This window comes from Triticum urartu, chromosome 2A (genome assembly GCF_056163025.1).
Source record: "Triticum urartu cultivar PI428250 chromosome 2A, HENAU_Tu73, whole genome shotgun sequence".
Taxonomy (NCBI): Eukaryota; Viridiplantae; Streptophyta; class Magnoliopsida; order Poales; family Poaceae; genus Triticum; species Triticum urartu.
In genome coordinates, this window is record NC_141874.1 from 528,195,014 (window position 1) to 528,267,102 (window position 72,089).

At 43.3% G+C, this 72,089-nt stretch overlaps 2 protein-coding genes across 16 annotated transcripts; both read left to right on the forward strand.

Annotated features, from left to right (window-relative positions):
• The first annotated feature begins 3,393 nt into the window (after positions 1-3,393).
• On the forward strand, positions 3,394-5,956 carry LOC125538453 (uncharacterized). The gene is made up of 6 exons (XM_087544251.1): positions 3,394-3,747; positions 3,923-4,021; positions 4,111-4,152; positions 4,295-4,424; positions 5,036-5,140; positions 5,518-5,956. The coding sequence occupies exons 1-6, from the start codon at positions 3,517-3,519 to the stop codon at positions 5,649-5,651; spliced, it is 741 nt and encodes a 246-aa protein (XP_087400377.1). The 5' UTR covers positions 3,394-3,516; the 3' UTR covers positions 5,652-5,956.
• Positions 5,957-6,100: 144 nt separating this feature from the next.
• LOC125538447 (uncharacterized) lies at positions 6,101-9,208 on the forward strand. 15 transcript variants are annotated; one of them, XM_087544245.1, is made up of 9 exons: positions 6,101-6,689; positions 6,934-7,402; positions 7,477-7,617; positions 7,707-7,748; positions 7,876-8,005; positions 8,103-8,204; positions 8,350-8,475; positions 8,632-8,710; positions 8,804-9,208. In XM_087544245.1, exons 1-7 carry the CDS (start codon positions 6,643-6,645, stop codon positions 8,415-8,417), a joined length of 999 nt encoding a protein of 332 aa, XP_087400371.1. In that variant the 5' UTR covers positions 6,101-6,642; the 3' UTR covers positions 8,418-8,475; positions 8,632-8,710; positions 8,804-9,208. The 15 variants fall into 15 exon arrangements, with proteins under 15 accessions (XP_087400371.1, XP_087400375.1, XP_087400376.1 ...); XM_087544249.1 differs by having other exon boundaries at positions 8,083-8,204; positions 8,350-8,710; XM_087544250.1 differs by having other exon boundaries at positions 8,089-8,204; positions 8,350-8,710.
• Positions 9,209-72,089: the final 62,881 nt, after the last annotated feature.

A 72,089-nucleotide genomic window follows, 5' to 3' on the forward strand; every position in this document is an offset into this window, starting at 1 on the left:
AGCCGCCGGGGAGGCGTGTGTACGCGGGGCGGGGAGTGAGGCGGCGCCGCGCCGCCCGTGAAGAGCCGCCCCGTGAGGAATCAATGGAAGGCTAACCGGCGGCAGCCTTGGCATTGATTCCCCGCAGGAAACCGAGGCGTTCGCGGAACGACGAGGCGAGTGTCGCTGACTCAGCGGGCCCGCGGCTTTTTCGCGTCAAAAACCGCGCCCCCAGTGCGCCGGGTTCGGCCTGGATCCGCCGGCGCCAATTTCAGCCCGAGCCGGCGAAAATTGGGCTTCTGGGGACGCGACTGGGCCAATTTTTATGCGCCGGCGCAAAAAAATCGTTTGAAGAAAGCGTCTTGGGGGCTCGACTGAAGATGCTCTGAGGATCATTTTTGGAGGGTTGGCAGCATTGAAGCGCACGAGGGATGGATTTACCTGCAGCTACAGATGGTTAGATGGGTGATGCGAGTCAACCTGTGATTGAGTTGGTTAGGTGGATAGTGGTATCCCAATCCATTAGGGTTCAAATCCTGGTGCTCGCATTATTTCTGCATTTATTTCAGGATTTTCGGCGATGCGTTTTCAGTGGGAGTAGACGTTCCCGTCGACGACGAGGCGCCTACGGTGACTTCGTAAATCTCAAGATGATATGCCGGCTCAGTCTCTCGGAGGTGCTCATAGGGGTAGGGTGTGCGTGTGCGTGTGTGCGTTCATAGGGGTGAGTGTATGCGCGTGTATATGAGCGCTTGTGTCTGTACTGATGCTAAAAAAAGATGGTTAGATGGATGATGGTCACTGCTGTCAAAAAAAAAAGATGGGTGATGGTCGCGTACACATCAGTACAGGCAGGGAGTAAATTATGTAGGTGTCAGAGACAAACATCACATTCCAACCGGCAACGGCCATCCACCAAATTAACCAAACACAACTACACTGAAGCGCAGGCAGGGAGGGCCACATAACGAGTCGAGCAATTCAAGCTAACTTACCTGCGCGACGTCGACTTGCATTAACAAAACTATAGGAAAACAAATACCACGCCTGCTCTGAATTACAAGATGTTTTGGATACTTCAGTATGGGCTATATAAAAACTAAAATGAGTAAACAAACACATTAAAATAAAGAAAGTTTTCTTTATTCATTGCTTTGATTCATCCTTGTTATTTCTGTTTCAATGGAATTTTTGTTTATATGTTTCCCCCTGTGCAGATGGGTTTTACAATATACTCCCTTTGTCCGGAATTACTTGTCACAAAAATGGTTAGAAATGAATGTATCTAGAACTAAATTATGTCTAGATACATTCATTTATTCGACAAATATTTCCGAACGGAGGGAGGGAGTAACTCTAAATCATATTAGAGCACCTACCTAGGATAACTCAATGAATTACAATCACGCTGAAGAGTATCAGCAGGAAAAGGAGAAACGTATCCTTGGCGCAGTGTCCCGTCGGTGGAGGTGCCTGTCTTGCTGAGGACATCGCGGCCAACACCGAGGATCATATGGTGTTTTAGTCCTGCGAATTTATGTCTTCTAATCCAGCGGATTGTCGTCCGGTACAATGAAGAAGCGTCGGTACAGCATCTTGGTTGTGTGACCTCACCACAATGCATCAAACGATGTAACATTCTTCTATACTGAGATGGGAGGTTCATGGAGTGCCAAGTAATGGTGCCCTTTAGTTTGAAAAATGTAAAAAACATATTTATAAGTTAAAAAAATGGAGATAAATTCTGTGAAGACTTGTATCTGTTCACTACGGATCCAAGATTTTTTTTAGAAAAAATGTATTTTTTAAGCTGTACAAAAAAACAAATTCCAGCCCAAAAACAGAAAAGGGGTCAATTTGAAATTACACATTTGTCTTTTCTTTGTATGCCACATGTGAAAGTAAAATTTATTAAATTTGGCACATACATAATATACGTGTGTGTGTTTACAAAAAAAATATCATTTTTTGGCGTTGTAGAAAATGTTTTTTTAAACGGGCACCATGGTGCCCGTGCACAACTAGCAATTTTCACAGGTTCGTGTGGCTATTTTCAAAACGTTAAGTATGGTCCACATTGTGTTAGTTTTTTGGCCACAAGTATGGAGAAAAATTGATATGCAACACAAAATGTTAAGCTATTATGTTGTTCTAAAGTGAGCGATGACGATTTCGGACTAACTAGATGTAACCTTTTGTTTTATGTGAAATATTCTGTTTTTGGTTAGGCCAATATACTGAATTTGATGTACTTCATATGAGTAGTCAATCAAACTAGACACTTGAAAGAGAAAAAAGGATCACGTGGGTGATTGAGAGAATATTGTTTCTCCACCGCATTGTAGGATTACATCATGACCTACCATTCCATGTATTGTTTTGAATTTCATGAAGAAAGAACGAAGCAACTTCTAAATAGAAAGCACAAGATATGTTCTTGTTTTTCTAGTGGACATGATACGTTTTGTTGCCAATCTTCTACACAAATACACCGATGAACATGGGTTCATACACACCCTAATGAATTGTTAAATCTATAAAAAAAATGTATGCAATTTTTGTTTTAACATACATAGTCCTAGAGGCTTACTCACGCTTGGTCATGTCGTCCTTCAACTTTAGAATTAATTCTATTTTCTTTTCAAGGGTTATTATAGCAATTCACATTCCGTGCATAGCGTGGAGGCTATGGAGCAAACTCGAATCTTAGCGGGCACTATTAGGCCAGCTTCGGGTTTTTCTTCTCTTTTATCTCTACCTTTTTTCATGTTTTATTTTCCTTATTGCTTTTATATTTGTGTCCTTTAAAAAATATTCACCAATATTTTTCTAAATGGGGAATATATTTCAATTCTTGCACATTTTTTCAAAATCATAAATATTTCATCAAAATTGTGAATATTTTCAAGTTACAAACATTTTAAACATTTGATTTAAAAAACCACAAACATTTTAAAAATTATGATCAATTATAAAACGGTGAGTATTTTTTGGAATTCATGAATTTTTTTATTTTTGTGTTTTTTTAAATTTAAGAACATTTTTAAAATTCACAAATAATTTTAAAATTCACAAATAATTCCGTTTCAAGCTTTTTTAATTCTCGAGGTTAAGTTTCTGGAATCACGCGGAATCCATGGGTTTCTCTTGCCCTCCTGTCCACGTGCGGCACAAACCACTCGCCGGCCCGTGGGCCCCGCACGCCCAGAGACGTCAGCGTCGACGTACCCACGCAGACACTCGCCTCACGGCTCACGGCTCACCCGCGTCGTGCAGACGTGCGGCGCGCGAGCGCCACTCGCTCCGCCAACCACACCCCACGACACCGCAAAGCGCAGCGGGCTCCACCCCCCTCCAGGCTCCAGCGTCCACGCGGTCCACGCTCCCACCCAACAGAATAAAAACCGTCGGGCACGCGACGGACGGCCACCAGCGCCCCTTCCCCGAGCGCCGGCCTCCAACAAAAAAAAAACACACCAGCCGACGCGTGCACGCAGACGGTCCAGACGCCAGACGCCAGGCTCCAGGCAGACGCGGATGGGCAGCCTCGCCGGCGGGGTCGGGGCCAGGCGGCCGCGGTTCCTGTGCCTGCACGGCTTCCGGACCAGCGGCGAGATCATGCGGAAGCAGGTGGTGGGGAAGTGGCCCGCCGAGGTCACGGCGCGCCTCGACCTCGTCTTCGCCGACGCGCCCTTCCCGGCCGAGGGCAAGTCCGACGTCCACGGCATCTTCGAGCCGCCCTACTACGAGTGGTTCCAGTTCGACAAGGTCCGCCCGCCTCCCTCCACCTTCCCTTCCTCCCATGTCCCCATTGCCTCATCGATCTGTTCTTCCCAATCTCTCTCGTGCGTCCAAGTTCGGCCCCAGAATGTCGGCCCTGCGGATCTGAGTTTATTTTTTACCCCCGTTATATTCATGGAGCTTTTTTGCGCTTTGAAAACAGGGATTCACGGAGTACAGGAATTTCGACAAATGCCTGGCTTACATCGAGGAGCTCATGATCAAAGAAGGGCCCTTTGATGGACTAATGGGTTTCTCCCAGGTAACAAGACTGGGATCACCTCTTCCCTAAACATATTTGTTGTCACTAAATTGTCAATTAACGAGTGCAAATTGTCATGGTAATACCAGGGCTCGATTCTATCTGGCGCACTTCCGGGGCTCCAAGAACAAGTAAGCTGATGGATTATGATAGCCTTACCACATCAACTCCAGTTCGACTGTTCCACTAGTAGTTCTTCCTAAGATAGAGTATGCTGAATTGCTGCTGGAGCTGCAACTTTATTTAGCTCACCGTTCTGTGTTTTGGTGGCAGGGATTGGCCTTGACTAGAGTTCCTAAGATCAAGTACCTCATAATCATAGGCGGCGCCAAGTTCCGCTCACCCGCAATAGCCGATAAGGCCTACGCCAACATGATCAAAATCCCCTCGCTTCACTTCCTCGGTAGTACTTCCATATGTTCTTCACAGACCTGTTCTTTACAGTTGCCATGCTGGTTGGTTGTTGGCTAGCGTATCTTCCCAGCTGCTTCCTTGGCGGTGTGTGCGGATGGCTGTCTCCTTATCATATTTATTTTCCAGCCGGCATGTATACCTCATGTGCAGTTATGTTCCAGTGTTTATTATGTGATTAGGATATGTACTTAAAGTACTCACACCAACTGTGTGATTCTTTTGTATCATGCTTACAATTTTTTTTCCAAAGGCTTTATGCATCCTAACGACAGTACTCATGAAAAAACCTCCAAGAGCTCGATATATTCTAATGATGGTGCACAGCATATTTTTAGGGGATAATTTACAGAGGAAGGATATACCATAGGATCATCCATGACATAGTTTACACTCTGAACAATCTATATTGTGTGTGTGTGAGATCAAGCTTTAACATATTATCTGATGACACCATTTTTGGGGGTATTTTAGTCGATAGTCAAATTCTCATGTCATTCCATGTTGAGTGTTTATTTTGTAAGATTTTAAGCCTTCTTAGGTCAACTGAGTAGCGAGCAAGTAACACGGGACCATTAACACACCGGTTTATTTCATGTGCAGGCGACAATGACTTCCTTAAACCCCATGGTGAACAGCTCATAGAGTCATTTGTGGATCCATTCATTATACGTCACCCAAAGGGCCACACGGTCCCAAGGCTCGTTGGTAAGCTCTCATATTTCCATTTGCCAAAGCTCCTCTGAACGGCGTAAATTTAGGCAGTGAATATCGATCCAGTTGTAGTGCTAGTTTTGATATTAAAAGAGTTCAGAAGAGATCAGTAGGTAAACTGTGAACATCAGATATTTGTGATTGGAGGCCACGGGATCACAAACTATAGCTGGAAAATAAACTGCAGTATTGCTCTTTCCATCTAACTCAGAGTTTGATATGTGAACCTGCTGAACATATTTCTGGATGGAAGAAATTTAAATAGCTCGTAGGGTTTAAGCGACCTGTCAGTTTCTTGGTTCACCGTTCTGCATCGATATGAACGCCCTATAAACTTTCTGATGTAAAATCACGCTTGTTGTTTTATGCAGATGAGACGAGTTTGGAAGTCATGTCCCGTTTCCTTGACAAGATGGAAAAGGAGATATCTGAACTTCCATCCGTCAAGGCTGAGGCCGAGGCTGAAGCAGCCGCTGATGTTGACGAAAAAGAAGTGTGCATCTGATACCACCTCAAGGATTAGTGCCTGAATACACATCAAATCCGTATATAGGCAAATCACACGGCTGTGACCTCCTTAGTTTTGTGTTGTTGCAAGTGTGATTATTTATTACTCCCTCCGTTCCTAAATATTTGTTTTTCTGGAGATTTCAACAAGTGACTACATACGGAGCAAAATGAGTGAATCTACACTCTAAAATATGTTTATATACATCCGTATGTGATAGCCATTTAAAATATCTAGAAAGACAAATATTTAAAAACGGAGGGAGTACTCAATAATGATAGCTATCGTCTAGCTTTTTGCCACTACTCTTTCACGTCCTATGGACCTAGTATATTTTCTCGTGTTGATACTGTATCTCTACAGTACTCTATTAACAAATAGGGCACTGCTACGCTGATATTTACATATTATCCGCCGCCCCGATGATCGTTGGATGGCCGAGCTGATAGCTGTCTGATGTAGTGTCCGCGCCCTGCATGTCCACTCGTTACTTCCCGCAACTAACACTCTGTTACAGAAACAAGACTACATGTCCATTCATTACTTTCTGCAACGAACGCTCTATTACAGAAACAAGACCATATGCCCACTCGTTACTCCCCGCAACAAATGCTCTGTTGCAGAAATAAGAGAAATAGCAGGGAGCACCACCATCGCCACATCGGCCAGAAAATGGGAGAAGGGACCTCTGAACCATACCTGCTTGAGTCGTCGCCAGCCACCGTCGATCCCGAGCCAGTCGTCGACGCCACCGTGTTGGATAAGCCCCGGTCGCCCAACGCCTTGCGCCGCCGTGTCTGCCGCCCTCCCAAATCTAGCCGCTCACACTCCCAGCCACGCGAGCCCACACTTCTATGGGATGAAACCCTCCTTCTGTTATCCAGTTGCAGGAAGGGTTGTCCTGAAACAAGAGGTGAGTTGCAGGAAACGAACACGCCTCGAGCAAGACGCGGGAGTGCTCTCGACCGTCTGATAAAGCATAGATCGGATGGCCACGGAGACGGCGGACGGGTGCGCGCAATCAGCCGGTAGAAGGTAAGTTTTTCCCTAACAAATAACATGAGGAGAGAAAAAAATAGAAGTACATGATCCGTGTAAATACATGTCGAATAAGCTAAGCTAAGGAAGAAAGAACACTCTGTACAATTTACAAAAACTGTACAGAAATAAAGAACAGACGGCCCCGGCCAACACTCACCAAAGCCATCTCATCTTATGTGCTTTCCAAGCCAATCAAAAAAATTGAAGCATGCAATCACCCGATTGGCAAACCATACAGAAGCAATAGCGCGGCGCAAGCTACACCATATACGTACAAACCAGAGGAGCGCAGCAGCGATCCAAACTCGGGAGAGATGGCCGCGGCAGCTCACCTCCGTGGTCACATCGTCTTCAATTCGGCGAGCAACGCCCGGCGTCACACGCAGGCCCCCGCCCCGTCGCTCTCGCGCGGTCGCCTCCCAACGGCTCGAAAGCCGCCCGTGGCTCGCTGCCAGCGCCACGGCGTAGGGGCCTTGGAACTAGACGACGGAGCGGCGAGGCGGCCGGCGCCGCGGTTCCTGTGCCTGCACGGGTTCCGCACCAGCGGGGAGATCATGCGGAGGCAGGTGGCGGACAGGTGGCCCGCCGGCGTCACGTCCCGCCTGGACCTCGCCTTTCCCGACGCGCCCTTCCCCGCCGAGGGCGACTCCCCGGTGCGCGGCGTCTTCGACCCGCCCTACTACGAGTGGTGCCGCTTCGCCGGCGAGGTCAGTCCGGCGGGCCTCCGTCAGAGTCAGACTAGGTAGCGCGTGGTTGACTTTTCAGCTAGACTGACAGACAGGATCACTTCACACCCGGGATCGATCGATCGATCTCGGGACAGGATTTTTTGAAGTACAAGAACTTCGGCGAGTGCTTGGCCGGCATCGAGGAGCTGATGGTGAGACAAGGGCCGTTCGACGGACTGTTCGGCTTCTCTCAGGTGGTAAACTACTTCAAATCATCAATCATCATATTCATACTACACCGATGAACTGATGAGTAATACTGTGATGTGATCATCATATTCAGGGCGCCCTCCTGTCGGCCGCGCTTGTTGGGCTCCAGCAACAAGTGAGTTGTTAATTGTCCTCCTCGTCTCCTGCAGTTCATGCTACTTGCTGGATCCACTGCTATCTGTCAATGCGTAGTTGCGGCTTAATCGACCTGAACATTCTGTTCTTGTGTTCTTCTATGGCAGGGGCTGGCCTTGAACAGGGTTCCTAGGGTGAAGTACGTTATGATCATATCCGGTGCGAAGATCCAGTCCCCGGCATTGGCCGCCAAGGCGTACGCCAACAAGATCAACTGCGCTTCGCTTCATTTCATTGGTAACTGCCATGTTATTATCATCTTAGCAATTGTCAGCAGAAGTGAACAACTGCAAATCTGCAATATATGGCTGAAGTTGCAGTTATTTGCGGGCAGGCGACGGTGACTTCGTGAAAGCCCACGGCGAGGAGCTGGCGGACTCGTTCGTGGATCCGCTTGTCATACGCCACCCGGCCGGGCACACGGTCCCCAGACTCGGTAAGCGCGCCTGGCCCGTAGATTTGGAAGAGAGCATTTGGGTTCATGGCCGAACGGGACCGGAACGTTCAGAAAGAGCAAGGGAAGGTTATTGACTGAGTTTTGCTGGTTTACATTTTGTTTTCTGTGTGCTCGACATTTGCAGACGAGAAGGGCCTCCAGGCGATGCTCAGCTACCTTGACAAGATCGAAAGGGATCTGGCGAGAGATTAATCAATTGTGCTGACCGCCACTCTGTTTCATGAGTTTATGGCATAGCAGACTAGTAGTAGTAACATCTACTCCCTCTGTTTCTAAATATTACTAATCCTTTAGAGATTTTTATATGAACTACATATGGATGTATATAGAGGTATTTTAGATGTAAATTCATCCATTTCGCTCCAATGTAGTTCATATTAGAATCGCTAATAAGACCTATATTTAGGAGCGGAGGAAGTAACATGGATGACTGACATTTGAAGACCACGATAACCGTTTAACACAAGGCTGCAGAAATGTATTAGGTTGTTACCATTTCCATTCCTATGAATAAGAAGCGGTCGCATTTTGAGATTTAACTAAATAGTGGAGATCGTGAAAGCCATTTCATTTGGCAGGGGACAGTTCTGAAGATCAAGAAGGTGTTGGGATAGGCGTATGCAAGGGGGCTAGGAGGATCTGCTTGAGCTCTATTCTTTTGCGTGCTCTGGGTGTGTGAGCTCAAATATGAACTTCCGGTTTTTGCTTAGGCCTAGCAGAGCTGTGTTTCAAGCTTCCTGCGTGTAGTTGTTGTCTGTCTGCCTCATATGTTCCCAGGCTTTCTTTTTCTTTTTGCCATTTCCACTCTTTAGTTTCATGTAATAGATGAAAATCGATGAGGAGGCTCATTGTTTCAAAAGAAATTTGGCGCAAGACAATGTTCTTATCTATAATTGTGTAACTCAAAACGTCGATATTTGTTTAACTCAAAACGTCGATATTTGTTTAACTCAAAACCGGATAATACAATGCTCTAGTCTTGAGATGTGCGTGTGTATAGTGGCGTGCATGTGTGCGTGTGCTTGGTGATTCTAAAAAGTTATGAACAATATGAATTACCTCCTTAGATTGAATCACTATTCAAACAATCAAGCAGTTTTTTTAATTTTATAACATTTTCTTGAGCATTCTTTTGGGGCATTAAATCAATCCCCGCCGCCATTGACTACCCAATTTTGACCGTCCATCACCGTCGGCATCGAGCTTCATCGTGCATTGCCTTCAATTGTCTGTCGTCTGCAGTTGGCCGTCGCCAACGGTCGTCACTTGCCACCGCCCACCATTGTTCATTTTGTTTTTTAATGTAAAAAGGGAAGAGACAGAGAGGATTTGGGAGCTACGGTTGGAATGCCATGTGAAAATGAGGGCCTCAAAATAGACAATAAGAACCCCAAATGGTGTTCAGTGAAGAATATGAGGTTATGTTCTTTTAGACAATTTTTCTTGTTTTTCTTTTTTGAACTGGGGTTATGGTTGAAGTTGCTCTAAAACGCACGTTGTCTGGGCCGGCTGGCAGCAGATTGCAGAAAGGGCACGTTTCCGGCCCAACAATAGCGGCGACTGTGCAACCAAAGCTCAGCACTTGTAACTGTACACACCTCTCTCTCAACGCCTTTTCCCTCTAGTTAGGGTTTCGCCTCCTCTCGCCGCCTCTAGCGACGTTGAGACTTTTACCTCCCTTCTCTCCGGCAGAGGCGGGATCTGATCTCGGGTCACCATGGGGGTAGCTCTGTCCGCCTCCCAGGCCTGGATCGATCTTCTACCTCGGGAGGGTTAGGGTTTTACTCCGTGGAAGATCGGTTTTTCGCGATGGCAACCCATGGAAGTACTTCAGCATTTGATCGTAAAGGAAAAGGTAACCTGGAGGAGATGATGCAGGAATTGGCCCTCAAAGAAGACTGATGTCTACTACACAACCTTCTTCTTGTAGACGTTGTTGGGCGTCCAAGTGCAGAGGTTTGTAGGATAGTAGCAAATTTCCCTCAAGTGGATGACCTAAAGTTTATCAATCCGTGGGAGGCGTAGGATGAAGATGGTCTCTCTCAAACAACCCTGCAACCAAATAATAAAGAGTCTCTTGTGTCCCCAACACACCCAATACAATGATAAATTATATAGATGCACTAGTTCGGCGAAGAGATGGTGATGCAAGTGCAATATGGATGGTAGATATGGGTATTTGTAATCTGAAAATATAAAAACAGCAAGGTAGTAAGCGATAAAAGTGAGCGTAAACTATTGCAATGCGTTGAAATAAGGCCTAGGGTTCATACTTTCACTAGTGCAAGTTCTCTCAACAATAATAACATAATTGGATCATATAACTATCCCTCAACATGCAACAAAGAGTCACTCCAAAGTCACTAATAGCGGAGAACAAACGAAGAGATTATTGTAGGGTACGAAACCACCTCAAAGTTATCCTTTCTGATCGATCTATTCAAGAGTCCGTAATAAAATAACACGAAGCTATTCTTTCCGTTCAATCTATCATAGAGTTCGTACTAGAATAACACCTTAAGACACAAATCAACCAAAACCCTAATGTCACCTAGATACTCCAATGTCACCTCAAGTATCAGTGGGTATGATTATACGATATGCATCACACAATCTCAGATTCATCTATTCAACCAACACAAAGAACTTCAAAAAGTGTCCCAAAGTTTCTACCGGAGAGTCAAGACGAAAACGTGTGCCAACCCCTATGCATAAGTTCACGAGGTCACGGAACTCGCAAGTTGATCACCAAAACATACATCAAGTGGATCACGTGATATCCCATTGTCACCACAGATAAGCACATGCAAGACACACATCAAGTGTTCTCAAATCCTTAAAGACTCAATCCGATAAGATAACTTCAAATGGAAAACTCAATTCATCACAAGATAGTAGAGGGGGAGAAACATCATAAGATCCAAATATAATAGCAAAGCTCGCGATACATCAAGATCATGCCGACTCAAGAACACGAGAGAGAGAGAGAGATCAAACACATAGCTACTGGTACATACCCTCAGGCCCGAGGGTGGACTACTCCCTCCTCGTCATGGAAAGCGCCGGGATGATGAAGATGGCCACCGGAGAGGGACCCCCCCTCCGGCAGGGTGCCGGAACAGGTCTAGATTGGTTTTCGGTGGCTACGGAGGCTTCTGGCGGCGGAACTTCCGATCTAGGTTTCTTTCTGGAAGTTTCTGTATATATAAGAGGTTTTGGCGTCGAGAACAAGTCAGGGGGGTCTCCGGGCTGTCCACGAGGCAGGGAGGTGCGCCCAGGGGGTGGGCGCGCCCCCACCCTCGTGGGCAGCCCGAGACTCCTCGGGCCCAACTCTTTTACTCCATGGCCTTCTTCTGGTCCAAAAATAAGCTCCATCAAGTTTCAGGTCAATTGGACTCCGTTTGGTTTTCCTTTTCTATGATACTCAAATACAAGGAAAAACAGAAACTCGCACTGGGCTCTAGGTTAATAGGTTAGTCCCAAAAATCATATAAAATGGCATATAAATGCATATAAAACATCCTAGATGGATAATATAATAGCATGGAACAATAAAAAAATTATAGATATGTTGGAGACGTATCAAGCATCCCCAAGCTTAATTCATACTCGTCCTCGAGTAGGTAAATGATAAAACAGAATTTTTGATGTGGGATGCTACCTAACATAATTATCAGTGTAATTTTCTTTATTGTGGCAAGAATATTCAGATCCATAAGATTTAAGACAAAAGTTTAATATTGACATAAAAATAATAATACTTCAAGCATACTAACCAAGCAATTATGTCTTATCAAAATAGCATAGCCAAAGAAAGCTTATCCCTACAAAATCATATAGTTTGGTCATGCTTCATTTTCGTCACACAAAATACTCCCATCATGCACAACCCCGATGACAAGCCGAGCAATTGGTTCATACTTTTTAACGCGCTTCAGCCTTTTCAACCCTTACGCAATACATGAGTGCAAGCCATGGACATAGCACTATGGGTGGAATAGAGTATGATGATAGGGGTTATGTGAGAAGACAAAAAAGAAGAAAGTCTCACATTGATGTGGCTAATCAACGGGCTATGGAGATGCCCATCAATTGATGTCAATGCGAGGAGTAGGGATTGCCATGCAACGGATGCACTAGAGCTATAAATATATGAAAGCTTATCAAAAGAAACTAAGTGGGTGTGCATCCAACTTGCTTGCTCACGAAGACCTTGGGCATTTTGAGGAAGCCCATCACTGGAATATACAAGCCAAGTTCTATAATGAAAAATTCCCACTAGTATATGAAAGTGACAACATAAGAGACTCTCTATCATGAAGATCATGGTGCTACTTTGAAGCACAAATGTGGAAAAGGATAGTAACATTGTCTATTCTCTCTTTTTCTCTCATTTTTTATTTAGGCCTTCTCTCTTTTTTCTTTTTTTCTTTCGGCCTCTTTTTCTTTTTTTTTCGTTCGGAGTCTCATCCCGACTTGTGGGGGAATCATAGTCTCCATCATCCTTTCCTCACATGGGACAATGCTCTAATAATGATGATCATCACACTTTTATTTACTTACAACTCGATACTTAGAACAAAATATGACCCTATGTGAATGCCTCCGGCGGTGTACCAGGATATGCAATGAATCAAGAGTGACATGTATGACAAATTAGCATGGTGGCTTTGCCACAAATACGATGTCAACTACATGACCATGCAAGGCAATATGACAATGATGATGCGTGTCATAATAAACGGAACGGTGGAAAGTTGCATGGCAATATATCTCGGAATGGCTATGGAAATGCCATAATAGGTAGGTATGGTGGCTGTTTTGAGGAAGATATAAGGAGGTTTATGTGTGATAGAGTGTATCGTATCACGGGGTTTGGATGCATCGGTGAAGTTTGCACCAACTCTCAAGGCGAGAGAGGGCAATGCACGGTACAGAAGAGGGTAGCAATGATGGAAGGGTGAGAGTGCGCAATATCCATGGACTCACATTAGTCATAAAGAACTCATATACTTATTGCAAAAGTTTATTAACCCTCGAAGCAAAATACTACTACGCATGCCCCTAGGGGGATAGATTGGTAGGAAAAGACCATCGCTCGTCCCCGACCTCCACTCATAAGGAAATCATTCGAAGAACACCCCATGCTTCAAATTTGTCACACAACGTTTACCATACGTGCATGCTACGGGACTTGCCAACCTCAACATACGTATTTCTCAATTTCACAATTACTCAACTAGCACAACTCTAATATTACCACCTTTATATCTCAAAAAATTATCAAGTATGCAACTTTTCATAGTATTCAATTCACTTTATATGAAAGTTTTTATTATATCCCTCTTGGATGCCCACCATATCAGGACTAAATTCATAACCAAAGAAAATTACCATGTTGTTTAGGACTCTCAAAATGATATAAGTGAAGCATGAGAGTTCATCTATTTCTTCAAAATAAAACTACCATCGTTCTCTAAAAAGATATAAGTGAAGCACTAGAGCAAATGACAAACTACTCGAAAAGATATAAGTGAAGATCAATGAGTAGTCGAATAATTATGCAACTATGTGAAGACTCTCTAACATTTAATAATTTCAGATCTTGGTATTTTATTCAAACAGCAAGCAAAACAAAAGAAAATAAAATGACGCTCCAAGCAAAACACATATCATGTGGTGAATAAAAATATAGCTCCAAGTAAAGTTACCGATGAACGAAGACGAAAGAGGGGATGCTTTCTAGGGCATCCCCAAGCTTAGTGAAAGGATCGATATGGTTGACTAGAGGGGGGGGTGAATAGGCAACTAACAATTTTTAGCTTTTCTTTAGCAATTTAAACTTTGCATCAAAGTAGGTTGTCTAGATATGCAACTAGATGAGCAACCTATATGATGCAACACGAGTAGGAACACAAGCAAGCAAGATATATGAAACAAATAAGCTACACAAGTAAAGGCACGAGATAACCAAGAGTGGAGACGGTGGAGACGAGGATGTGTTGCCGAAGTTCCTTCCTTTTGAGAGGAAGTACGTCTCCGTTGGAGCGGTGTGGAGGCACAATGCTCCCCAAGAAGCCACTAGGGCCACCGTAATCTCCTCACGCCCTCACACAATGCGAGATGCCGTGATTCCACTATTGGTGCCCTTGGAGGCGGCGACCGAACCTTTACAAACGAGGTTGGGGCAATCTCCACAACTCAATTGGAGGCTCCCAACGACACCACGAAGCTTCACCGCAATGGACTATGGCTTCGCGGTGACCTCAACCGTCTAGGATGCTCAAACACCCAAGAGTAACAAGATCCGCAAGGGATTAGTAGGGGGGAATCAAATATCTTTTGGTGGAAGTGTAGATCGGGGCCTTCTCAACCACTCCCGAGCAAATCAACAAGTTTGGTTGGCTAGGGAGTGAGATCGGGCGAAAATGGAGCTTGGAGCAATAATGGAGCTTTAATGGTGGAAGAGGTGAGTCAACGGGGAAGAAGGAGACCCTTTATATAGTGTGTGGAAAAGATCCAACCGTTACCCACCAACCAGCCCGCGGCCAGCGGAACTACCGCGCCTGGCCAGCGGTACTACCGCAAGGCCGCGCGGTACTACTGCTTGCAACCAAGCGGTACTACTGCACGGCAGTGCGGTACAACCGTACCGTCCCACGGTACTGCCGCGACCCCAGCACAGAAACAGACGCAAGCTGGGGGCGGTACTTCCGCACGCGCGGTACTACCGCGCCCCCCATGCGGTACTACCGCAAGGCAAAAGTCCCAGCCAGGGGGAAGGGGAACTTCCGTGCCTACTTCCGCAAATAAACGGAAGTAGCAAAAACCCGACACAGTAGTACTGCCGAGGGGCGGTACTACAACCTGACCGCATAGCGCGGTACTACCGCACGGCGAAAGCGGTACTACCGCGGCAGGTGCGGATGTAAAAAATTACATCCGCTCCTACTACCGCAAGGGGGCGGCACTAGCCTGGTGGGCAGCGGTAGTGCGGCTCCTGGGGAGCGGTACTACCGCGAGCACCAGCGGTACTACCGCGCCACCGCGCGGTACTACCGTGGATGCCTACGGTACTACCTTAGCGCCGCGACCGGGTGTAGGAGCGGTAGTACGACCTTAGCGCCGCGGCCGGCGCGGTAGTACCGCGTCTGCGGAGCGGTAGTACCACACGGTACGGTAGTACCGCACCTGACGGGCGGTAGTATCGCAAGAACGGTAGTACCGCGCATCGGGCACGGTAGTACCGCACCGCGTCAGATCTGAACTGGTTCAAATTTGAGAAAGCCCGCGAAACCACGGCGGTACTACGGTTGGACAAAGCTACCACAAGACAGCATATCAAGTATGTTTCCTACACATCACGACTCTCCTACATCCTACTCTTGCATAGATTTGGCCTAAAATCTCAAGAACGACAAGTTTCTCCCCAAAATCCTAGAAGCAAGAGAACAACCAAGAAAAAGAGGGATTTGGGGAAAAACCTTGGTCCATGGTAAGAGGAAGTGGTGGGGAACGATCCCGCGGTCGGAATCCGAGGAGAGTGGCCGGAGACGGAGATCCGGCGAGGGCCTCCGGCGCCGTTCTTGAGAGGGAGAGACGTGGAGAGAAAGACAATGAATGGGTATGGGGAGTTGGAACTCCCCTGCCCGAGACATAACCCCCACGCGCCCTTGACGGCGCGGTAGTACCGTGCCCAGACACGGTAGTACCGCACGGTGCGGTACTTCCGAAGTACCGCACCAGAGCGGTAGTACCGTGCTATGGCGCGGTAGTACCGTGCCTCCCAAAGCGGTAGTACCGCACCCAGACGCGGTAGTACCATGGGCTCAAGAAGATGCACGTTTCGAGCGTGAAAAACTAGATCTTTGCACAAACCACTCCGAGCCAAGATGACACCACAAGACCACGCAACACACAAAACCAGAAAGGCACACGACAAACGAACCAACCACGAGACACCACCTCTCCAAAAGACAGGGCGGTGGCCGTAGCCACCTATGTTTGAGTCAATTGGTATGGCACCGCGAAGAATTATCCTTGGGTCCATGACCAAAACTCGTCTTTGAAGCACAAGTACCATCAAACATGGATAATGTGAAAGACTTGATTGATTTATGCATAATGGGGGGAGGGAGAGTTCATTGAGAGAACATCACTCCCCCTATGTCCATGCCTACATCTAAATAGGACAACACGTTGAGTATGGTGGGGTGTGCAAGGGTTCAAGCAACATTGCTCGAATCGATGATATTTAGCTCATGCCTTAACTCACGAAATCTTGCTTCATCCAAGGGCTTCGTGAAGATATCTGCAAGGTTATCATGAGTGTTGACGTAGTTGAGCTCGATCTCTCCTCGCCTAATGTGATCCCGGATGAAGTGATACCGGATCTCAATATGCTTCGTCTTGAAGTGTTGCACCGGGTTGAGAGAGATCTTGATGGCACTTTCATTGTCACACCAAAGAGGCACTTTGTCACAAGTGACACCATAATCCTTTAAAGTTTGCCTCATCCATAAGAGTTGTGCACAACAACTACCGGCCGCCACATACTCCGCTTCGGTGGACGAGAGAGACACACAACTTTGCTTTTTGGAAGACCAACTTACCAAAGAGCAACCAAGGAATTGGCACCCTCCGGAAGTGGACTTCCTATCCACTTTGTCTCCCGCCCAATCAGAATCCGAGTACCCTACAAGCTTGAAGTTTGATCCTCTTGGGTACCATAAGCCAAAGTTTGGGGTATGAGCCAAATATCGAAAGATTCGTTTGACCGCCACATAGTGACTTTCCTTAGGTGCGGCTTGAAACCGTGCACAAATTCCCACACTCAACATGATGTCCGGTCTAGATGCACAAAGGTAAAGCAAGGATCCAATCATGGAACGATATACCTTTTGATCCACCACTTTACCATTGGGATCTAAGTCAAGTTGGCACTTGGTGGGCATTGGAGTGGAAACCGGCTTGACGTCACTTAGCTTGAATCTCTTGAGCATGTCTTGAGTGTATTTGGATTGATTGATGAAGATTCCTTCTCTTCTTTGCTTCACTTCGAACCCTAGAAAGAACTTCAACTCTCCCATGGAGGACATCTCGAACTTTGAGGTCATGAGAGCGGCAAATTCCTCATTGAAAGCTTTGTTAGGAGAACCAAAGATAATATCATCAACATATAATTGGCACACAAAAAACTCCCCTTTGACCTTCTTAGTAAAAAGAATGGGGTCGATTAGCCCAACTTCAAAACCACGATCTTGTAACAACTCGGTAAGGTGGTCATACCACGCACGTGGGGCTTGTTTAAGGCCATAGAGTGCCTTATCGAGTTGATACACATGATCGGGAAAGTAGGGATCCTCGAACCCGGGGGGTTGCTTGACGTAAACCAATTCATTAATGGGACCATTAAGAAAAGCACTCTTCACATCCATTTGTTGTAACTTAAAGTTATGATGAGAAGCATATGCAATCAACATGCGAATGGATTCAAGACGAGCAACGGGAGCAAAGGTTTCACCGTAGTCGATACCCTCGACTTGGGAGTAGCCTTGTGCTACCAAACGAGCCTTGTTGCGAATGATAATCCCATGGGCATCTTGCTTGTTCTTGAATATCCACTTGGTTCCAATGACATTGTGGTTCCCCATTGGCCTTGGCACCAATCTCCACACTTTGTTGCACTCGAAGTTGTTGAGTTCTTCGTGCATGGCATTGAGCCAATCCGGATCTTCTAGCGCCTCATAGACCTTGTGGGGTTCCACACAAGAGACAAACGTGTGATGCTCACAATAATTTGCTAATTATCTACGAGTGCTTACCCTCTTTCTTAAGCTTCCAAGCACATTCATCATGAGATGATCCTTGGTGGAGAGCTTGGAAGCAACCTTGGCGGCACGACGCTCTAATTCCTCCTCGGTGGTGAGTTGAGGAGCGGTTACTTGATCATCTTGAGCGCCGCCATGAACTTTTTCTTGATCTTGAACTCGCTCGGGGGAGAGAACTTGACCTTGGGCATCACTTGGTGTGTCAACACCGTCTTGAGTATGATCTTGCCCTTGGTCTTGTTCATGAGGTTGAGGGCCTTCACTTTGTTCTTCGGAAGTGTGTGGGCCTTGGGTTGGTGATGGCTCCACTTGAGTGGAGCACTGTCCTTCTCCTTCGGCCACAAGAGGTTCCTCAATGGGTAGGATAAAACCAACACCCATTCTTCTTATGGCTTGAGGAGGAATTTCATCACCTACATCACAAGTGCCACTTTGCTCCACTTGGGAGCCGTTATTCTCATCAAACTCCACGTTACACGTCTCCTCAATAAGTCCCGTGGATTTATTGAGGACATGGTAAGCATGAGAGTTTGTAGCATAACCAACAAATATGCTCTCATAAGCTCTAGCCTCAAATTTAGACAACCGAACACCTTTCTTGAGAATGAAATACTTACACCCGAATACCCGGAAGTACTTGAGGTTGGGCTTGTTACCGATGAGTATCTCATATGGAGTCTTGTTCAAGCCCTTGTGGAGGTAGAGCCGATTTGATGCATGACACGCGGTGTTGATGGCTTCGGCCCAAAAGTTGTACGGAGACTTGAACTCCGCCATCATGGTCCTTGCCGCATCCATCAACGTCCGGTTCTTCCTCTCCGCAACACCGTTTTGTTGAGGGGTGTAGGGTGCGGAATATTGATGCTTGATTCCCTCGTCACTAAGAAACTCATCCAAGGTGTAGTTCTTGAACTCGGTGCCGTTGTCACTTCTTATTGTCAAGATCTTTGCATTGTGTTGACGTTGTGCTTCATTTGCAAAGTCAATGACGGTTTGTTGGGTCTCGCTCTTCCTCTTGAAGAAATACACCCACGTGTACCTTGAGTAGTCATCCACAATCACCAAGCAATACTTCCTACCTCCAATACTATCGAAGGATGGAGGCCCAAAGAGATCCATGTGAAGGAGCTCCAAAGGCCTCTTTGAATAAATGATAGTCGTGGGAGGGTGAGCCTTCTCATGTAGCTTTCCTTCGATATAGGCACTGCAAGCACGATCTTTAGCAAAACTAACATTCATTAGTCCACGGACATGGTCCCCCTTGAGGAGACTTTGCAAAGGTCTCATATTGACATGGGCTAAACGGCGATGCCAAAGCCATCCCACATCAACTTTAGCCATTAGGCATGTCGCGGTTTTAGTGGGTCGCTCCAAAAAGTTAATCACATATAGACCGTTCTCGACATGCCCAACAAAGGCTACTTTAAGAGTCTTGCTCCACAAGAGGGCCACGGTATCGATATCAAAGAAAGTGGCAAAGCCCATGATAGCAAGTTGACGAACGGAAAGTAAATTGTATGCAAGGGACTCAACAAGCATGACCTTCTCGATCATGAGATCATGAGGGATGACCACCTTGCCAAGTCCCAATACCTTAGAAGATGAGGCGTCACCCCACTCGACATTGGTGGGCATAGATGGAACCTTGTGCACGTCCACCACCAAGTCCTTGCTTCCGGTCATATGATTTGTAGCTCCGCTATCGAGCAACCATGATCCCCCACCGGAAGCAAACACCTACAAGAGATCAATGCTTGGTTTTAGGTACCCATTTTGTAATGGGTCCTTTGATGTTAGTAACAAGGGTTTTTGGAACCCAAATAGACCATTCAATATATTCATGAAGAGAACCAACAAATTTGGCATAAACATGCCCATCACTAGCACGGCATAACACATAAGAAGGGTTAAAATCGCCGGCTTTGTTGAGAGGGATGGCATTGCCCTTCTTGACATTGTTCTTCTTCTTCTTCTCCTCAGGGGCACTCTCTCCCTCCCTCACAAAGGTTTGCATGAGGGGAGGAGGTCGTTTGGTCTTGTCATTCTTCTTCTTGTTCTTGGAGTCGGGCACGTACCCAACCCCTTCCTTGGCCACACCTCCCTTTTGGTTGATCAAGAGATCGTTGAGGTTCTTCTTGCCTTGTATGCAAGTCGCAAGACCTCTCTCAAGTTGCTCCTTCAACTTCGCATTTTCCTCAACAAGATGTATATGCTCACAACACAGGTTAGTAGCATTTGCATTATCAATTAAAACCATATGAGGAAAAGTTGCTTTCTCCTTAGTTAGCTTCACTTGGAGTTGATCATGAGACTCCTTGAGACTAGCGTGAATACCCTTCAAGGCCTTGTGGGCCTTGTCAAGTATATCAAACTCCTCTTTGAGTCTAGCAAGATCAACCCCGAGTTTGGCCTTCTCGGAATTTAGCACATGAGAAACAATGATGGCATGATCATAATCTTTCTTTAACTTAGCATGATCAACGTTGTGTGACTCCTCAAGAGCCAAACGAAGACCACGCTCTTCCTCAAGAGCATTGGAAAGATCCGAAATCTCATCGGCATAGTCACGACTATGCCCTTCCATCTTAGAGATGGTGTCTTCGTGAGCCTCGATCATGTCATTGGCCTCACCCAGTTGTTCCAAGAGAGCAACAAAGTGCTTCTTGGATTTTCCCTTGAGTTTGCCCATAAAGGCCTCAAACTCGTTAGCCTCCACATTAGCTCCCTCAAGTTCATTAATGCTATCCGTTGGGGAAGGATGATTAATGATGGTAGTTTTGATGTTGGAGGTTACCTTGTTGGTGGCTTTATCCATGAGGCACTTGGCGGTGATGCTCTCGTTGGGTGAGTCGAAGAGAGACACCCGTGACGTTGTTGCAATGGCAACGGAGGCCATGGCAACCGACTCATCATCTTCATCATCATCATCATCCTCATTGTACTCTTCTTGCACAACCAAAGCCTTGGGAGGAGTCTTCTTGGTGAAGTTGTTCTTGTTGGGGAACAACTTGGCCTTGTCCTTTCGGATGAGTTTGCCACCATTGTCTTCCCTCTTCTCATATGGGCATTCTGCAACGAAATGACTCATGTTGCCGCAATTGTAGCAAGTCCTTACATGTTGCTTGCCCCTTGTGCCACTCGAGTTGTTTTTGCTAAAATTGGGCCTCGAGTTTTTCTTGCTCCAAAATTGCCTTGAAGCAAGTGCCATGTGTTCATGATATGCATACTTTGTTCTTCGGGGTTGCTCTCCTCTTCTTCCTCTTCTTCTTCTTCCACGGTGAGCTTGGCCTTCAATGCAAGGTTAGGCTTCTTTGCCCGTTGAGAACGGAGCACCGCATTGTCAGCGGTCTTGTCCAAAATGTTCATGGCCACAAACTCATCCAACACTTCGCTTGAGGTCAAAGTGTGGAAGTCCGGTATTTGACGAATGACGGAAGACATGGCCTTGTGGTAGGGCATCATTGCCTTGAGGAATTTGTGCTTGATCCAATTGTCATCCGTGTCCTTGCTCCCGTGATCTCGTAGTGAGACCGCGAGTTTGGTTACTCTCCGATAAAGCTCACGAGGTTCTTCATCTTCCTTCATTGCAAACTCATCGACCTCATCTTGTACCACTTCATAGTTGGAGCGTTGAATGCTTGCGCTTCCCCGGTAGAGAGACACGACACAATGCCATGCATCTTTGGCCAAGGCGAAGGGACGAAGATGAGGTAGGTCTTCGGGTGGAATTGCATCTTGAATGATGAAGAGAGCATTCTCATTGAATTGATTGTCCGCGGCTTCTCGAGGAGTGAAGTTGCTTGGATCATGTGGATAGAAACCTTCTTCAATGATCTCCAAAGGTTAGTGTTCACATGATTTAAATGACGTTTAAAGCGGTAAACCCAAGAATCAAAATCCTCATTTTTCACAATCTTAGGGGGAGGACCAGCATGATTCAAATGAGTGGAAGGAACCGGTCCACCATAAACAAGTGGTGGTTCCACATGGGCAAAGATGCCGGTGCCATTCTTGCCACTAGAAGAAGGAGCCTTTTCACTACTAGCTCCCCCCTTATCGGGGATAGCATCCGACACCTTGATGGCGGGATCACCCACTTTCAACGGTGCGGTGGATAGTTTAAGCCCCTCAAGAAATTTAGTAAACATGCTTTCAACTTCGGTCGTCATGGAGGTTTTCAATGTCTCCAAGGCCACATTGAACTCCTCACGAGAGACCGAAGTTCCCCCATCGCCCGTAGACGAGATAGGATTCACACCGGAGTGTTCCTCCGCACCGTCTATGGTATCAACCATACTCTTTGGACGGTAAAGTTCTTAAAAAAGAGACGAGGATCTGATACCAATTGAAAGGATTGATATGGTTGACTAGAGGGGGGTGAATAGGCAACTAACAATTTTTAGCTTTTCTTTAGCAATTTAAACTTTGCATCAAAGTAGGTTGTCTAGATATGCAACTAGATGAGCAACCTATATGATGCAACACGAGTAGGAACACAAGCAAGCAAGATATATGAAACAAATTAGCTACACAAGTAAAGGCACGAGATAACCAAGAGTGGAGACGGTGGAGACGAGGATGTGTTGCCGAAGTTCCTTCCCTTTGAGAGGAAGTACGTCTCCGTTGGAGCGGTGTGGAGGCACAATGCTCCCCAAGAAGCCACTAGGGCCACCGTAATCTCCTCACGCCCTCATACAATGCGAGATGCCGTGATTCCACTATTGGTTCCCTTGGAGGCGGCGACCGAACCTTTACAAACGAGGTTGGGGCAATCTCCACAACTCAATTGGAGGCTCCCAACGACACCACGAAGCTTCACCACAATGGACTATGGCTTCGCGGTGACCTCAACCGTCTAGGATGCTCAAACACCCAAGAGTAACAAGATCCACAAGGGATTAGTAGGGGGGAATCAAATATCTCTTGGTGGAAGTGTAGATCGGGGCCTTCTCAACCACTCCCGAGCAAATCAACAAGTTTGGTTGGCTAGGGAGTGAGATCGGGCGAAAATGGAGCTTGGAGCAATAATGGAGCTTTAATGGTGGAAGAGGTGAGTCAACGGGGAAGAAGGAGACCCTTTATATAGTGTGTGGAAAAGATCCAACCGTTACCCACCAACCAGCCCGCGGCCAGCGGAACTACCGCGCCTGGCCAGCGGTACTACCGCAAGGCCGCGCGGTACTACTGCTTGCAACCAAGCGGTACTACCGCACGGCAGTGCGGTACAACCGTACCGTCCCACGGTACTGCCGCGACCCCAACACAGAAACAGACGCAAGCTGGGGGCGGTACTTCCGCATGCGCGGTACTACCGCGCCCCCCATGCGGTACTACCGCAAGGCAAAAGTCCCAGCCAGGGGGAAGGGGAACTTCCGTGCCTACTTCCGCAAATAAACGGAAGTAGCAAAAACCCGACACAGTAGTACTGCCGAGAGCGGTACTACTGCCTGACCGCATAGCGCGGTACTACCGCACGACGAAAGCGGTACTACCGCGGCAGGTGCGGATGTAAAAAATTACATCTGCTCCTACTACCGCAAGGGGGCGGCACTAGCCTGGTGGGCAGCGGTAGTGCGGCTCCAGGGGAGCGGTACTACCGTGAGCACCAGCGATACTACCGCGCCACCGCACGGTACTACCGTGGATGCCTACGGTACTACCTTTGATCCAGGAGCAGTACTACCGCAACCACAACAGCAGCCAGTCAAAGGAGGCAGGAAAAACGGAGGAAGCTCCAAGGAAGAAGGAGGGGATAAAAGGAGACGTGTACGTGATGATTCCACCCAAACCTTTCCAACGCGAACCCCCTGTTAATAGTACGGCTTTCCTATGACTCAAATCCACCAAAAATAAACATAGAAAAGACGCCGTCTTCGTCAGTCTTCGAGGGGCACCCAATCGTCTTGTGCCTAGCAGAGAAGTGTCTGGAAAACTCATGGCACACGATTAGTCCGCAAAAGCGTTGTCATCAATCACCAAAACACTTAGGGATAAATATGTCCTTACATTTAGGCTCTTGGTTGTCCTTGAATATTACCTTGGGGTGCCTTGGGCATCCCCAAGCTTAGGCTCTTGCCACTCCTTATTCCATAGTCCATCAAATCTTTACCCAAAACTTCACAACACAAAACTTAACAGAAAACTCGTAAGCTCCTTTAGTATAAGAAAATAAATCACCACTTTTGGTACTGTTGTGAACTCATTCTAAATTCATATTGGTGTAATATATACTGTATTCCAACTTCTCTAAGGTTCATACCCTTCGATACTACTCATAGATTTATCAAAATAAGCAAACAACACAATGAAAACAGAATCTGTCAAAAATAGAATAGTCTGTAGTAATCTGTATCAAACGTATACTTATGGAACCCAAAAAATTCTGAAATAAATTTCTGGACGTGAGAAATTTATCTATTAATCATCTGCAAAAAGAATCAACTAAATAGCACTCTCCAGTAAAAAATGGTAGCAAATCTCGTGAGCGCTAAAGTTTCTGTTTTTTACAGCAAGATCGCAAAGACTTTCCCCAAGTCTTGCCAAAGGTTATACTTGGCACAAACACTAATTAAAACATAAAACCACATCTAAACATAGACTAGATGAATTATTTATTACTAAACAGGAACAAAAAGCAAGGAACAAAAATAAAAATTGGGTTGCCTCCCAACAAGCGCTAACGTTTAACGCCCCTAGCCAGGCATGATGATTTCAATGATGCTCACATAAAAGATAAGAATTGAAACATAAAGAGAGCATCATGAAGAATTTGACTAGCACATTTAAGTCTAACCCACTTCCTATGCATAGGTATTATGTGAGCAAACAATTTATGGGAACAATAATCAACTAGCATAGGAAAGCAAAACAAGCATAACTTCAAGATTTTGAGCACATAGAGAGGAAACTTGGTATTATTGCAACTCCTACAAGCATACATTCCTCCCTCATAATAATTCAGTAGCATCATGAATGAATTCAACAATATAACCATCACATGAAGCATTCTTTTCATGATCCAGAAGCATAGAGAATTTACTACTCTCCACATAAGCAAAATCCTTCTCATTCATAATAGTGGGAGCAAACTCAACAAAATAAATATCATGTGAGGCATAATCAAATTGAAAGTTAAAATCATGATGACAAGTTTTATGGATATGATTATTCTTTATAGCATACATGTCATCACAATAATCATCATATATAGAAACTTTGTTCTCATAATCAATTGGAACCTCTTCTGAAATAGTGGAATCATTACTAAATAAAGTCATGACCTCTCCAAATCCACTTTTATAATTATCACAATAAGATTCAACATCCTCCAAAATAGTGGGATCACTTCCTAAAGTTGACACTCTTCCAAACCCAGTTTCATCAATATAATCATCATAAAAAGGAGGCATGCTATCATCATAATAAATTTGCTCATCAAAACTTGGGGGACAAAAAATATCATCTTCATCAAACATAGCATCCCCAAGATTGTGGCTTTTCATACCATTAGCATCATAGATATCCAAGGAATTCATACTAACAACATTGCAATCATGCTCATCATACAAAGATTTAGTGCCAAACATTCTAATGCATTCTTCTTCTAACACTTTGGCACAATTATCGAAATCCTTATTTTCATGAAAGACATTAAAAAGATGAAGCATGTGAGGTACCCTCAATTCCATTTTTTGTAAATTTGTTTTATAGACTAAACTAGTGATAAAACAAGAAACAAAAAGATTCGATTGCAAGATCTAAAGATATACCTTCAAGCGCTAACCTCCCCAGCAACGGCGCCAGAAAAGAGCTTGATGTCTACTACACTACCTTCTTCTTGTAGACGTTGTTGGGCCTCCAAGTACACAGGTTTGTAGGACAGTAGCAAATTTCCCTCAAGTGGATGACCTAAGGTTTATCAATCCGTGGGAGGCGTAGGATGAAGATGGTCCCTCTCAAACAACCCTGCAACCAAATAACAAAGAGTCTCTTGTGTCCCCAACACACCCAATACAATGGTAAGTTGTATAGGTGCACTAGTTCGGCGAAGAGATGGTGATACAAGTGCAATATGGATGGTAGATATGGGTATTTGTAATCTGAAAATATAAAAACAGCAAGGTAGCAAGCGATAAAAGTGAGCGTAAATGGTATTGCAATGCGTTGAAACAAGGCCTAGGGTTCATACTTTCACTAGTGCAAGTTCTCTCAACAATAATAACATAATTGGATCATATAACTATCCCTCAACATGCAACAAAGAGTCACTCCAAAGTCACTAATAGCGGAGAACAAACGAAGAGATTATTGTAGGGTACGAAACCACCTCAAAGTTATCCTTTCTGATTGATCTATTCAAGAGTCCTTAGTAAAATAACACGAAGTTATTCTTTTCGTTCAATCTATCATAGAGTTCGTACTAGAATAACACCTTAAGACACAAATCAACCAAAACCCCAATGTCACCTAGATACTACAATGTCACCTCAAGTATCCGTGGGTATGATTATACGATATGCATCACACAATCTCAGATTCATCTATTCAACCAACACAAAGAACTTTAAAGAGTGTCCCAAAGTTTCTACCGGAGAGTCAAGACGAAAATGTGTGCCAACCCCTATGCATAAGTTCACGAGGTCACGAAACTCGCAAGTTGATCACCAAAACATACATCAAGTGGATCACGTGATATCCCATTGTCACCACAGATAAGCACATGCAAGACATACATCAAGTGTTCTCAAATCCTTAAAGACTCAATCATATAAGATAACTTCAAAGGGAAAACTCAATTCATCACAAGAGAGTAGACGGGGAGAAACATCATAAGATCCAAATATAATAGCAAAGCTCATGATACATCAAGATCGTGCCGACTCAAGAACACGAGAGAGAGAGAGAGAGAGAGATCAAACACATAGCTACTGGTACATACCCTCAGCCCCGAGGGTGAACTACTCCTTCCTCGTCATGGAAAGCGCCGGGATGATGAAGATGGCCACCGGAGAGGGACCCCCCCTCCGACAGGGTGCCAGAATGGGTCTAGATTGGTTTTCGGGGGCTACGGAGGCTTCTGGCGGTGGAACTCCTGATCTAGGTTTCTTTCTGGAAGTTTTTTTGTATATATAAGAGGTTTTGGCGTCGAGAACAAGTCAGGGGGGGTCTCCGGGCTATCCACGAGGCAGGGAGGTGTGCCCAGGGGGGTGGGTGCGCCCCACCCTCATGGGCAGCCCGAGACTCTTTTGGCCCAACTCTTTTACTCCATGGCCTTCTTCTGGTCCAAAAATAAGCTCCGTCAAGTTTCAGGTCAATTGGACTCCGTTTGGTTTTCCTTTTCTGCGATACTCAAAAACAAGGAAAGAACAAAAACTGACACTGGGCTCTAGCTAGGTTAATAGGTTAGTCCCAAAAATCATATAAAATAGCATATCAATGCATATAAAACATCCTAGATGGATAATATAATAGCATGGAACAATAAAAAATTATAGATACGTTGGAGATGTATCAAAGACGACCTCGATGATGTGATATTTGGGATGATGATGCCCCGACGGAGGAGAAACTCCGCTGGATGATCCTGGCCCGAGTTCACATGGACAAAGGGTTCAACAACTACTGGTTCTTCCGCAACATGAGATCGGCATGGGATCTAGCCAGGCCAGTCAAGATCAAAACTTTGGAGAAAAACTTGTTCCAGATGCAATTTGATTGCTTGGGGGATTGGGAACGTGTCACACAGGGAGGACCATGGAACTTCCGGGCAACCCAATGATTATCTCCCCATATGATGGACACGCAAAGCCCTCCTCGATCGAGCTCTTTACCTTTGAGATCTGGGCGCGGATTGTCGAACTCCCTATTGCTTATCATGGGAAAGTAAAGGCTTTAGCCTCAAAGATCGGAGAGTTTGTTGATTAAGAGCCATCCTCCTTTGATTTTGAAGGCAACTTCTATAGGGTCAAGGTCAGGCTTGATGTTCGTAACCCGCTGAAGAAAGCCATATCTCTGATCCGTGGTGGTGAGAGGGAAATCTTCGCAGTCAAGTTCGAACGCTTGCCTGATTGGTGTCAGGTGTGCGACATGATGGGCCATGAGTTTAAAGATCATGGGGATGGGTGCATCCTCCTTCCGCCCTAGTTTTCAAAAACCTTCGAGCTCTTGCGACAACTGCCTGGGGTACGCGCTGTCGGAATAGAAATCAGAAGGAACAGAACAAGGACGGGCTGGCTACGCCCTACCCGGAGCTGAGCCATCGGGGCAGATAGGATCAGGAGGGGATGGAAGTGGAGGTGTCTGACGCCAATAGGAAGCGCCCGTCAGACCAAGTTGCTGGCTCGCCGGTCCCCAAGGCTACTTCGGGGCTGGAGCTAGCTGTGGCGGCAAAATCAGGCAGGGGGATGGTGCCAGTTAGCCCTCCTCCTAAACAAGATCCTAAACGGTCCAAACTCATGGGACAACCTGATAAGGCAGGAAATTGGGCAGAGAAGACTGGTGCAATCGTAGTGAAGAAGAACCCCAATGGGGGGAAGGCTCGGATGCGAGATCGGCGGCCTCCGCGATGGAGGTCCGTCGGACGCAATGAATCTTTTAAGCTAGAACTGTCGGGGGATTGGCAACTGACACGTCTCCAACATATCTATAATTTTTGATTGTTCCATGCTATTATATTATCTGTTTTGGATGTTAATGGGCTTTATTTTACACTTTTATATTATTTTTGGGACTAACCTATTAACTGTAGGCCCAACCCAAATTGCTGTTTTTTTGCCTATTTCAGTGTTTCGTAGAAAAGGAATATCAAACAGAGTCCAAACGGAGTCCAAACGGAATGAAACCTTCGGGAACGTGATTTTTGGAACAAACGTGATCCAGAGGACTTGGAGTGGACGTCAAGAAATGAACAAGGTGGCCACGAGGCAGGGGGCACGCCTACCCCCCCTAGGCGTGCCCTCCCCCCTCATGGGCCCCTCGTGGCTCAACCGACCTACTTCTTCCTCCTATATATGTTCACATACCCCGCAAACATCCAGGAGCACCACGAAACCCTATTTCCACCGCCGCAACCTTCTGTACCCAAGAGATCCCATCTTGGGGCCTTTTTCGGAGCTCCGCCGGAGAGGGCATTGATCATGGAGGGCCTCTACATCAACTCCATGGCCCCTCCGATGATGTGTGAGTAGTTTACCTCAGACCTTTGGGTCCATAGCTAGTAGCTAGATGGATTCTTCTCTCTCTTTGGATCTCAATACAAAGTTCTCCTCGATTCTCTTGGAGATCTATTCGATGTAACTCTTTTTGGGGTGTGTTTGCTGAGATCCGATGAATTGTGGGTTTATGATCAAGTCTATCTATGAACAATATTTGAATCTTCTCTGAATTCTTTTATGTATGATTGGTTTATCTTTGCAAGTCTCTTCGAATTATCAGTTTGGTTTGGCCTACTAAATTGATCTTTCTTGCAATAGGAGAAGTGCTTAGCTTTGGGTTCAATCTTGCGGTGCTCGATCCCAGTGACAGAAAGGGAAACGACACGTATTGTATTGTTGCCATCGAGGATAAAAAGATGGGGTTTACATCATATTGCATGAGTTTATCCCTCTACATCATGTCATCTTGCTTAAGGCGTTACTCTGTTCTTATGAACTTAATACTCTAGGTGCATGCTGGATAGCGGTCGATGTGTGGAGTAATAGTAGTAGATGCAGGAAGGAGTCGGTCTACTTGTCACGGACGTGATGCCTATATACATGATCATGCCTAGATATTCTCATAATTATTCGCTTTTCTATCAATTGCTCGACGGTAATTTGTTCACCCACCGTAATACTTATGCTATCTTGAGAGAAGCCACTAGTGAAACCTATGGCCCCCGGGTCTATTTTCCATCATACAAGTTTCCAATCTATTTTATTTTGCAATCTTTACTTTCAATCTATATCATAAAAATACCAAAAAAATTATCTTATTATTATCATCTCTATCAGATCTCACTCTTGCAAGTGGCCGTGAAGGGATTGACAACCCCTTTATCGCGTTGGTTGCGAGGTTCTTATTTGTTTGTGTAGGTACGAGGTGACTCGCGCGTGGTCTCCTACTGGATTGATACCTTGGTTCTCAAAAACTGAGGGAAATACTTACGATGCTTTACTGCATCACCCTTTCCTCTTCAAGGGAAAACCAACGCAGTACTCAAGAGGTAGCAAGAAGGATTTCTAGTGCCGTTGCCGAGGAGATCTACGCCAAGTCAAGACATACCAAGTACCCATCACAACTCCTATCCTTCGCGTTACATTATTTGCCATTTGCCTCTCATTTTCCTCTCCCCCACTTCACCCTTGCCGTTTTATTCGCCCTCTTTACGTTCACCTCTTTTTCCTTCCTACCTTCTGTGTGCTCGTTCTTTTTGCAATTTGTCGCCATCATGTCTGAAACTGGGGAGGTTATCATTGATAAGGATAATAATATGGAAAACTTTGATGCTATTGATGATCCTCTTGAAAATCCTATTATTTTGCACACTAAAAAGTTTCGTATTGGTAGCGGTAATATTATTGGGAAGGGAGTTATTCAGGATTTCCTTACTTGTGCCGGTGCTTTGCCCACCATGAGTGGATCTATCCTTCATAAAACTAGTAGTCTCGCAGATGCTATATCTTTGCTCATAGTTGAACTCGAAAGACAATTTTTACATATGCATCCTTCCATACAAAGGATTTCCTAGAATTTTCTAATATTGAGCATTCTTCTGTTAAGCGAGCAGCAACATTCTTTTTAGCTCATGAGTTCAGATTTATAATAAAGGAAGCCAATGAAATTTTTGCGCATTATAGGGTGGATGCTGGCCGTCCTCCCATAGAAGAAATCCTTTTCTATCAAGAAGACATTATACTTTTACGACCTTTAGATCATGTTGCTTTTAATGAAAACCTTAGAAAAAAGGTTCCTACTGATGCTCTTGTTAATAGGATCTCTAAACTTAATTATAATTTTGCCATCCAAAACTATGGACTAGGTTTTTCCCTTGAACAAAGGCTCATGACTTTTTGCCAAAATAATGCTTATAATGATGAATTGATTGTGCAAGATGAGGGGCCAAAGGAGGAACCAACACCTCCTGAGCTTGATCTTGGGGACTTTTGTCCCATTAAATTTAGCCCTTTTGATTACTTTTTCTTGCCACAAAGGAAGATTGCTGCTGAACGTAGGGAGTATGAGATGAGCTTTCATGATTTACCTTGTCATTATCATGGCAATACCTAGATCTATCTTCGCTTTTATGCCTAGCTAGGGGCGTTAAACGATAGCGCTTGTTGGGAGGCAACCCAATTTTATTTTTATTCCTTGATTTTTGCTCCTGTTTAGTAATAAATAATTTATCTAGCCTATTTTTTGGTTGTGTTTTTTGTGTTTAATTAGTGTTTGTGCCAAGTAGAACCGTTGGGCAGACTTGGGGAAAGTCTTTTTGATCTTGCTGTAAAAAACAGAAACTTTAGCGCTCACGAGAATCGCAGCTTTTTTTTACTGGAGAGTGCTATTTAGTTAATTCTTTTTCCATATGATTAATAGATAAATTCCTCACGTCCAGAAATTTATTTTAGAATTTTTGGGGTTCCATAAGTATTCGAAACCTACATATTACTACAGACTGTTCTGTTTTTGACAGATTCTGTTTTTTGTGTGTTGTTTGCTTATTTTGATGAATCTATGGCTAGTAATAGAGTTTATGAACCATAGAAAAGTCGGAATATAGTAGGTTTAACACCAATATAAATAAAGAATGAGTTCATTACAGTACCTTGAAGTGGTGGTTTGTTTTCTTTTACTAACGGAGCTCGTGGAGATTTTCTTTTAAGTTTTGTGTTGTGAAGTTTTCAAGTTTTGGGTAAAGATTTGATGGATTATGGAACAAGGAGTGGCAAGAGCCTAAACTTTGGGATGCCCAAGGCACCCCAAGGTAAAATCCAAGGACACTAAAAAGTCTAAGCTTCTGGGGCATCCCCTTTTTCGTCTTCGTCCATCGGTAACTTTACTTGAAGCTATATTTTTATTCGCCACATGATATGTGTTTTGCCTGGAGCGTCTTGTATGATTTGAGTCTTTGATTTTTAGTTTACCACAATAATCCTTGCTGTACATGCCTTTTGGGAGAGACACACATGAATTGGAATTTATTAGAATACTCTATGTGCTTCACTTATATCTTTTGAGTTGTATAGTTTTTTTGCTCTAGTGCTTCGCTTATATCTTTTAGAGCACAACAGTGGTTCTATTTTATAGAAATATTTGATCTCACATGATTCACTTATATCATTTTGAGAGTCCTTTAGAACAGCATGGTAATTCACTTTGGTTATAAATTTTAAATGCTAAGAGAAGTTGGATGCTTGATAGATGGTTTTGAGATATAAAGGTGGTAATATTAGATGTGTGCTAGTTGAGTTATTGTGAAATTAATGAATACTTGTGTTGAAGTTGGCAAGTCCCATAGCATGCACGTATGGTAAACGTTATGTGACAAATTTGAAGCATGGGGTGTTCTTTGATTGCTTTCCTTATGAGTGACGGTCGGGGACGAGCGATGATCTTTTCCTACCAATCTATCCCCCTAGGAGCATGCGCGTAGTGCTTGGTTTTGAACGGTAAATTCATCAGTCCGGCTGGCCACCCGACACTTCGCCACCTACGTATGAAGGCGGCATATTAGACCTGGGATTATGATCCTCTGCGCACCATCACTTTTGAAAACGCATAGAGTCTCAGGGGCTGCTATCTACACAGGGCGCATCTTATTTATGCGCAACTGTCCAAAAAGGGTACATTATTTCGCGTACCTCAAAACCTGTCAGTAAACTCCTGACGGCCTCGTGCAATCCGCTCTCCGCGGATGAAATCCTCTCAATCACCGTACCCATCAATGCACGGTGCTCCTCTGAGATAGATGCTCGCCCTAGCAGATCCTTCAACTCCTCCGACCGCGCACTAGACGGTGTCGGACTCGTCCGATGGCCCTTTTCGAAGGCCGGGCGCGGAGGGCTTTGGGGGGCCATATGACTACCTTCCGGCCCTGCCGGATTCGGAGAAACCCTCCGTGAGGATACCTCAGGGTCGCCCGCCTCGCAAGGCGGTACGGCAGGGGGAGGCGTTCCGCTCTCCATCATCTCCGGAAGAAGATCCCCCGAAGATGAGCTCTGCTGAGAAGGGCTAAGGTCCGAGCTACAAGGTAAATTTTCGATTACTCTTCTCAGATATAACGCAAGGATTTCTCTCATTTATTAAAAAGAAAAACTCCTCTCTACTTACGGCTTGGTGGAGGGCTAATCCCCTTGAGGGCAGAATTCGGCTGAAGTATCCCCCGGCGCAGGATCCTCTGACGAAGATTTCTTCCCCCGCTTTGAGGCCATGGTCTCCGGGTCGTCAGAGGTGGTCCTCTTCTTCCCCTGAAGAGAGGAATTTTCGATTCCTCCCTTCCGTACAACCTTCTTTGAGGAGGTTGTAGCTTCCTTGTCCCCTCCCTCGCTTTCCTCTGAAGGCACAACCTCCAACATCCTGACTAGCACGGGATCCGGCGTGGTCTCAGGGAGGGGGGCCGGACACCTGATTAGCTTTGCTTTCGCTATCCACTCCTGTTTAAAGGCATCTCTTTTAGGGGCAATTTTATGATAAATATGCGGATAGCAAGTCCGGGCACAAGGCTACTTACTTGAGTATCTAGGCGATTGCAGCCCAGGCCTGCGTCCTCGGTCAAGTCAGGACACATTGCTTGTGATCCGAAGAACAATTTGTACATCTCCACGGGCGTTGCGCCCATGAAATGCTGCAGAGCTCGTGGTCCCTCCGGATTGAACTCCCAAAGGCGAAGGGGGCGACGTTTGCCGGGCAAGGCTCGGCGGATCAACATGACTTGCGTCACCATGACCAGGATAATGTCTCTTTCTAAGAGATCTCGAATGCGGCCCTGCAACAAGGGCACGTCCTTGGATGGCCCCCAGTTCAGTCCTTTATTGACCCATGACACTAGCTGTGGTGGGGGACCCGAGCGAAAGGCAGGTGGCGCCACCCACTTGGGGCCCCTGGGAACGGTGATGTAAAACCACTCTCGTTGCCATAAGCTGGACTCCTCTTCAAAAGAGCCCTCAGGCCATGGAGCACCAGCATTCTTGCTTATAAAAGCACCTCCGCACTCCGCGTGCCGTCCCTCGATCATCTTCGGCTCTACTTTGAAGGTCTTGAGCCATAGTCCGAAGTGAGGAGTAATACGGAGGAAGGATTCACACACGACGATGAATGAGGAAATATGGAGGATGGACTCCGGAGCTAAGTCATGAAATTCCAGCCCATAATAAAACATGAGCCCCCTCACGAAGGGATCCGTCGGGAAGCCTAGCCCCCGAAGGAAGTGGGACATGAACACCACACTCTCACCAGGCTTGGGAGTGGGAATGATTATGTTCAGTAATAAATAATTCATCTAGACTCTGTTTATATGTGCTTTTATGCTTTTAATTAGTGTTTGTGCCAAGTAGAACCTTTGGGAAGACTTGGGAAAGTCTTTGCGATCTTGCTGTAAAAAACAGAAACTTTAGCGCTCACGAGATTTGCTGCCATGTTTTACTGGAGAGTGATATTTAGTTAATTATTTTTGCATATGATTAATAGATAAATTCCTCACGTCCAGAAATTTATTTTAGAATTTTTGGGTTCCATAAGTATTTGAAACCTACAGATTACTAGAGACTGTTCTGTTTTTGACAGATTCTGTTTTTCGTGTGTTGTTTGCTTATTTTGATGAATCTATGGCTAGTAATAGAGTTTATGAACCATAGAAAAGTTGGAATACATTAGGTTTAACACCAATATAAATAAATAATGATTTCATTACAGTACCTTGAAGTGGTGGTTTGTTTTCTTTTACTAACGGAGCTCACGAGATTTTCTTTTAAGTTTTGTGTTGTGAAGTTTTCAAGTTTTGGGTAAAGATTTGATGGATTATGGAACAAGGAGTGGCAAGAGCCTAATCTTGGGGATGCCCAAGGCACCCAAGGTAAAATCCAAGGACAACCAAAAGCCTAAGCTTGGGGATGCCCCAGAAGGCATCCCCTCTTTCGTCTTCGTCCATCGGTAACTTTACTTGGAGCTATATTTTTATTCACCACATGATATGTGTTTTGCTTGGAGCGTCTTGTATGATTTGAGTCTTTGATTTTTAGTTTACCACAATCATCCTTTCTGTACACACCTTTTGGGAGAGACACACATGAGTCGGAATTTATTAGAATACTCTATGTGCTTCACTTATACCTTTTGAGCTAGATAATTTTGCTCTAGTGCTTCGCTTATATCTTTTAGAGCACGGTGCTGGTTTTATTTTATAGAAATTATTGATCTCTCATGCTTCACTTATATTATTTTGAGAGTCCTTTAGAACAGCATGGTAATTTGCTTTGGTTATTAATTTAGTCCTAATATGATAGGCATCCAAGATTGGTATAAAAAACTATCATAAAAAGTGCATTGAATACTATGAGAAGTTTGATACTTGATGATTGTTTTGAGATATGAAGGTGGTAATATTAGAGTCATGCTAGTTGAGTAGTTGTGAATTTGAGAAATACTTGTTCTAAAGTTTGTGATTCCCGTAGCATGCACCTATGGTGAACCGTTATGTGATGAAGTCGGAGCATGATTTATTTATTGATTGTCTTCCTTATGAGTGGCGGTCAGGGACGAGCGATGGTCTTTTCCTACCAATCTATCCCCCTAGGAGCATGCGCGTAGTACTTTGTTTCGATAACTAATAAATTTTTGCAATAAGTATATGAGTTCTTTATGACTAATGTTGAGTCCATGGATTATACGCACTCTCACCCTTCCACCATTGCTAGTCTCTCTAGTACCGCGCAACTTTCACCGGTACCATAAACCCACCATATACCTTCCTCAAAACAGCCACCATACCTACCTATTATGGCATCTCCATAGCCATTCCCAGATATATTGCCATGCAACTTTCCAATGTTCCGTTATTATGACACGCATCATCATTGTCATATTGCTTCGCATGATCATGTTGTTGACATCGTATTTGTGGCAAAGCCACCATTCATAATTTTCAAACATGTCACTCTTGATTCATCGCAATCCCGGTACACCGTCGGAGGCATTCACATAGAGTCATATTTTGTTCGAAGTATCGAGTTGTAATTCTTGAGTTGTAAGTAAATAAAGTGTGATGATCATCATTATTAGAGCATTGTCCCATGTGAGGAAAGGATGATGGAGACTATGATTCCCCCAAAAGTCGGGATGAGACACCGGACGAAAAAAGGCCATAAAAAGAGAGAAAAGGAGAGAAGGGACAATGTTACTATCCTTTTTCCACACTTATGCTTCAAAGTAGCACCACGATCTCCATGATAGAGAGTCTCTTATTTTGTCACTTTCATATACTAGTGGGAATTTTTCATTATAGAACTTGGCTTGTATATTCCAATGATGGGCTTCCTCAAATGCCCTTGGTCTTCGTGAGCAAGCAAGTTGGATGCACACCCACTTAGTTTCTTTGATGAGCTTTCATATATTTATAGCTCTAGTGCATCCGTTGCATGGCAATCCCTACTCCTTTCATTGACATCAATTGGTGGGCATCTCCATAGCCCATTGATTAGACGCGTCAATGTGAGACTTTCTCTCTTTTTGTCTTCTCACACAACCTCAATCATCATATTCTATTCCACCCATAGTGCTATGTCCATGGCTCGCGCTCATATATTGCGTGAAAGTTGAAAGAGTTTGAAAAGGCTAAGTATGAAACAATTGCTTGGCATGTCATCAGGGTTGTGGATGATGAGAGCATTTTGTGTGACGAAAATGAAGCATGGCCAAACTATATGACTTTGTAGGGATAAGTTTTCTTTGGCTATGGTATTTTGGTAAGACATAATTGCTTGATTAACATACTTGGAGTATTACTATTTTTATGTCAATAATAAACTTTTATCTTGAATCTTTCGGATTTGAACATTCATGCCACAATAGAGAAAAATACATTGAAGAATAATCTAGAAAGCATTCCCCATCAAAAATTCTGTTTTTATCATTTACCTACTCGAGGATGAGCAGGAATTAAGCTTGGGGATGCTTGATACGTCTCCAACGTATCTATAATTTTTGATAGTTCCATGCTATTATATTATCTGTTTTGGATGTTAATGGGCTTTATTTTACACTTTTATATTATTTTTGGGACTAACCTATTAACCAGAGGCCCAGCCCAAATTGTTGTTTTTTGCCTATTTCAGTGTTCCGTAGAAAAGGAATATCAAACGGAGTCCAAACGGAATGAAACCTTCGGGAACATGATTTTTGGAACAAACGTGATCCAGAGGACTTGGAGTGGACGTAAAGAAAGGAACGAGGCGGCCACGAGGCGGGGGGCGCACCTACCCCCCTGGGCGCGCCCTCCCCCCTAGTGGGCCCCTCGTGGCTCAAACGACCTACTTCTTCCTCCTATATATGTTCACATACCCCGCAAACATCCAGGAGCACCACTGAACCTTATTTCCACTGCCGCAACCTTCTGTACCCAAGAGATCCCATCTTGGGGCCTTTTCCGGAGCTCCGTCGGAGGGGGCATTGGTCACAGAGGGCCTCTACATCAACTCCATGGCCCCTCCGATGATGTGTGAGTAGTTTACCTCAAACCTTCGGGTCCATAGCTAGTAGCTAGATGGCTTCTTCTCTCTCTTTGGATCTCAATACAAAGTTCTCCTTGATTATCTTGGAGATCTATTCGATGTAACTCTTTTTGCGGTGTGTTTGTCGAGATCCGATGAATTGTGGGTTTATGATCAAGTCTATCTATGAACAATATTTGAATCTTCTCGGAATTCTTTTATGTATGGTTGGTTTATCTTTGCAAGTCTCTTCGAATTATCAGTTTGGTTTGGCCTACTAGATTGATCTTTCTTGCAATAGGAGAAGTGCTTAGCTTTGGGTTCAATCTTGCGGTGCGCAATCCCAGTGACAGAAAGGGAAATGACACGTATTGTATTGTTGCCATCGAGGATAAAAAGATGGGGTTTACATCATATTGCATGAGTTTATCCCTCTACATCATGTCATCTTGCTTAAGGCGTTACTCTGTTCTTATGAACTTAATACTCTAGATGCATGCCGGATAGCGGTCGATATGTGGAGTAATAGTTGTAGATGCAGGCAGGAGTCGGTCTACTTGTCACGAGCGTGATGCCTATATACATGATCATGCCTAGATATTCTCATAATTATTCGCTTTTCTATCAATTGCTCGACGGTAATTTGATCACCCACCGTAATACTTATGCTATCTTGAGAGAAGCCACTAGTGAAACCTATGGCCCCCGGGTCTATTTTCCATCATACAAGTTTCCAATCTATTTTATTTTGCAATCTTTACTTTCAATCTATATCATAAAAATACCAAAAATATTTATCTTATTATTATCATCTCTATCAGATCTCACTCTTGTAAGTGGCCATGAAGGTATTGAAAACCCCTTTATCGCGTTGGTTGCGAGGTTCTTATTTGTTTGTGTAGGTACGAGGTGACTCGCGTGTGGTCTCCTACTGGATTGATACCTTGGTTCTCAAAAACCGAGGGAAATACTTACGCTGCATTACTGCATCACCCTTTCCTCTTCAAGGGAAAACCAACGCAGTGCTCAAGAGGTAGCAGCAACACCCCGACAACTCAAGAGCTGCGCGAAGTCGCGAATAAGTTTGCCCCTAGAGTACTTTGTATAGTTGAAACCCAGATCAATGGGGAGATGATACGTCTCCAACGTATCTATAATTTTTGATCGTTCGATGCTATTATATTATCTGTTTTGGATGTTTAATGGGCTTTAATATGCTCTTTTATATTATTTTTAGACTAACCTATTAACCGGAGGCCCAGTGCCAATTGCTGTTTTTTTGCCTATTTCAGTGTTTCACAGAAAAGGAATATCAGATGGAATCCAAACGGAACGAAACCTTCGCGAGGATCTTTCTTGGAACAAACGCAATCCAGGAGACTTGGAGTGGAAGTCAGAGACGCAACGAGGCGACCACGAGGCAGGAGGGCGCGCCCCCACCCTCGTGGGACCCTCGTAGCTCCACCGACCCACTTCTTTCGCCTATATATACTGTTATACCCTAAAAACATCCAGGAGAGCCATGAAACCACTTTTCCACCGCCGCAACCTTCTGTACCCGTGAGATCACATCTGGGGCCTTTTCCGACGATCTGCTAGAGGGGGATTCGATCACAGAGGGCTTCTACATCAACACCATAGCCTCTCCGATGATGTGTGAGTATTTTACCGCAGACCTTTGGGTCCATAGTTATTAGCTAGATGGTTTCTTCTCTCTCTTTGGTTTTCAATAAAATTATCCTCGATGTTCTTAGAGATCTATTCGATGTAACATTCTTTTGCGGCGTGTTTGCCGAGATCCGATGAATTGTGGGTTTATGATCAAGATTATCTATGAACAATATTTGATTCTTCTCTAAATTCTTATATGCATGATTTGATATCTTTGCAAGTCTCTTCAATTTATCGGTTTAGTTTGGCCTACTAGATTGATCTTTCTTGCAATGGGAGAAGTGCTTAGCTTTGGGTCCAATCTTGCGGTGTCCTTTCCCAGTGACAGCAGGGGCAACAAGGCATGTATTGTATTGTATTGTATTGTTTCCATCGAGGATAAAAAGATGCGGTTTAAATCATATTGCTTGAGTTTATCCCTCTACATCATGTCATCTTGCCTAATGCGTTACTCTGTTCTTATGAACTTAATACTCTAGATGCATGCTGGATAGCGGTCGATGTGTGGAGTAATAGTAGTAGATGCATAATCGTTTTGGTCTACTTGACACAGACGTGATGCCTATGGTCATGATCATGCCTAGATATTCTCATAACTATGCGCTTTTCTATCAACTGCTCGGCGGTAATTTGATCACCCACCATAATATATGCTATCATGAGAGAAGCCACTAGTGAAACCTATGGCCCCCGGGTCTATTTTACATCATATTAGTTTCCCGTCAACTTTTCGCCGTTTATTTTGCAATCTTTACTTTCCAATCTATACAACAAAAATACCAAAAAATATTTATCTTATTATCTCTATCAGATCTCACTTTTGCAAGTGGCCGTGAAGGGATTGACAACCCCTTTATCGCGTTGGTTACAAGGTTCTTGATTGTTTGTGCAGGTACTAGGCGATTTGCGTGTTGTCTCCTACTGGATTGATACCTTGGTTCTCAAAAACCGAGGAAAATACTTAAGCTACTTTGTTGCATCACCCTTTCCTCTTCAAGGGAAAACCAACACATGCTCAAGAGGTAGCAAGAAGGATTTCTGGAGCCGTTGCCGGGCAGATCTACGCTCAAGTCAAGACATACCAAGTACCCATCACAAACTCTTATTCCTCGTATTACATTATTTTCCATTTCCCTCTTGTTTCCTCTCCCCCACTTCACCTTTGCCGTTTTATTCGCCCCTTTTCCGTTCGTCTCTTTTCGCTTGCCTCTTGTGTGTCCGTGTGTTAGATCATTTGCTTCGTCGTCATGACTAGCCCTCTCTCCCTTCCTTTGTCTCCCGATTTTGAAGTTCTTCACTTCAAACAAAGACAAGGAGAAAACTTAAAAATATTATTGGTATAGGATGATAGAATCCTATCGTAGTTGCACTATAGAGGGAGATTTCAAGATTTTACTTCGTAATTTTTATGTTGGGCTAACCATATCCCATAGACAACTCTTGGATTTTTCCACTAAAGGGAATTTTATCGAAATTGATCCTAGTATTGCTTATGAAATTATAGAGGGAATAGTGGGAGTATTACACCCACAAAAGGGGATACCCCTTACTCAAGAAGGAACCCAAGTTTTAGAGAAATTATGCGAATTGCAAAAATCTATTGAACCTCTTAAAAATGACGGTGGAAACCTTCACCGCATGAATACGTTGATCACACTTTGCAATAAGCGGTTGGATGCTCTAGATCTAAAAATCTCCGAGCATGAAGGGAAACGTAAGGAAACTCCTGGATCCAAGCATAACTCCATTAAAAAGATAAATACCAAAGATGGCAATACCTGGAGCTATTCTTGTTTTATGCCTAGCTAGGGGCGTTAAACGATAGCGCTTGTTGGGAGGCAACTCAATTTTTATTTCTGTTACTGTTTAGTAATAAATAATTCATCTATGCTATGTTATGATTGTGTTTTTTTATGTTTTAGTTAGTGTTTGTGCCAAGTAAAGCCTTTAGGATCTTCTTGGACGAGTGTTGTTTGATCTTGCTGGAAAAAACAGAAAGTATGTGCTCACGAGAATAATTTTCATTTTTTACCAGAGAGCGATAAAATACCAATTCCAACTGAAGTAGATCAATATACAAATTATTTAGGTCTTCCTGATTTATCAGAATTTTTGGATTTACAGAAGTATACGAAACCTCCAGATTTCTACAGACTGTTCTGTTTTTGACAGATTCTGTTTTTCGTGTGTTGTTTGCTTATTTTGATGAATCTATGGCTAGTATCGGGGGGGTATGAACCATAGAGAAGTTGGAATACAGTAGGTTTAATACCAATATAAATAAATAATGAGTTCATTATAGTACCTTAAAGTGGTGGTTTTTTTTCTTATACTAACGGAGCTCATGAGATTTTCTGTTGAGTTTTGTGTTGTGAAGTTTTCAAGTTTTTGGGTAAAGATTTGATGGATTTTGGAACAAGGAGTGGCAAGAGCCTAAGCTTGGGGATGCCCAAGCCACCCAAGGTAAAATTCAAGGACAACCAAAATCCTAAGCTTGGGGATGCCCCGGAAGGCATCCCCTCTTTCGTCTTCGTCTATCGGTAACTTTACTTGAGGCTATATTTTTATTCACCACATGGTATGTGTTTTGCTTGGAGCGTCTTGTATGATTTGAGTCTTTGCTTTTTAGTTTACCACAATCATCCTTCCCGTACACACCTTTTGGAGAGACACACATGAATCAGAATTTATTAGAAAACTCTATGTGCTTCATTTATATCTTTTGAGCTAGATAATATTGCTCTAGTGGTTCACTTATATCTTTTTAGAGCACGGTGGTGGTTTTATATTATAGAAATTATTGATCTCTCATGCTTCACTAATATTATTTTGAGAGTCTCTTAGAACAGCATGGTAATTTGCTTTGGCTATAAAATTAGTCCTAATATGATAGGCATCCAAGATGGGTCTAATAAAAACTTTCATATAGAGTGCATTAAACACTATGAGAAGTTTGATACTTGATAATTGTTTTGAGATATAAAGATGGTAATATTAGAGTCGTGCTAGTTGAGTAATTGTGAAATTGAGAAATACTTGTGTTGAGGTTTGCAACTCCCGCCGCATGCACGTATGGTAACTGTTGTGTGACAAATTTGAAGCATGAGGTGTTCTTTGATTGCTTTCCTTATGAGTGGTGGTCGGGGACGAGCGATGGTCTTTTCCTACCAATCTATCCCCCTAGGAGCATACATGTAGTGCTTTGGGTTTGATGACTTGTAGATTTTTGCAATAAGTATGTGAGTTCTTTATGACTAATGTTGAGTCCATGGATTATACGCACTCTCACCCTTCCATCATTGCTAGCCTCTTCGGTACTGTGCATTGCCCTTTCTCACCTCGAGAGTTGGTGCAAACTTCGCCAGTGCATCCAAACCCCGTGATATGATACGCTCAATCACACATAAGCCTCCTTATATCTTCCTCAAAACAGCCACCATACCTACTTATTATGGCATTTCCATAGCCTTTTCGAGATATATTGCCATGCAACTTTCCACCGTTCCGTTTATTATGAGACGCTTCCTCATTGTCATATTGCCTTGCATGATCATATAGTTGACATCGTATTTGTGGCAAGGCCACCATTCATTTTTCATACATGTCACTCTTGATTCATTGCAAATCCTGGTACACTACTGATACGTCTTCAACGTATCTATAATTTTTATTGTTCCATGCTATTATATTATCTGTTTTGGATGTTTAATGGGCTTTACTATGCACTTTTATATTATTTTTGGGACTAACCTATTAACCGAAGGCTGATAACCCACAAGTATAGGGGATCGCAACATTTTTCGAGGGTAGAGTATTCAACCCAAATTTATTGATTCAACACAAGGGGAGCCAAAGAATATTCTCAAGTAATAGCAGCTGAGTTGTCAATTCAACCACACCTGGAAACTTAATATCTGCAGCAAAGTGTTTAGTAGCAAAGTAATATGATAGTAGTGGTAACGGTAGCAAAAGGTAATGATAGCAAAAGGTAATATTGATGAAAACATAATAGGTCCAGATCTGAAATCATGGCACTCGGGCCCTAGTGACAAGCATTAAGCATAGCAAAGTCATCGCAACATCAATCTCAAAACATAGTGGATACTAGGGATCAAACCCTAACAAACCTAACTCGATTACATGATAAATCTCATCCAACCCATCACCGTTGCTACCTCTTGAGCACTGCGTTGGTTTTCCCCGAAGAGGAAGGGATGATGCAGCAAAGTAGCGTAAGTATTTCCCTCAGTTTTCGAGAACCAAGGTATCAATCCAGTAGGAGGCTACACGCGAGTCCCTCGTACCTGCACAATATAAACAAATCCTCGCAACCAACGTGAATAGGGGTTGTCAATCCCTACACGGCCACTTACGAGAGTGAAATCTGATAGATATGATAAGATAATATTTTTGGTATTTTTGTGATAAATATGCAAAGTAAAATAAAGGCAAAGTAAAAAAGCAAATGAAGTAACTAAGTAGTAGGAGATCAATATGATAAAGATAGACCCGGGGGCCATAGGTTTCACTAGTGGCTTCTCTCGAGAGCATAAGTATTCTACGTTGGGTGAACAAATTACTGTTGAGCAATTGACAGAATTGAGCATAGTTATGAGAATATCTAGGTATGATCATGTATATAGGCATCACGTCCGAGACAAGTAGACCGACTCCTGCTTGCATCTACTACTATTACTCCACTCATCGACCGCTATGCAGCATGCATCTAGAGTATTAAGTTAAAAACAGAGTAACGCCTTAAGCAAGATGACATGATGTAGAGGGATAGACTCATGCAATATGAAGAAAACCCCATCTTGTTATCCTCGATGGCAACAATACAATACGTGCCTTGCTGCCCCTACTGTTACTGGGAAAGGACACCACAAGATTGAACCCAAAGCTAAGCACTTCTCCCATTGAAAGAAAGATCAATCTAGTAGGCCAAACCAAACTGATAATTCGAAGAGACTTGCAAAGATAACCAATCATACATAAAAGAATTCAGAGAAGATTCAAATATTGTTCATAGATAGACTTGATCATAAACCCACAATTCATCGGTCTCAACAAACACACCGCAAAAAGAAGATTACATCGAATAGTTCTCCATAAGAGAGGGGGAGAACATTGTATTGAGATCCAAAAAGAGAGAAGAAGCCATCTAGCTACTAACTATGGACCCGCAGGTCTGAGGTAAACTACTCACACTTCATCGGAGAGGCTATGGTGTTGATGTAGAAGCCCTCCGTGATCGATGCCCCCTCCGGTGGAGCTCCGGAACAGGCCCCAAGATGGGATGTCGTGGATACAGAAAGTTGTGGTGGTGGAATTAGGTTTTTGGCTCTGTATCTGATCGTTTGGGGGTACGTAGGTATATATAGGAGGAAGGAGTACGTCGGTGGAGAAACAGGGGGCCCACGAGGGTGGAGGGTGCGCCTGGTGGGGGTGGGCGCGCCCCCTACCTCGTGGCCTCCTCTTTTGTGTCTTGACGTAGGGTCCAAGTCTCCTGGGTCTTGTTTGTTGAGAAAATCACGTTCCCGAAGGTTTCATTCCGTTTGGACTCCGTTTGATATTCCTTTTCTTCAAAACCCTAAAACAGGCAAAAAACAGCAATTCTGGGCTGGGCCTCCGGTTAATAGGTTACTCCCAAATATAATATAAAAGTGGAAAATAAAGCCCAATAATGTCCAAAACAGTAGATAATATAGCATGGAGCAATCAAAAATTATAGATACGTTGGAGACGTATCAAGCATCCCCAAGCTTAATTCCTGCTCGTCCTCGAGTAGGTAAATGATAAAAACAGAATTTTCGACGCGGAGTGCTACTTGGCATAATTTTAATGTAATTCTTCTTAATTGTGGTATGAATATTCAGATCCGAAAGATTCAAGACAAAAGTTTAATGTTGACATAAAAATAATAATACTTCAAGCATACTAACAAAGCAATTATGTCTTCTCAAAATAACATGGCCAAAGAAAGTTATCCCTACAAAATCATATAGTCTGGCTATGCTCCATCTTCACCACACAAAATATTTAAATCATGCACAACCACGATGACAAGCCAAGCAATTGTTTCATACTTTTGACATTCTCTAACTTTTTCAATCTTCATGCAATACATGAGCGGGAGCCATGGATATAGCATTATAGGTGGAATAGAATGGTGGTTGTGGAGAAGACAAAAAGGGAGAAGATAGTCTCACATCAACTAGGCGTATCAACGTGCTATGGAGATTCCCATCAATAGATATCAATGTGAGTGAGTAGGGATTGCCATGCAACAGATGCACTAGAGCTATAAGTATATGAAAGCTCAAAAAGAAACTAAGTGGGTGTGCATCCAACTTGCTTGCTCATGAAGACCTAGGGCATTTTGAGGAAGCCCATCATTGGAATATACAAGCCAAGTTCTATAATGAAAAATTCCCACTAGTGTATGAAAGTGATAACATAGGAGACTCTCTATCATGAATATCATGGTGCTACTTTGAAGCACAAGTGTGGTAAAAGGATAGTAACATTGTCCCTTCTCTCTTTTTCTCTCATTTTTTTATTTGGGCCTTTTCCTTTTCTTTTTTATGGCCTCTTTTCTTTCTCTTTTTTTTATTTTTCGTCCAGAGTCTCATCCCGACTTGTGGGGGAATCATAGTCTCCATCATCCTTTCCTCACTGGGACAATGCTCTAATAATGATGATCATCACACTTTTATTTTTCTTACAACTCAACGATTACAACTCGATACTTAGAACAAAATATGACTCTATGTGAATGCCTCCGACGGTGTACCGGGATATGCAATGAATCAAGAGTGACACGTATGAAAGAATTATGAATGGTGGCTTTGCCACAAATACGATGTCAACTACATGATCATGCTAAGCAATATGACAATGATGGAGTGTGTCATAATAAACGGAACGGTGGAAAGTTGCATGGCAATATATCTCGGAATGGCTATGGAAATGCCATAATAGGTAGGTATGGTGGCTGTTTTGAGGAAGGTATATGGTGGGTGTATGATACCGGCGAAAGGTGCGCGGTATTAGAGAGGCTAGCAAAGGTGGAAGGGTGAGAGTGCGTATAATCCATGGACTCAACATTAGTCATAAAGAACTCATATACTTATTGCAAAAATCTACAAGTTATCAAAGCAAAGTATTACGCGCATGCTCCTAGGGGGATAGATTGGTAGGAAAAGACCATCGCTCGTCCCCGACCGCCACTCATAAGGAAGATAGTCAATAAATATATCATACCCCGACCTCATCACATAACGGTTCACCATACGTGCATGCTACGGGAATCACAAACTTTAACACAAGTATTTCTCAAATTCACAACTACTCAACTAGCACAACTTTAATATCATCATCTTTATATCTCAAAACAAATATCAAGTATCAAACTTCTCATAGTATTCAACACACTCATAAGAAAGTTTTATTATTAATCTTGTATACCAAGCATATTGAGACTTTAAGCAAATTACCATGCTTTTTAAGACTCTCAAAATAATCTAAGTGAAGCATGAGAGATCAATAGTTTCTGTAAAACAAATCCACCACCGTGCTCTAAAAGATATAAGTGAAGTACTAGAGCAAAACTACATAACTCAAAAGATATAAGCGAAGCACATAGAGTATTCTAACAAATTCCAAATCATGTATGGCTATCTCAAAAGGTGTGTACAGCAAGTATGATTGTGGTAAACTAACAAATAAAGACTCAAATCATACAAGACGCTCCAAGCAAAACACATATCATGTGGTGAATAAAAATATAGCTCCAAGTAAAGTTACCAATAGAAGTAGACGAAAGAGGGGATGCCTTCCGGGGCATCCCCAAGCTTTGGCTTTTAGGTGTCCTTAGATTATATTGGGGGTGCCATGGGAATCCCCAAGCTTAGGCTCTTGCCACTCCTTGTTCCATAATTCATCAAATCTTTACCCAAAACTTGAAAACTTCACAACACAAAACTTAAAGTAGAAAATCTCGTGAGCTCCGTTAGCGAAAGAAAATAAAAGACCACTTCAAGATACTGTAATGAACTCATTATTTATTTATATTGGTGTTATACCTACTGAATTCCAACTTCTCTATGGTTTATAAACTATTTTACTAGCCATAGATTCATCAAAATAAGCAAACAACACACGAAAAACAGAATCTGTCAAAAACAGAACAGTCTGTAGTAATCTGTAGCTAGCGCAAGATCTGGAACCCCAAAAATTCTAAAATAAATTTCTGGACGTGAGGAATTTATCTAGTAATCATCTTCAAAAAGAATTAACTAAATAGCACTCTCCAAATAAAAATGGCAGCAGTTCTCGTGAGCGCTAAAGTTTCTGTTTTTTTACAGCAAGTCCCCAAGTCTTCCCAACGGTTCTACTTGGCAAAAACACTAATTAAATACAAAAAACAAAACCAAAACAGAGGATAGATAAATTATTTATTACTAAACAGGAGAAGAAAGCAAGAAATAAAAATAAAATTGGGTTGCCTCCCAATAAGCGCTATCGTTTAACGCCCCTAGCTAGGCATAACAAGCAAGAATAGATCTAGGTAATTTAATTTTCTTTCTAGGACAGTGTTCCATGCCTTTCCTTAATGGAAATTGGAATCTAATATTTCCTTTCTTCATATCAATAATTGCACCAATCGTTCTAAGGAAAGGTCTACCAAGAATAATAGGACATGAAGGATTGCAATCTATGTCAAGAACAATAAAATCTGCGGGCAGATAATTCCTATTTGCAACAATAAGAACATCATTAATTCTTACCATAGGTTTCTTAATAGTGGAATCCGCAAGGTGCAAATTTAGAGAGCAATCATCAAAATCACAGAAACCTAACAAATCACACAAAGTCTTTGGAATCGTGGAAACACTAGCACCCAAATCACATAAAGCATAGCATTCATGATCTTTAATTTTAATTTTAATAGTTGGTTCCCACTCATCATAAAGTTTTCTAGGGATAGAAACTTCCAATTCAAGTTTTTCTTCATAATATTGCATCAAGGCATCAACGATATTTTTAGTAAGCGCTTTATTTTGACTATAAGCATGAGGAGAATTTAGCACGGATTGCAACAAGGAAATACAATCAATCAAAGAGCAATTTTCATAGTTAAATTCCTTGAAATCCATAATAGTGGGTTTAGCAACATCTAGGGTTTTAATTTCTTCAATCCCACTTTTATCAATTTTAGCATCAAGATTAGCAAATTCCAAATTCTTGGAACGCCTTCTAGGTAAAGGTGGATCATATTCAGTCCCATCATTATCAAGATTCATATTGCAAAACAAAGATTTAATAGGGGACACATCAATAACTTTTAGATCTTCATCTTTATTTTCATAGCAATCTGGTTTAGTGGCCATCCTATTAACTAAGGTGGCTTGCTTATCCGAAATTTCAGCGGTCAACTTTTCAAGACGAGCAATTTGGGATCTCAAACCATCGAATTCTTTAGACACATCATCAAGCTCTTTATTCATAAAACTCATAAAACTTTTTTGTTCCTTAAGCTCGTTTCTAAAGAAACTATTATGTTCAAATTGCAAAACCATAAAGCTCCTGACATTGCTTTCGATCTCTTCTAATCTTTTAAGGTGAAGATCACCAAATTTAGGTAGAGCCATCATGACAAGCAAGCAAACTAACACACAAGCAAACAAAAAGCAAGCAGGCAAAAAGAGGCAAATAGAGAAAGAGAGGGAGGATAGAGAGAGAGGGCGAGTAAAACGACAAGGGTGAAGTGGGGGGGGGGAGAGGAAAACGAGAGGCAAATGGAAAATAATGTAATGCGGGAGATAAGGGTATGTGATGGGTACTTGGTATGTTGACTTTTGCGTAGACCTCCCCGGCAACGGCGCCAGAAATCCTTCTTGCTACCTCTTGAGCACTGCGTTGGTTTTCCGCGAAGAGGAAGGGATGATGCAACAAAGTAGCGTAAGTATTTCCCTCAGTTTTTGAGAACCAAGGTATCAATCCAGTAGGAGGCTACGCGCGAGTCCCTTGTACCTGCACAATACAAATAAATCCTCGCAACCAACGCGAATAGGGATTGTCAATCCCTACACGGCCACTTACGAGAGTGAGATCTGATAGATATGATAAGATAATATTTTTGATATTTTTGTGATAAAGATGCAAAGTAAAATAAAGGCAAAGTAAAAAAGCAAAGGAAATAACTAAGTAGTAGGAGATCAATATGATAAAGATAGACCCGGGGGCCATAGGTTTCACTAGTGGCTTCTCTCGAGAGCATAAGTATTCTACGGTGGGTGAACAAATTACTGTTGAGCAATTGACAGAATTGAGCATAATTATGAGAATATCTAGGTATGATCACGTATATAGGCATCACGTTCGAGACAAGTAGACCAACTCCTGCCTGCATCTACTACTATTACTCCACTCATCGACCGCTATCCAGCATGCATCTAGAGTATTAAGTTAAAAACAAAGTAACGCCTTAAGCAAGATGACATGATGTAGAGAGATAGACTCATGCAATATGAAGAAAACCCCATCTTGTTATCCTCGATGGCAACAATACAATACGTGCCTTGCTGCCCCTACTGTCACTGGGAAAGGACACCGCAAGATTGAACCCAAAGCTAAGCACTTCTCCCATTGCAAGAAATATCAACCTAGTAGGCCAAACCAAACTGATAATCGAAGAGACTTGCAAAGATAACCAATCATACATAAAAGAATTCAGAGAAGATTCAAATATTGTTCATAGATAGACTTGATCATAAACCCACAATTCATCGATCTCAACAAACACACCGCAAAAAGAAGATTACATCAAATAGTTCTCCACAAGAGAGGGGGAGAACATTGTATTGAGATCCAAAAAGAGAGAAGAAGCCATCTAGCTACTAACTATGGACCGGTCTGAGGTAAACTACTCACACTTCATCGGAGAGGCTATGGTGTTGATGTAGAAGCCCTCCGTGATCGATGCCCCCTCCGGCGGAGCTCCGGAACAGGCCCCAAGATGGGATCTCATGGATACAAAAAGTTGCGGTGGTGGAATTAGATTTTTGGCTCCGTATCTGATCGTTTGGGGGTACGTAGGTATATATAGGAGGAAGGAGTACATCGGTGGAGCAACAGGGGGCCCACGAGGGTGGAGGGCGCGCCTGGTGGGGGTGGGCGCGCCCCCTACCTCATGGCCTCCTCTTTGGTGTCTTGACGTAGGGTCCAAGTCTCCCGGGTCTTGTTTGTTGAGAAGATCACGTTCCCGAAGGTTTCATTCCGTTTGGACTCCGTTTGATATTCCTTTTCTTCGAAACCCGAAAACAGGCAAAAAACAGCAATTCTGGGCTGGGCCTTCGGTTAATAGGTTAGTCCCAAAAATAATATAAAAGTGGAAAATAAAGCCCAATAATGTCCAAAACAGTAGATAATATAGCATGGAGCAATCAAAAATTATAGATACGTTGGAGACGTATCAACCGTCCAGCAAGCCTACGATGGAATTACTCACGCACGGCAGTGAGCATCATGAAATTGGTGATGGAGGAAGGTTGATGATGATGATGGCGACGGATTCCCCTCTCCGGAGCCCCGAACGGACTCTAGATCAGCCCCCCGAGAGGTTTTAGGGCTTGGCGGCGGCTCCGTATCGTAAAACGCGATGAATCCTTCTCTCTTATTTTTTTTCTCCCCAAAAGCAAATATATAGAGTTGGAGTTGAGGTCAGAGGAGCTCCAGGGGGCCCATGAGGTAGGGGGCGCGCCCAGGGGGGCAGGCGCGCCCCCACCCTCGTGGCTAGGGTGTGGGCCCCCTAGTCTTCATATTTTGCAAGGATTTTTTTTTCCAAAATGATGTTTCGTGAAGTTTCAGATCATTCCGAGAACTTTTGTTTCTGCACATAAATAACACCATGGCAATTCTGCTGAAAATAGCGTCAGTCCGGGTTAGTTCCATTCAAATCATGCAAGTTAGAGTCCAAAACAAGGGCAAAAGTGTTTGGAAAAGTAGATACGACGGAGACGTATCAACTCCCCCAAGCTTAAACCTTTGCTTGTCCTCAAGTAATTCAGTTGACAAACTGAAAGTGATAAAGAAAAACTTTTACAAACTCTGTTTGCTCTTGTTTTAAATATGTAAAGCCATCATTCAAGTTTTCAGCAAAGATTATGAACTAACCAAATACAAAATAACGCTTAGGTCTCATGTTTACTCAAATCAATGGCATAATCAACTAGCGAGCAATAATAATAAATCTCGGATGACAACACTTTCTCAAAACAATCATAATATGATATAACAAGATGGTATCTCGCTAGCCCTTTCTGAGACCGCAAAACATAAATGCAGAGCACCTTTAAAGATCAAGGACTGACTAGACATTGTAATTCATGGTAAAAGAGATCCAGTCAAGTCATACTCAATGTAAACTAATAGTAATGAATGCAAATGACAGTTGTGCTCTCCGGCTAGTGCTTTTTAATAAGAGGATGATGACTCAACATAAAAGTAAATAGATAGGCCCTTCGCAGAGGGAAGCAGGGATTTGTAGAGGTGCCAGAGCTCGGTTTTGAAATAGAGGTGAATAATATTTTGAGCGGTATACTTTCATTGTCAACATAACAACCAAGGGATGGCGATATCTTCCATGCTACACACATTATAGGCGGTTCCCAAAAAGAATGGTAAAGTTTATACTCCCCCTCCACCAACAAGCATCAATCCATGGCTTGCTCGAAACAACGAGTGCCTCCAACTAACAAGAGTCCCAGGGGGAGTTTTGTTTGCAATTATTTTGATTTGATTTGCATAAAGCATGGGACCGGGCATCCCGGTGTCCAGCCATTTTCTCGTGGGTGAGGAGTGGAGTCCACTCCTCTTGAGAATAACCCACCTAACATGGAAGATACGGACAACCCTAGTTGATACATGAGCTATTCGAGCATACAAAACAGGATATTTATTTGAAGGTTTAGAGTTTGGCACATACAAATTTACTTGGAACGGCAGGTAGATACCGTATATAGGTAGGTATGGTGGACTCATATGGAATAACTTTGGGGTTTATGGGATTGGATGCACAAGCAGTATTCCTTCTTAGTGCAGGTGAAGGCTAGAAAAAGACTGGAAAGCGACCAGCTAGAGAGCGACAACAGTCATGAACATGCATTAAAATTAATCAACACCAAATGCAAGCATGAGTAGGATATAATGCACCATGAACATAAATATCGTAGATGCTATGTTGATTTTGTTTCAACTACATGCGTGAACATGTGCCAAGTCAAGCCACTCAAATCGTTCAAAAGAGGATACCACCCTATCATACCACATCACAACCATTTTAATAGCATGTTGGCACGCAAGGTAAACCATTATAAGCTCCTAGCTAATTAAGCATGGCACAAGAAACTATGATCTCTAGTTGTCATTGCAAACATGTTTATTCATAATAGGCTGAATCAGGAACGATGAACTAATCATATTTAAAAAAACAAGAGAGGTTGAGTTCATACCAACTTTTCTCATCTCAGTCAGTCCATCATATATCGTCATAATTGCCTTTCACTTGCACGACCGAATGATGTGAATAATATAAGAGTGCACGTGCATTGAACTAAGCTGGAATCTGCGAGCATTTAATAAACAGGAGAAGACAAGGCAATATGGGCTCTTTTGTCAGATCAACAATAATGCATATAAGAGCCACTTCAACAATTTAATTATGGTCTTCTCCTATCGACCCCCAAAGAAAAGAAAAGAAATAAAACTATTTACACGGGAAAGCTCCCAACAAGCAAAAGAAGAACAAGAAATCTTGTTGGGTTTTCTCTTTTTTTATTACTACTATAAGCATGGAAATTAAAACTAGCTAAAAGCTACAACTATTTTTTTTGGTTTTTCTTAAGGTTTATTAAACACACAAGAAGAAAGCATAAAAAGGAAATAAACTAGCATGGATGATACAATGAAAAAGTATGAGCACCGACACCTAACAATGAGTGTGTGAACATAAATGTAATGTCGGTGAGAAATACGTACTCCCCCAAGCTTAGGCTTTTGGCCTAAGTTGGTCTATGGCCACGGCTGGCCTGGCGGATATCCATAGTAATAGTTGGGGTCGTACTGCGAAGAAGAAGACTCTGATTGCCACTAGTTGTCAATCATCTCTGGATCCCACTGGTAATTAGACTGTCGTGGAGGATCAACTTGTGGTTCCGACTCTAGCTCTGTGGCTGATGTAGGGTTCCGGTAGGCGTGAATAGCCTCTAACGGAACAAGGTACTTGCCTGCATATAAATCAAACAAGGAAGGAGCAGGCAGCGTAATAGTCTTAGGATGATGTTTATCAAAAAAGAATTTGTATTTAAGCTCCCCTTCCCTATTCTTAACAATAAAATCGTGTGCCACCATACTCTTATAATCTAAATAAATAGGGGGCAGCAATTTTTCTTCCTTCTCGTAATGCCTAATAGGTATGTTAAAATGTGCAGCTAGGCGTGAAGCATAGATGCCTCCAAAGATGGGGCCATTTGTACGGTTCAGACTTAACCGTTTAGCAATAATACCGCCCATACTAACAGAGTTATCACAGAATAAACCGTGGAACAAAATAATAATATCAGGAACACTAAGGTTTCCATAGTTTCCATGACCAATTAAGCAACGGCTAACAAATATTGCAAAGTAGCGTAAAACAGGAAAATGTATGCTAGTGATTCGTGCATCGGAAACCTTCCTCATTTCCCCTACAGTGATGGTATCAATAAACCCATCCACATCACCGCGGTGTGGTTCCTCTATTGTGCCCTTGAAAGGGATCAAACAAACCCGACAAAAATCATAAAGTGACATCTCCTTATGCTCATCATATAAATAAGACCCCACCGTAGGTGGTGAGCTCCTAGCATGGAAATGAAATTTTTGCACAAAGATATTGGTGAGTAAGAGATACTGTTCGCGTTGGTCGTGGAGGAAGGCGGTGAGGCCTACATTCTCAGCCAATTCATAAAAATCATCATAAATCCCGGCTGCTCTCAAGATATCATCGGAAGGCCATTCACACGACCGAACCTTCTCAGTGCGAGGCAGATTATATTTGGGCCTCTCTGCTTTTTCATTTTGCTTTTCCTTCGAGCTTCGGCTCGATGAGCCCCTCAAAAAACTCTTCATTATTTTGTGAATTTTTTTTAGTAACTTCAAATAAAAGTGAGCCAAGCTCAACAATATTGATAGCAACTACTCCTACAAGTGCCTAGAGCCTATATCATGCATCAAGACTACTTGGAACCACATAAATTTGACATGCAAGCTCAAGAACAGGGTCACCTAGGTAGCACAAATTTGCAACGAATAAAGCACTAGAACAAAAACTAATTGGACCAATAGAGGAGTCACAAAGCAAGGAACAATCCCCCCAAGCAGTTTTGTGAGAGGTGCTTTGAGCAAGGAGATCGAAAATGGCAGCAAAATGAGCTTGGACTCGGGTTTGAACTGGATAATCGTGTTTGTGGGAGGAAGGAGGAGTGTGTGGGTGTAGGAATAAGTGGAGGAGGGCCACCGTGGGCCCACGAGGCAGGGGGCGCGCCCAGGGGGTAGGGCGCGCCCTCCACCCTCATGGCCAGGTGGATGCCCCCCATGTTGTGTTCTTAGTGCCAAATATTCTCAAATATTCCAGAAAAAATCATATTTAAATTTTAGGGCATTTGGAGAACTTTTATTTTCGGGGTATTTTTATATTGCACGGATAAATCAGATAACAGATGGAAAATACTTATTTTTACTTTATTTAATATAAATAATAGAAAGTAAAAGGAGGGTACAAAAGGTTGTGCCTTCTAGTTTCATCCTTCTCATGCTCATCAAAAGGAATCCACTAACAAGGTTGATCAAGTCTTGTTAACGAACTCATTCCGAATAACATGGAACCGGAGAAATTTCGAATAACACTATGTTACCTCAACGGGGATATGCACATCCCCAACAATAATAATATCATATTTATTCTTGACAGTAGGAAGAGGAAATTCAAAACCTCCAAAAATAATCGATGGAATTTTTCCAATAGAATGGATACTGTGGACTTGAGGTTGTTTCCTCAGAAAGTGTACCGTATGCTCATTACCATTAACATGAAAAGTGACATTGCCTTTGTTGCAATCAATAACAGCCCCTGCAGTATTCAAAAAGGGTCTTCCAAGAATAATAGACATACTATCGTCCTCGAGAATATCAAGAATAACAAAGTCTGTTAAAATAGTAACGTTTGCAACCACAACAGGCACATCCTCACAAATACCGACATGTATAGCAGTTGATTTATCAGCCATTTGCAAAGATATTTCAGTAGGTGTCAACTTATTCAAATCAAGTCTACGATATAAAGAGAGAGGCATAACACTAACACCGGCTCCAAGATCACATAAAGCAGTTTTAACATAGTTTCTTTTAATGGAGAATGGTATAGTGGGTACTCCTGGATCCCCAAGTTTCTTTGGTATTCCACCCTTAAAAGTATAATTAGCAAGCATGGTGGAAATTTCAACTTCCGATATTTTTCTTTTATTAGTAACAATTTCTTTCATATACTTAGCACAAGGATTCATTTTGAGCATATCAGTTAATCGCATACGCAAAAAGATAGGTCTAATCATTTCAGCAAAGCGCTCAAAATCCTCATCATCCTTTTTCTTGGATGGTTTGGGAGGAAAAGGCATGAGTTTCTGAACCCATGGTTCTCTTTCCTTTCTGTGTTTCCTAGCAACAAAGTCTTCCTTATCATAACGTTGATTCTTTGATTGTGGGTTATCAAGATCAATAGCAGGTTCAATTTCTATATCATTATCATTACTAGGTTGAGCATCATCATGAACATCATCATTAACATTGTCACTAGGTTCAGGTTCATTACCAGATTGTGTTTCAGCATTAGAAATAGAAATATCATTTGGATTCTTAGGTGTTTCAGCAATAGGTTCACTAGAAGCATGCAAAGTCCTATCATTTTTCTTTTTCTTCCTTTTACAAGGACTAGGTGCATCTATATTATTTCTCTGAGAATCTTGCTCAATTCTCTTAGGGTGGCCTTCATGATACAGAGGTTCCTGAGTCATTCTACTAGTTCTAGTAGCCACTCTAACAACATAATCATTATTCTTACTATTCAATTCATTGAGCAAATCATTCTGAGCTTTAAGTACTTGTTCTACTTGAGTGGTAACCATAGAAGCATGTTTACTAATGAGTTTAAGTTCACCTTTAACTCTAGACATATAATCACCCAAGTATTCAAGCGTATCGGAATTATATTTCAATTGTCTACCAAAATAAGCATTAAAGTTTTCTTGTTTAACAATGAAATTGTCAAACTCATCTAAGCATTGGTTAGCAAACTTAGTAAGAGGGATTTCAGCTTTATCATATCTATAGAGATAATTTACATTTACTACCTGTGTCGGGTTATCAAGACCACGAGTTTCTTCAATAGGTGATGGATCAAGATCATATGTTTCTTCAACATGTGGTAAATTAAGGCCGTGTATTTCTTCAATAGGAGGTAAATTCTTAACATCTTCAGCTTTAATACCTTTTTCTTTCATAGATTTCTTTGCCTCTTGCATATCTTCAGGACTGAGAAATAGAAAAACCTCTTTTCTTCGGAGTTGGTTTAGGAATAGGCTCAGGAGCTGGCTCAGGAAGTGTCCAATTATTTTCATTTGTCAACATATTATTCAATAGAATTTCAGCTTCATCCGGTGTTCTTTCCCTGAAAATAGAACCAGCACAACTATCCAGGTAATCTCTGGAAGCATCGGTTAGTCCATTATAAAAGATATCAAGTATTTCATTTTTCTTAAGAGGATGATCAGGCAAAGCATTAAGTAACTTGAGAAGCCTCCCCCAAGCTTGTGGGAGACTCTCTTCTTCAATTTGCACATAATTATATATATCCCTCAAAGCAGCTTGTTTCTTATGAGTAGGGAAATATTTAGCAGAGAAGTAATAAATCAGATCCTGGGGACTACTCACACAACCAGGGTCCAGAGAATTAAACCATATCTTAGCATCACCCTTTAATGAGAACGGAAATATTTTAAAGATATAAAGGTAGCGAGATTTCTCATCATTAGTGAACAGGGTGGCTATATCATTTAATTTAGTAAGATGTGCCACAACAGTTTCAGATTCATAGCCATGAAAAGGATCAGATTCATCCAAAGTAATTATATAAGGATCAACAGAGAATTCATAATCCTTATCAGTAACATAGATAGGTGAAGTAGCAAAAGCAGGGACAGGTTTCATTCTAGCATTAAGGGATTGCTGCTTCCATTTAGCTAATAACTTCTTAAGATCATATCTATCTTTGCAAGCAAAGATAGCTTTAGCAATTTCTTCATCCATAACATAGCCCTCAGGCACAACATGCAATTCATATTTATTAGGGGGAGAGTCCTCATCATCACTATCTTCAATATTATCAGTTTCAATAATTCCATTCTCTCTAACCCTAGCAAGTTGTTCATCAAGAAATTCACCAAGTGGCACAGTAGTATCAAGCATATAAGTAGTTTCATCATAAGTATCATGCATAGCAGAAGTGTCATCATCAATAACATGCGACATATCAGAACGAATAGCAGAAGCAGGTTTAGGTGTCGTAAGCTTACTCAAAACAGAAGGTGAATCAAGTGCAGAGCTAGATGGCAGTTCCTTACCTCCCCTCGTAGTTGAGGGATAAATCTTGGTTCTTGGATCTTTCAAGTTCTTCATAATGATAAGCAGATATAAATCCCAAGTGACTCAAAGAATAGAGCTATGATCCCTAGCAACGGCGCCAGCAAATAGTCTTGATAACCCACAAGTATAGGGGATCGCAACAGTTTTCGAGGGTAGAGTATTCAACCCAAATTTATTGATTCGACACAAGGGGAGCCAAAGAATATTCTCAAGTATTAGCAGCTGAGTTGTCAATTCAACCACACCTGGAAACTTAATATCTGCAGCAAAGTGTTTAGTAGCAAAGTAATATGATAGTAGTGGTAACGGTAGCAAAAGGTAATGATAGCAAAAGTAATGTTTTTGGTATTTTGTAGTGATGATAGCAATAGCAACGGAAAAGTAAATAAGCGAAGAACAATATACGGAAAGCTCGTAGGCAATGGATCAGTGATAGAGAATTATGTCGGATGCGGTTCATCATGTAACAGTCATAACATAGGGTGACATAAAACTAGCTCCAATTCATCAATGTAATGTAGGCATGTATTCCGAATATAGTCATACGTGCTAATGGAAAAGAACTTGCATGGCATCTTTTGTCCTACCCTCCCGTGGCAGCGGGGTCCTAGCGGAAACTAAGGGATATTAAGGCCTCCTTTTAATAGAGTACCGGATCAAAGCATTAACACATAGTGAATACATGAACTCCTCAAACTACGGTCATCACCGGGAGTGGTCCCGATTATTGTCACTTCGGGGTTGCCGGATCATTACACATAGTAGGTGACTATAGACTTGCAAGATAGGATCAAGAACTCTCATATATTGATGAAAACATAATAGGTTCAGATCTGAAATCATGGCACTCGGGCCCTAGTGACAAGCATTAAGCATAGCAAAGTCATAGCAACATCAATCTCAGAACATAGTGGATACTAGGGATCAAACCCTAACAAAACTAACTCGATTACATGATAAATCTCATCCAACCCATCACCGTCCAGCAAGCCCACGATGGAATTACTCACGCACGATGGTGAGCATCATGAAATTGGTGATGGAGGAAGGTTGATGATGACGATGGCGACGAATTCCCCTCTCTGGAGCCCCGAACGGACTCCAGATCAGCCCTCCCGATAGGTTTTAGGGCTTGGTGGCGGCTCCATATCGTAAAACGCGATGAATCCTTCTCTCTTATTTTTTTTCTCCCCGAAAGTAAATATATAGAGTTGGAGTTGAGGTCGGAGGAGCTCCAGGGGGCCCACGAGGTAGGGGGGCGCACCCAGGGGGCAGGCGCCCCCCACCCTCGTGGCTAGGGTGTGGGCCCCCTGGTCTTCATCTTTTGCAAGGATTTTTTATTATTTCCAAAAAGATGTTCCGTGAAGTTTCAGGTCATTCGGAGAACTGTTGTTTCTACAAATAAATAACACCATGGCAATTCTGCTGAAAACAGCATCAGTCCGGGTTAGTTACATTCAAATCATGCAAGTTAGAGTCCAAAACAAGGGCAAAAGTGTTTGGAAAAGTAGATACGATGGAGACGTATCAAAGGCCCAGTGCAAATTGCTGTTTTTTTTGCCTATTTCAGTGTTTTGCAGAAAAGGAATATCAAACAGAATCCAAATGGAATGAAACCTTCGCGAGGATCTTTTTTAGAACAGATGCAATCCAGGAGACTTGAAGTGGACGTCAAGGAAGCAACGAGGAAGCCACGAGGCAGGAGGGCGCCCAGGGGGGCCAAGCGCGCCCCCACCCTCGTGGGCCCCTCGCAGCTCCACCGACCTACTTCTTTCGCCTACATATACTCTTATACCCTAAAACCATCGGGGAGAGCCACGAAACACCTTTTCCACCGCCGCAACCTTCTATACCCGTGAGATCCCATCTTGGGGCCTTTTTCGGCGCTCCGCTGGAGGGGGATTCGATCACGGAGGGCTTCTACATCAACACCATAGCCTCTCCGATGATGTGTGAGTAGTTTACCACAGACCTTCGGGTCCATAGTTATTAGCTAGATGGCTTCTTCTCTCTCGTTGGATCTCAATACAAAGTTCTCCTCGATCTTCTTGGAGATCTATTCGATGTAATTCTTTTTGCGGTGTGTTTGTCGAGATCCGATGAATTGTGGATTTATGATCAAGATTATCTATGAACAATATTTGATTCTTCTCTGAATTCTTATATGCATGATTTAATATCTTTGCAAGTCTATTCGAATTATCAGTTTGGTTTGGCCTACTAGATTGATCTTTCTTGCAATGGGAGAAGTGCTTAGTGTCAGTGTCAAAACCGGTGGATCTCTTGTAGGGGGTCCCGAACTGTGCGTCAAGGATCGATGGTAACAGGAGACAGGGGACACAATGTTTACCCAGGTTCGGGCCCTCTTTATGGAGGTAATACCCTATGTCCTGCTTGATTGATATTGATGAATATGGGTGTTACAAGAGTTGATCTACCACGAGATCGTGATGGCTAAACCCTAGAAGCCTAGCCTATATGACTATGGTAATGAATGTTGTCCTTTCCGGACTATCCACTCCAGTTTATATAGACACCGGGGGGATATAGGGTTTACATAGAGTCGGTTAAATAAGAAGCAATCTTCATAGTCGGTCGCCAAGCTTGCCTTCCACGCCAAGGAGAGTCCAATCCGGACTCAGGTATAGTCTTCGGCCTTCATGTCTTCACAGCCCATCAGTCCAGCCCACGGATAACAAGCCGGACACCCGAGGACCCCTTAGTCCAGGACTCCCTCACTTAGCTTTGGGTTCAATCTTGCGGTGTCCTTTCCCAGTGACAGCAGGGGCAGCAAGGCACGTATTGTATTGTTCCCATCGAGGGTAAAAAGATGGGGTTTATATCATATTGCTTGAGTTTATCCCTCTACAGCATGTCATCTTGCCTAATGTGTTACTCTGTTCTTATGAACTTAATACTCTAGATGCATGCTGGATAGTGGTCGATGTGTGGAGTAATAGTAGTAGATGAAGAATCGTTTCAGTCTACTTGTCACGGACGTGATGCCTATGTTTATGATCATGCCTAGATATTCTCATAACTATGAGATTTTCTGTCAATTGCTCGACAGTAATTTGTTCACCCACCGTAATATTTTCTATCTTGAGAGAAGCCACTAGTGAAACCTATGGCCCCCGGGTCTATTTTACATCATATTAGTCTCCCGTCAACTAGCTTTCTCTGCCATCGTTTACTTTCCAATCTATACAACAAAAATACCAAAAATATTTACCTTATTATCTTTATCAGATCTCACTTTTGCAAGTGGCCGTGAAGGGATTGACAACCCCTTTATCGCGTTGGTTGCAAGGTTCTTGATTGTTTGTGCAGGTACTAGGCGACTTGCATGTAGTCTCCTACTGGATTGATACCTTAGTTCTCAAAAACCGAGGGAAATACTTACGCTACTTTGCTGCATCACGGTGATGCAGCAAAGTAGTGTAAGTATTTCCCTCAGTATTACGGTGGCTTCTCTCAAGATAGCATAAGTATTACGGTGCGTGAACAAATTACTGTCAAGCAATTGATAGAAGAGTGAATAATTACGAGAATATCTAGGCATGATCATGTATATAGGCATCACGTCCGCGACAAGTAGACCGAAACGATTCTGCATCTACTACTATTACTCCACACATCGACCACTATCCAGCATGCATCTAGAGTATTAAGTTCATAAGAACAGAGTAATGCATGAGGCAAGATGACATGATGTAGAGGGATAAACTCAAGCAATATTATATAAACCCCATCTTTTTTATCCTCGATGGCAACAATACAATACGTGCCTTGCTGCCCCTGTTGTCACTCAGAAAGGACACCGCAAGATTGAACCCAAAGCTAAGCACTTCTCCCATTGCAAGAAAGATCAATCTAGTAGGCCAAACCAAACTGATAATTCGAAGAGACTTGCAAAGATAACCAATCATACATAAAAGATTTCATAGAAGAATCAAATATTGTTCATAGACAAACTTGATCATAAACCCACAATTCATCGGATCTCGACAAACACACGGCAAAAAGAGTTACATCAAATAGATCTCCAAGAAGATCGAGGAGAACATTGTATTGAGATCCAAAGAGAGAGAAGAAGCCATCTAGCTAATAACTATGGACCCGAAGGTCCGTGGTAAACTACTCACACATCATCGGAGAGGCTATGGTGTTGATGTAGAAGCCCTCCATGATCGATTCCCCCTCCGGCGGAGCTCTGGAAAAGGCCCCAAGATGGGATCTCTTGGGTATAGAAGGTTGCAGCGGTGGAAATAGGGTTTCGTGGCGCTCTTGGATGTTTTCGGGGTATATGGATATATATATATAGGAGGAAGAAGTAGGTCGGTGGAGCTACGAGGGCCCCATGAGGGTGGGGGCACGCCCAGGGGGGCAGACGCGCCTCCCTACCTCGTGGCCACATCATTTCTTTCTTGACGTCTACTCCAAGTCCCCTGGATCACATTTATTCCAAAAACAACTCTCCCAAAGGTTTCATTCCATTTGGATTCCGTTTGATATTCCTTTTCCGTGAAACACTGAAATAGGAAAAAAAGACAGCAATTTGCACTGGGCCTTGGGTTAGCAGGTTAGTCCCAAAAATAATATAAAAGTGTATAATAAATCCCATTAAACATCCAAAACATATAATATAATAGCATGGAACAATAAAAAATTATATATACATTGGAGACGTATCAAGCATCCCCAAGCTTAATTCCTGCTCGTCCTCAAGTAGGTAAATGATAAAAATAGAATTTTTGATGTGGAATGCTACCTAGCATAAGTCTCAATGTAATTCTCTTTATTGTGGCATGAATATTCAGGTCCGAAAGATTCAAGACAAAAGTTTAATATTGACATAAAAACAATAATACTTCAAGCATACTAACTAAGCAATCATGTCTTCTCAAAATAACATGGCAAAAGAAAGTTCATCCCTACAAAATCATATAGTTTGGCCATGCTCCATTTTCATCACACAAGAATGCTCTCATCATGCACAACCCCGATGACAAGCCAAGCAATTATTTCATACTTTAGTAATCTCAAACTTTTTTCAACTTTCGTGCAATACATGAGCGTGAGCCATGGATATATCACTATAGGTGGAATATAATAATATGTTGGGGGTTATGTGGAGAAGACAAAAAGGAGAAAGTCTCACATCGACGCGGCTAATCAACGGGCTAGGGAGATGCCCGTCAATTGATGTCAATGCAAGGAGTAGGGATTGCCATGCAACGGATGCACTAGAGCTGTAAATGTATGAAAGCTCAACAAAAGAAACTAAGTGGGTGCATCCAACTTGCTTGCTCACGAAGACCTAGGGCATTTTAGGAAGCCCATTGTTGGAATATACAAGCCAAGTTCTATAATGAAAAAATCCCACTAGTATATGAAAGTGACAAAACAAGAGACTCTCTATCATAAAGATCATGGTGCTACTTTGAAGCACAAGTGTGGAAAAGATGATAGTAGCATTGTCCCTTTTTATTTTATTTTTTTCTCTTTTTTGGGCCTGTCTTTTTTTGGCCTTTCTCTTTTATTTTTTTATTTGGGACAATGATCTATTAATGACGATCCTCACACTTCTATTTATTTACAACTCAATGATTACAACTCGATACTAGAAAAAATATGACTCTATATGAATGCCTCCGGCGGTGTACCGGGAAGGGCAATGAATTAAGAGTGACATGTATGATAAATTATGCATGGTGGCTTTGCCACAAATACGATGTCAACTACATGATCATGCAAGGCAATATGACAATGAGGAAGCGTGTCATAAATGAAACGGTGAAAAGTCGCATGGCAATATATCTCGGAATGGCTATGGAAATGCCATAATAGGTAGGTATGGTGGTTGTTTTGAGGAAGATATAAGGAGGTTTATGTGTGATAGAGCGTATCATATCACGGGGTTTGGATGCACCGGCGAAGTTTGCACCAACTCTCAAGGTGAGAAGGGGCAATGCACGGTACCAAAGAGGCTAGCAATAATGGAAAGGTGAGAGTGCGTATAATCCATGGACTCAACATTAGTCATAAAGAACTCACATACTTATTGAAAAAATCTACAAGTCATCGAAAACCAAGCATTACGCGCATGCTCCTAGGGGGATAGATTGGTAGGAAAAGACCATCGCTCGTCCCCGACCGCCACTCATAAGGAAGACAATCAAAGAACACCTCATGTTTCAAATTTGTTACACAACGGTTACCATACGTGCATTCTACGGGACTCACAATCTTCAACACAAGTATTTCTCAAATTCACAACTACTCAACTAGCACACTTTAATATCACCATCTTCATATCTCAAAACAATTATCAAGCATCCAACTTCTCATAGTATTCAACACACTTTTTATGATAGTTTTTATTATACCCGCCCTGGATGCCTATTATATTAGGACTACTTTTATAACCAAAGCAAATTACCATACTGTTCTAAAGGAATCTCAAAATAATATAAGTGAAGCATGAGAGATCAATAATTTCTATAAAATGAAACCACCACCGTGCTCTAAAAGATATAAGTGAAGCACTAGAGCAAAATTATCTAGCTCAAAAGATATAGGTGAAGCACATAGACTATTCTAATAAATTACAATTCATGTGTGTCTCTCCCAAAAGGTGTGTACAGCAAGGATGCTTGTGGTAAACTAAAAAGCAAAGACTCAAATCATACAAGACGCTCCAAGCAAAACACATATCATGTGGTGAATAAAAATATAGCCTCAAGTGAAGTTACTGATGGCAGAAGACGAAAGAGGGGATGCCTTCTGGGGCATCCCCAAGCTTAGGCTTTTGGTTGTCCTTGAATTTACCTTGGGGTGACTTGGGAATCTCCAAGCTTAGGCTCTTTCCACTCCTTATTCCATAATCCATCAAATCTTTACCCAAAACTTGAAAACTTCACAACACAAAACTCAACAAAAAATCTCATGAGCTCCGTTAGTATAAGAAAAGAAACCACCACTTAAGGTACTGTAATGAACTCATTCTTTATTTATATTGGTGTTAAACCTACGGTATTCCAACTTCTCTATGGTTCATACCCTCTGATACTAGCCATAGATTCATCAAAATAAGCAAACAACACACGGAAAACAGAATCTGTCAAAAACAGAACAGTCTGTAGTAATCTGTAGGTTTCGAATACTTCTGTAACCCCAAAAATTCTGAAATAAATTGTTGGACGTGAGGAATTTGTCTATTAATCATCTTCAAAAATGATCAACCTAATCTCACTCTCCAGTAAAAAATGGCAGCAAACCTCGTGAGCGCTAAAGTTTCTGTTTTTTACAGCAAGATCACTAACACTACCCCCAAGTCTTCCCAAAGGTTCTACTTGGCACAAACACTAATTAAAAGCATAAAACCACATATAAACAGAGGCTATATGAATTATTTATTACTAAACATAACCAAAAATTAAGAAACAAAAATAAAATTGGGTTTCCTCCCAACAAGCGCTATCGTTTAATGCCCCTAACTAGGCATTGATAATTTCAATGATGCTCACAAGAAAGACAAGAATTGAAGCACAAAGAGAGCATCATAAAACATGTGACAAGCACATATAAGTATAACATACTTCATATGCATAGGCATCTTATAGGCAAACAAATTATCAAGGCAGGCAAAAACTAGCATATGCAAGGAAGCGGAAAGAAACAATAGCAATGTCAACATAACAAGAGGTAATTTTAGTAACATGAAAATTTCTACAACCATATTTTCCTCTCTCATAATAATTACATGTAGGATCATAAGCAAATTCAAAAAAATAGCTATCACATAAAATATTTTCAACACGATCCACATGCATGCAAATTTGACACTCTTCCAAAATAGTGGGATTAACATTAACTAAAGTCATGACCTCTCCAAACCCACTTTTATCAAAAACTTCATAAGACTGAACATTCTCCAAATATGTGGGATCTAAAGTTGACACTATTCCAAACCCACTTTCAATATTATTGCAAAAACCATTATCAATCTCATAATCATCATGGGGCTTAAATAAAATTTTAAGATCAAAAGAAGAATCACCCCAATCATGATCATTGCAACAAATAGTAGTCATAGCAAAACTAGCATCCCCAAGCTTGAGGTTTTGCATATCATTAACACAACTGACATTAAGAGAATTTATAATAACATCATTGCAGTCATGCTTTTCATCGAAGGAACTATCAAGTATGGGTGCAATAACAACGATCTCATGTTTAACATAAGAAACTATAGCAAATTCATCTTCATAAATATTGGCATCATGGCCACATGAATAGCAAGCATCATGTTCATCGAGGGATATTTCAATCTAATCATCAGAATCATAATTATCTATAGATTCATGCATATCGTTATTTTCTTCCAAAGCAACGGTCATTGTCGGTGTTAAAACCGGCGGATCTCGGGTAGGGGGTCCCGAACTGTGCATCTAAGGCGGATGGTAACGGGAGGCAGGGGACACGATGTTTACCCAGGTTCGGGCCCTCTTGATGGAGGTAATACCCTATGTCCTGCTTGATTGATATTGATGATATGAGTATTACAAGAGTTGATGTACCACGAGATCGTAGAGGCTAAACCCTAGAAGCTAGCCTATGGTATGATTGTATCATGTCCTATGGACTAAACCCTCCAGTTTATATAGACACCGGAGGGGGATTGGGTTACACAGAGTCGGTTACAAGGGAGGAGATCTACATATCCACATTTCCAAGCTTGCCTTCCACGCCAAGGAAAGTCCCATCCGGACATGGGACGAAGTCTTCAATCTTGTATCTTCATAGTCCAACAGTCCGGCCAAAGGATATAGTCCGGCTGTCCGGAGACCCCCTAATCCGGGACTCCCTCAGTAGCCCTTGAACCAGGCTTCAATGACGATGAGTCCGGCACGCAGTTTCGTCTTCGACATTGCAAGGCGGGTTCCTCCTCCGAATACTCCATGGAAGATTTTGAACACAAGGATAGTGTCCGGCTCTACAAAACAAGTTCCACATACCGCCGTAGAGAGAATAATATTTCCACAAATCTAATCTGCTGACATGTTTTGACAGCATGGCATCACGTCATGGCCCAGTCATTATTCGAACCATTTTTCTCAACCAGCATCGCACATATCGCGAGGCAGTTTTCTTGACATGTCTTGTCAAAGTAGAGATCATGTCCCCCTTATCACGGGATTCTCATCAATACGGACGTGGGTAACCCAACCGCGCCATCAATTACGGCACTTGGGGAATAAGCAGTTTTACCAGGCAAGTGGGGAGGCGCATCGCCTATTCTGCCCCTATAAAGGGACAAGGATTCACCCTTTTTACCCACGCCTTCTTCCTCCTTGCTTACCCATTCTCGCACACTTGAGCTCCAGTGCCCTAGTTCGCGTATTTCTTCTCAAACCACTCCAAGCATGTCCGGAGCGGGAGGCAAGTGGATGGTCTCCTCCGTCACGGAGGAGAACATCACAAAGTTAAGGGAAGCCAGATATCTGGCCGCGGATATCGCGCACCGGCTGCCAGATGCAGGGCAGATCATCCCTACGCCCGAACCTCATGAGAGGGTAATTTTTCTTACCCACTTCATCCGCGGACTGGGATTTCCCCTCCACCGGTTTGTCCCTGGGCTCATGTTCTACTACGGGCTGGATTTTCATGATCTGCCCCCCAATTTCATCCTCAACATCTCGGCGTTTATCGTCGTGTGCGAGGCCTTCCTCCGCATCAGGCCCCATTTCAGCCTGTGGCCGAAGACCTTCAATGTCAAACCGAAGGTGGTGGTCGGCCAGCAAGCAGAGTGCGGAGGCGCCATGGTGGGCAAGATGCCTAACGTCACCTGGCTCGAAGGCTCCTATGTGGAGACCATAAAGGGGTGGCAATCGTGGTGGTTCTACATCACCGAGCCGCGCGATGATGTCTACTACACAACCTTCTTCTTGTAGACGTTGTTGGGCCTCCAAGTGCAGAGGTTTGTAGGACAGTAGCAAATTTCCCTCAAGTGGATGACCTAAGGTTTATCAATCCGTGGGAGGCGTAGGATGAAGATGGTCTCTCTCAAGCAACCCTGCAACCAAATAACAAAGAGTCTCTTGTGTCCCCAACACACCCAATACAATGGTAAATTGTATAGGTGCACTAGTTCGGCGAAGAGATAGTGATACAAGTGGTATATGGATAGTAGATAATAGTTTTTGTAATCTGAAAATATAAAAACAGCAAGGTAACTAATGATAAAAGTGAGCGTAAACGGTATTGCAATGTGTTGAAACAAGGCCTAGGGTTCATACTTTCGCTAGTGTAAGTTCCCTCAACAATGATAACATAATTGGATCACATAACTATCCCTCAACATGCAACAAAGAGTCACTCCAAAGTCACTAATAGCGGAGAACGAACGAAGAGATTATGGTAGGGTACGAAACCACCTCAAAGTTATTCTTTCCAATCAATCCGTTGGGCTATTCCTATAAGTGTCACAAATAGCCCTAGAGTTCATACTAGAATAACACCTTAAGATACAAATCAACCAAAACCCTAATGTCACCTAGATACTCCAATGTCACCTCAAGTATCCGTGGGCATGATTATATGATATGCATCACACAATCTCAATTCATCTATTCAACCAACACAAAGGACCTCAAAGAGTGCCCCAAAGATCTACCGGAGAATCACGACGAAAACGTGTGCCAACCCCTATGCATAGGTTCATGAACCCGCAAGTTGGTCACCTTAACATACCTCAAGTGGCACGCGGTATCCCATTGTCACCACAGATATCCACGGCAATACATACATCAAGTGTTCTCAAATCTTTAAAACTCAATCCGATAAGATTACTTCAAAGGGGAAAATCGATCCATTACAAGAGAGAAGAGGGGGGAAGAAACATCATAGGATCCAAATATAATAGCAAAGCTCGTGATACATCAAGATCGTATCATCTCAAGAACACTAAAGAGAGAGATCAAACACATAGCTACTGGTACATACCCTCAGCCCCGAGGAAGAACTACTCCCTCCTCGTCATGGAGAGCACCGGGATGATGAAGATGGCCACCGAAGAGGGATTGCCCCCTCCGGCAGGGTGCCAGAACGAGTCTAGATTGGTTTTCGGTGGCTACGGAGGCTTCTGGCGGCGGAACTCCCGATCTATTGTGCGTTCTGGAAGTTTTAGGTCACGTAGGTATATATGGGTGCAGGAGGTACGTCAGGGGATCCACGAGACAGTGGGGCATGCCCTAGGGGGGGCGCCCCTACCCTCGTGAGCACCTCGTTCCTTCCTTCACGTGGGGTCCAAGTCCATCAGGTGTGTTTCCTTCCAAAAATAACTTCTCTAGTTGATTTCATTCCGTTTCGACTCCGTCTGATTTTCCTTTTCTTCGAAACACTGAAATAGACATAAAACAACAAATCTGGGCTGGGCCTCCGGTTAATAGGTTAGTCCCAAAAGTAATATAAAGTGGATAATAAAGCCCAATATTGCCTAAAACAGTAGATAATATAGCATGGAGCAATCAAAAATTATAGATACGTTGGAGACGTATCACGCGACACCAACTGGGTGGCGGCCCCCAAATTTCGATCCGGAATCCCCATGCGGCCCACTTCCTGGAAAGAGAAGGGCCTGTCCTGGGGTTCCTCGGTAGAGCTGACCAGACTCCAGACCTGCATCAGGAACATGATGAGCAAGAAAATCAAGCTCGTCAATGTGGTCCAGGTCATGCTCTTCCGCTGGATTCTCCCGTGTCAACGACGGGCATTCAATGAGAGTTCGACCCGGCCAAGCACCAGACGCTACGAGAGCTCTATGACACGACGCACAAGGACGTCTGGAGGGTGTTGTTCAAGGGCGCCGAGGTACCTCCTTCCCTCACCGGGGATCGCGGACTCAACACAAAGCGCCATGCCAATCCGGTAAGTTTTGATATCTCACAGGGTATTTATTTGCCCCAGTTAAATCATGTGCGGGACCTAACCTTCCATGTCATTAATACGACTGGATAAAGACAACGGAGGAGCTCGATTGCCCAGCCCCCCTGCCTGAAGATCCTGCAGATGTTCTCTTAACGGAGATGCTGGCTGCGGCACCTTACAAGGTGCCGGCAAAGAAGACCAAGAAGAAGGCCACGGGGACCCGAAAGGGTCTCCGGTGCAAGGTTGTATCGGACTCATCGTTCGATGACTTCGACGCGCACTCCTCCCACGAAAACGAGGAGGAGGAGGAGGAAAGTTCTCCCCCCAGCCGGGGGAGACAAGAAAAGGAAGGCCGACCCAACCGGGGAGGCCGAAGGGTCCAAGAAGGGAAGGACCCTCCCTCTGGACTGCTCCACGAAGGACGCCTACAGCAGCGACGAGTGGCTACCCAGGGTTAAGCCCCTGGCGAAGTCGTAAGTATCCGGACACCATAGTAATACATGGTATGTTTTATTGCACTGCTTATCCTCATGCCAAACATGATTATGCAGTCCGTCTCGAGCTCATCTCAACGTATCTTTGTCGAGCGGTTCATTGGACTCGTCGGATATGAACAGCGGTTCTCTTCCGACCGCCTCCATCCCTCGCCCTACGGACAACGTCGAGGTGTTGTCTCGAAAGGCACCGAGCCGAGGGGAGGTGGTCCTGGGGGCGCCTCGAGGCGACCTCCCGGACCCTGGGCGCAAAGGGAACAAAACTCCCACGGGCTCCGAGTTCGGCCCCCAGCCGAACACTGCACCGGAACCCGCAATGGTTCCGGACTCCGGCGGGCGATCCCCCGTTAAGGGGGGATAGCCACCCATGCTGGTGTCCTCTGTCCATCCAGAGGCACCGGACAACTTGTTGGAAGCGCTTCGCGGCGCTTCCATCGATGAAGAGCACCGCACTATCATGAGTGCGGTGATCGAGAAAGTTCAGTCCGCCAAAAACGGACTGACCGAAGCTTGCGCCAGCCTCCTAACAGGCTTTGAGGTAAGAAATCAAAATATAAGAAAATATTACCGCATAGATGGTAGCCCCTGATGCTCTGTTCGGCGTTCGAGAAGAAAGGCCGAATAGAGGATCAAATGATGACTCAGGAGTCTAATCAGAATATGTCTATGTGTATGTGCAAGCTTCACTGCTGGCCGCTGCCGCATGTACTGCGGAGGTCTCTGCACTGAAGCAGGACCTGGAGCGGTCCGAGAACGAGCTCAGCCTTATGAAGAGGCAGCTTGAGGAGAGCAAAGGTAAGCAATACCTTGTCTATATATTTAAAAAGAAGTTCGGCTGTAAAATAATAGTACCATCATGAATTTGCCAGGGGCCACGACCGAGGTGGCGACCCTGAAGAAGGCGCTGTCCGAGGCCGAAAACAAAGCGGCCAAGGAGCGCCTTGAGCGGGAAAAGCAAGAAGCCTGAGTAGGCGAGGTGCAGCAAGAGCTTGAGGCTCTCGCCAAGAAACACGAGTCCTTGGAGCTTGACTCTAAGACGTGAGAGTTCGAGCTTATGAAGGCGCTCGAAAGCGCCCGGAGCGCCAAGGCTGAAGCCCACAAGGCCCTCCAGGAGATTGATGCGGTGAAGAAGATAGCAGCGGGTAAGGCATTCATTATGCAAAGCAAGCATGTGAAGGAAACTTTCCTTTTACTTACCCGAGTTCGGAGTTCCCCGCAGTGTACTGGATGCCGTGGAGTTTTACCGAGCTGAGGAGGGGAGCTCGACAGAAAAGTTGTTCTGGTCTCAGTATACTGGGACCGAACACCCAATGCCCTTGAGCGACCAACTGAAGCAATTGGTCGAGCTTCACAAGGCGGCCGAACAGGCCATGAAGGGTCTTATAGTCCGGATGTGGCCTGACGAGCCCCTGCCCGGCAGCTACTTCAGTCTGGTGAGGCGGCTTGTGGACGCCTGCCCACGGCTTGAAGTCATAAAGCGGTCCGTCTGCATCGAGGGTGCGCGCAGGGCTTTTGCCC

Excerpts from the sequence above, each read along its gene's own strand:
- LOC125538447 (XM_087544237.1), top strand. The coding sequence starts at position 6,643 with ATGGCCACGGAGACGGCGGACGGGTGCGCGCAATCAGCCGGTAGAAG. Across the intron at positions 7,403-7,476 it reads GGTGCCGCTTCGCCGGCGAG|GATCACTTCACACCCGGGAT; the intron begins GTCAGTCCGGCG and ends ACTGACAGACAG. Across the intron at positions 7,618-7,706 it reads GACTGTTCGGCTTCTCTCAG|GGCGCCCTCCTGTCGGCCGC; the intron begins GTGGTAAACTAC and ends CATCATATTCAG.
- LOC125538453 (XM_087544251.1), top strand. The coding sequence starts at position 3,517 with ATGGGCAGCCTCGCCGGCGGGGTCGGGGCCAGGCGGCCGCGGTTCCTG. Across the intron at positions 3,748-3,922 it reads AGTGGTTCCAGTTCGACAAG|GGATTCACGGAGTACAGGAA; the intron begins GTCCGCCCGCCT and ends CTTTGAAAACAG. Across the intron at positions 4,153-4,294 it reads TTCCGGGGCTCCAAGAACAA|GGATTGGCCTTGACTAGAGT; the intron begins GTAAGCTGATGG and ends TTTTGGTGGCAG.